General features: G+C 36.7%; 1 protein-coding gene and 1 long non-coding RNA gene across 6 annotated transcripts; both read right to left on the bottom strand.

Annotated features, from left to right (window-relative positions):
• Nucleotides 1-46,438: 46,438 nt before the first annotated feature.
• On the bottom strand, nucleotides 46,439-60,537 carry LOC103426787 (uncharacterized). 5 transcript variants are annotated; one of them, XR_011573214.1, is made up of 6 exons: nucleotides 60,299-60,537; nucleotides 54,349-54,510; nucleotides 53,299-53,391; nucleotides 52,708-52,769; nucleotides 52,170-52,252; nucleotides 46,439-46,954 (listed from the first exon to the last, which is right to left on the bottom strand). It is a non-coding gene; the product is annotated as an uncharacterized lncRNA (long non-coding RNA). The 5 variants fall into 5 exon arrangements; XR_011573213.1 differs by lacking the exon at nucleotides 46,439-46,954 and adding an exon at nucleotides 50,088-51,209; XR_011573216.1 differs by lacking the exon at nucleotides 46,439-46,954 and adding an exon at nucleotides 59,737-60,058 and having other exon boundaries at nucleotides 51,399-52,252.
• Nucleotides 60,538-63,294: 2,757 nt separating this feature from the next.
• LOC103407057 (cytochrome P450 71AU50-like) lies at nucleotides 63,295-65,378 on the bottom strand. The gene is made up of 2 exons (XM_008346012.4): nucleotides 64,384-65,378; nucleotides 63,295-64,119 (listed from the first exon to the last, which is right to left on the bottom strand). Exons 1-2 carry the CDS (start codon nucleotides 65,257-65,259, stop codon nucleotides 63,505-63,507), a joined length of 1,491 nt encoding a protein of 496 aa, XP_008344234.1. The 5' UTR covers nucleotides 65,260-65,378; the 3' UTR covers nucleotides 63,295-63,504.
• Nucleotides 65,379-68,713: the final 3,335 nt, after the last annotated feature.

The following is a 68,713-nucleotide window of genomic DNA, read 5'->3' as shown; positions in this document are numbered from 1 at the left end:
ATCCACGTACATTAGCGGCTAGCCAATCATCTGCCCCTACACAAAAGCGTGGCAGACCCCTTGGTTCAAAGGATTCACACCCCCGGAAGAGGAAAACCACGGCACAAGGTCCTGAAGAGCCTACCGTGAATCCGACTATCGCTTACTCATTTTACCCAACTCATGAGGAAATTCTAGATTATGGAAGCGTCCTTGAAGAGACGAATCCTCCTCCCGAGAATCGTGAGATTTCGGTCTATTATGCTAGCTTAGATGATGTGTGGCGTAGAAATGAGATGATTGTCGACGATGCATTAGCATTTGTAGTAGCTACTGAGATCATGTTGAGCGATGACATTGAACCGCGTTCCGTTGATGAATGTCGACGTAGAGCTGATTGGTCAAACTGGAAACAAGCAATCCAAGTCGAACTTGATTCACTTGCGAAACGTAAGGTGTTTGGACCTGTAGTTCCTACTCCTCCACATGTGAAGCCCGTTGGCTACAAGTGGGTTTTCGTTCGGAAGCGTAATGAGAAGAACGAAATTGTGCGTTACAAAGCTCGTCTTGTAGCACAAGGTTTCTCACAACGCCCCGGGATTGACTATGACGAAACTTACTCACCCGTTATGGATGTGATTATTTTTCGATACCTTATCAGTTTGGTAGTTTCCGAAAAACTGGATATGCAGCTGATGGACGTAGTAACCGCGTATCTCTATGGGGATCTTGATACGGAAATTTATATGAAAGTTCCCGAAGGACTTACATTGACTGGTTCAAATATTTCCAAACCCCGGAACACGCTCTCAATTTGGCTGAGGCGTTCACTATACGGTTTGAAACAATCCGGAAGAATGTGGTATAACCGTTTAAGTGAGTATTTGACTAGTCAGGGATATGTGAATAACGAACTATGCCCTTGTGTGTTCATTAAGAAGTCACATTCCGGATTTGCGATTGTTGCAGTATATGTCGATGACATGAATCTCATCGGAACTCCTGAAGAGCTCGCGAGAACTGCTTCGCACCTGAAGTCGGAATTTGAGATGAAAGATCTAGGTAAGACTCGATACTGTCTCGGCCTCGAGATAGAGCATTGTTCGGATGGAATCCTAGTACATCAATCGAACTACACCCAGAAGGTGTTGCGCCGTTTTAATGAGGATAAAGCGAAGTCTTCGAGTACTCCTATGGTCGTTCGTACGCTAGATGCAAAACGAGATCCCTTCCGTCCGAAGGAGGATGATGAAGAGATTTTGGAGCCTGAAGTTCCTTATCTAAGTGCGATAGGCGCTTTATTGTACTTAGCTCAATGCACTAGACCCGACATCTCCTTCGCTGTTAATCTTTTGGCAAGATACAGCAATGCACCAACACGCAGACATTGGACTGGCGTGAAAGACATCTTCCGTTACCTTAAGGGTACTACGGATTTGGGCTTATTCTATCCCTACGAATCCTCGAGTGATGCCGCACCCTATGCTCATCGGGTTGATTCTCGCCTTGTTGGTTATGCCGACGCTGGATACTTATCTGATCCGCACAAGGCGCGTTCTCAAACGGGTTATGTCTTTACCGTTGGAGGCACCGCAATATCTTGGAGGTCAACTAAACAGACCTTAGTTGCCACTTCGTCTAACCATGCTGAAATTCTCGCCTTACATGAAGCAACTCGGGAATGCTTTTGGTTGAGAGCAGTAGTGGGCCATATTCGAAGCTCCTGTGATCTTCATCCCGCCGTTAATGCCCCGACGACGATTTTTGAAGACAACGCAGCTTGCATCGAACAGCTCAAGAAGGGTTACATCAAAGGAGACAACACCAAGCATATTGCGCCGAAGTTCTTCTTTAAACATCAACAACAAGAGCATCAGAAGATTGAAGTCACACAAATCCGATCACAAGACAATCTGGCCGACCTCTTCACCAAATCACTACCGAAGGCGACGTTTCAGAAGCTTGTTCATGGAATTGGTATGCGTAAACTTTCTGAGTTGTAACTTTGCTATTTCTCTTTGGAATTATGTCAAACTCAGGGGGAGTATCTTCTAGATACTTGCTTGATCTTAATGTACTCTTTTTCCCTACGATTAGGAGCATTTTTCCCACTGGGTTTTTGCTACCTAACTAGGTTTTAACGAGGCACCCACCTTGGGCTGGTCATATCCCTGATGACGTCCTGTAGACGTTTCTTTTGACTTTGCATTTCTCACGCATTTTTCCTTAGACTATGGATTTTGTCCCTACTTGGGTTTTTGCCATAGCCTTAGGGTTTTTTAGTGAGACTTACTACTTATGCAAGTTCCTACCTTATTGAGAATAAGCGTTGTTCCTTGGAATCAATGCCAACGAGTCGACTTCCTCAACTTTTGCATGATGCTGAATCTACCTTGAGTATTTACCCACTCAAGGGGGAGTGTTGTAAACATTCCTAGTTTAATTATGATTGTGTAAATCCTAGATAAGATTTGATTCTAGTTATCCTTTCCTATTACAACTTGTATTACTTGGAGGAGAAGGAATATCTTCTCTCCCTTTACTACTATAAATAAAGGCACAATGTAGGAGGGATAACAACACACACATTCCCCTACAATTCTACAAACACACATCTCTCTCCTCTCTCTCTCTGCCGCCGGCCCTTGTCCCTCTGTCAGATAAAATAGACCACAACACTCTCATCCCAACTTCCCGATCTCTTGTCTAATGTTCTATCCTCTCCCAATTTTGTTGCCTCTCTCTTTTCTGTGTCACAACCTTAATAGTTTTTTAGATTTGAAGTATTATCTCTTATATGTGTTATTTCTTATTGATATGCATTTTTTTGTAACTTAAATTTAAAATAAAGATAAAGGATAGTATATGGCTCTCTCAATTGCAGTCTGCTTTTTAATTACATAGTTGAAGATGAGGAGGTCATGATTAAATTTTTTAGGACTACGATGATGGCACTCGTGCAATGATTGGTGGATCTAGAAACGCGTTCGTCGAGTTGCCTGCGTGTGTGATTATGGTTGGGATTTGGGTTAAGGACATGACGGATGGCAGGGTGGGTTTGTTTTAATATATTTTCTTTACATTTTGAAATTAAATTTCTTTTTATCTTAATTGAAAAATATAATGGGTTATAATATTTTTATGAATTTTTAACAGAAATTGGATGTAATGTCCTTGGTTAGCGAAGATCAACACGAAGACTAAATGCCAAATTAAATACATAGAGACTAAATTGGCCAAATGACTATAACACATCGACCATTTTGACATTAAGCGAAAATTATATAGTTTTGTTGAGGTGTTCTTTTCAGTTTGCTACTTTTTTACCAATTTGTGTCTTAAACAAATATGGGTAATACTTGCATTCCTCCTCTTGGAGGGATAAACTCGTTTTTCCCTTGCGAATAACGTGTATCGATCATACAAATTTATAGTTGGAACCCTTTAGTTTCTTAATCTTCATTTGAGTATCACCCCCATAAAAAGTCATTTCAATAAAAAATCATTTAGTCATTCAAATGTATAGAACAAATTAACGATGGTATAGGTAACGAGTAATAAATTTATGATGAACCACATTTATTTTGATGTGTTGGGATGATAAAACAATTTCCAATTCAAATGATATTTTTTGAGTGATCTTTAAGTAAAAATTGATAAATTGAACCGTTATGATTCTTGATTTTATTCAAACAAGATAGAATTTACAATTAGGGATATGTGGGGATGCAATTAGCATCCAAAAAAATATTCATTATTCTAGTCTCTAACTTTAATATATAAACAATTAATGAGCGTAAAAATCGCTTCCACATTAAAAAAAAACATAATCACCAATCTCAATGAACAGTACCACGTTAATTAAAAAGAAACAATCGGGTGGCGAATTCAGGGCTTTCACTTTCATGGGTTGGTGAATCAAGATAACTTTGTATAATGGGTTGTTTTAATATATTTTCTTTTCATTTTGAAATTAAATTTCTTTTTATCTTAATTGAACAATATCTTTCTATAATGGGTTATAATATTTTTATGAATTTTTAACAGAAATTGGATGTAATGTCCTTGGTTAGCGAAGATCAACGCGAAGATTAAATGCCAAATTAAATACACAAATACTAAATTGGCCAAATGACTATAACACATCGACTATTTTGACATTAAGCGAAAATTATATAGTTTTGTTGAGGTGTTCTTTTCAGTTTGCTTACTTTTTTACCAATTTGTGGCTTAAAAAAATATGGGTAATACTTGCATTCCTCCTCTTGGAGGGATAAACTGGTTTTTCCCTTGCGAATAACTTGTGTCACCCCCATAGAAAGTCATTTCAATAAAAAATTATTTAGTCATTCAAACGTGTAAAACAAATTAACGATAGTATAGGTACCGAGTAATAAATTTATGATGAACCACATTTATTTTGATGTGTTGGGATGATAAAACAATCTCCAATTCGAATGATATTTTTTGAATGATCTTTAAGTAAAAATTGATAAATTGAACCGTTATGATTCTTGATTTTATTCAAACAAGATATAATTTACAATTAGGGATATGTGGGGATGCAATTAGTATCCAAAAAAATATTCATTATTCTAGTCTCTAACCTTAATATATAAACAAATAATGAACGTAAAAATCACTTCCACATTAAAAAAAAAACATAATCACTAATCTCAATTAACAGTACCACGTTAATTAAAAAGATAACAATCGGGCGGCGAATTCAGAGCTTTGACTTTCATGGGTTGGTGAATCAAGATAACAATCGTATCTATCTTTGAAGGAAGGGGAAATGGATGATTTCCAGATTTCTTTCCACTAAATCCACCTAATTTAGGATCGGATTGTTAAAATTTAATGTAACGGTTACAAACAGGGGCCACTTTAAAAGTTATAATAACTGTAACCGTTGGATCAAAATCCAACGGTCCGGATCCCGACCTAGATGGATTTGGTTGAAGGGGATCCGGAGAGTATCACTTTCCGAATGAAGGGATGTCCATTTTTTCAAAGTAGGGATTGGTTGTGGGGCTTATATCACATCGAACCTCAACAATCCGAATAATTTATTTTTCAAGTTGCATCTCATTGATCTTCCTTACAAAGTACTAGCCAAATAAAAAATATTTGAAGTATCTAATTGAGTTTAAAGAAACTGATGAACATCATGTATGTTCTAAAAAACATTGAAATTTCATCGTAACAGTTAAATGACAATGCCTAGATTGTTCTTTTCCCATTAGAAATTCAAAAAATTTACAAAAGTTAACTTTTATATATAAAGAATTAATCAACGTAAAAATCACTGTTAGTTTAGTATTTTTCTGTTTTATAAAACGATAAATTTTATTAAATTAGATGTTAGATTGGTTATTGACTGAGTTCAAACCTACATCGTTATGCAAAGATCCAATATATTTTCATCACTATAGTCAAAAGCCACCTGCATTTAGTATTTGTTTTTTTGACTAATAGCAGTTAACAATACCACGTCGTTGATTAAAAAGTAACAATCGGGTGGCGAATTCAAAGCTTTCACTTTCATGGCTTACCGAATCAAGATAATAATTTTACTTTACTGGGTTGGTGAATCAAGATTACGATCGCTCGCGCGCGTGTGTATATATATATATATATATATTTAGAAAAATAAATAGTTATGGATATAACCGTTTATCCATGAAATTTAAATTGGTGGTTATAGGTATTAACCACGGTTATAAATGGGTAACCGTTTACCCATTTATTTTATATATGTAATTGCTGTCAATATTTTATCAACTTTGTTGTCGACCTTCTACTTTTAGGGTTCAAGATACGGTCCTACATAATGCAGAAAAACTGCTTGGGACAGGCGCTGGAGGAAGATATTGATTATTGTCATGTATGTCTTTTAGATAAATGACATGAAAATGTTTACTGCTGAAGCTTGCTGCGACCACAATATAGGAAACCACTAACATGAAACCTTTATGCTTCTCTAGAGTCTAGACCGTTATACGATAGCATCAATAGCTGCGTTTATGCTATGGTATAAGGACTTAAAAAAAATTAAAATGTGAAAATGTATAATGAATGTACCTATAACGGTATTTAATTGTCATAACAAGAAAATTATGACAACTTTTTCTTTTTTAATTTACAAGTTTTAAAAAAAAAAACATGTAGATGGATGAAAAAGAGGTAAATAGTAAAAAAGAAAGGATAAACGGAACTAAAAAAGCGTAAATGGGTAAACAGGTACTAAACGGTTACGGTTAAATGAGTACGCGGTTATGGGGATGGTTAACCGTTTATAAACGGTTATGGGTATGAGGATAACCGTTTAGGTAATTACCCAATGGATAAATAGTTATGCGGGTATGAGTATAAACGGTTATGGATAAATAAATGCGGTTCCCCGTCTGCCATAACTGTTGCTCATCCCTAGTTAGGAATATGCACCTCTCTCCTTGGGGTTTTCAATGATGTGTTTTAATAGAATTACAAATCTGAGTAATTAGATTTTTCAATGCTGTTATTTTTTTTTAACAATTTATAATGCTATTTGTAAAAATTGGTCAGGTATTTTTTTAACAACTATAATATCATTTTATTTCAATTCATAATTACTTCTTTTGTTAAATTTAAGCTTGATTCTGTTAGTAAATTTTTATACGTTATGTCCAAATACATATATAGTACTGTATACGTATAATTTATTAAGTTTTATAATGTTGCTGAGCATTTTGAGTGTGTTATTTTTGTGTGTAGAGTAGACCTGAGATTCGTGTTGTGTTTTTCGTGTTCGTGTTGTTTTCTTGTCATATCCGATATTTTAACGGGTCGTATCGTGTAACATCCATTAAAATAAACAGGTAAAATGATCCGACTCGAAATCGACCCGATAATATTAGCAGGTAATATGATTCGACCCGTTACCCGTTAAGGAAAATATATTTTAAACCAATAAATAATCAAATGAAAAACATAATACTAAATAAGTATATACATGCTATATTCTCACATCCAAAACATAAAAACACAATTTTCTTATAAGTATATTTTCGCTTACCTAAATTGATTGCTCTAGCCTCTTTCTTTGCTAGACTCGTATTTGTACTGTCTATACTTTCACTTCCAAGATCTCGTTCCATTCCCATTATAATCTCCACGTTCTATTAGGGGTGGGCACGGTTTGGTTCGGTGTGGTTTTGAGTGAAACCAAAACCGAAACCGAATTTTTTTACGGTTCAGTTTGGTGCGGTTTTGAAGCCAAAACCGAAATAAAACCAAACCGTTTGGTTCGGTTCGGTGCGGTTGCAAATGGTTTCGGTTTGGATTTTAAGAAAAAATGTACAATTTGCAATTTGACATATTAATAAGCATTTCCCAGTAGCAATAGGAAAAAGACATTTCTTATATAAACAATTAGCATGTTGCATGCAGTTGTGATGTTAAAATATATTTGTGCAACAAAAGGGTGTCCCATCCAAGGTATAACATAAAACAAGTTGAATAACTTTGAATTCATTAAACGTGAGCGAAACTTTCATACTATAATATGTGATATCATGCTTCAAATGAGTGGACTTCATTAGATCATTGTTCGACTCTTGATAACAACATTTGTCCACCCTTGTACATATGTGTGTGTGTGATGGTATAAAATAACAAAGGTCCTTCGAGTTAATGAACGAAAGAAAGTGATGAATGATGATATTCTAGTGTGGTTGGGTCCATACTACATGTATGGATTCTAACAAACAACCAATTAAAACATGAAATCTAAAGTGGACATTTAATTAAATGTTTATTAATTTTGCGGTTTGGTTTGGTTTCGGTGGGGTTTTCAAAAGCTAAAACCGAAACCAAACTATTTTCTATGTTGCGGTTCGGTTTCAGTACTGAAATCGTTTCAAAACCGCAAAACCAAACAGTTCGGTGCGATTCGATTTGGTTCGTGTTTTGGTTTCGGTTTTCGGTTCTAAGTGCCCACCCCTACATTCTATTACCAAAAAAATTCTAATAATATAAGTGAAATAGAATCCAATGGTACATATTTACTCTCATTTATCTCACTACTGTTATTTAAGTAAAGTTTTTAATAGTTTTTTAATTAATGTAGAAATGTAAAAAATATAGAAAAAATATATATAAACGCTCGTAATGACAAGCTATACAACTCTCATGAAGAGCTTAACTTTGAAATTGACGACTATAATCATATAAATCATAGATCAAAATTTAACCGTCACTACTACAAAACTACCCATTACTGGCACAAATAAAAACGACAAGAAAAGTCATTCTGACGGATAAAAGATTTCCGACACATAATTTATTTACTGTCGGATTAAAGTTACTTTTTGTCGGATATATCCGACATAAATTCCTGACGGATTTTTCCTGGCGGATTTAACCGCCATAAAATTATTATAACCCTCAGTATTTTTGAATTCTCTTTTTTTGTAATATTTTTAAATTATTCTGACGGTTTCTAAGTTAATGGTGGCGGTTATAACCGACATAAATTGACTATTTTATTATTTTAGATTCTGGCGGTTATTATTTTAGTATTCTGCCGGTTATAACCGACAGAAATTGACTATTTTATTATTTTAAAATGTTACATTGATTAAAAATAAATAAACAAATGGTGTGAATATTTTTTTTTCACTCACGGTCCCATTACCTAATCTCTTAATGTTTTTTTTTTTTTTGTGATTTTTTACACATGCTATCTCGGAGTATATACAAACATATTTGACGGTTGAATCGTTGAAACTAGTTTCGTAGAATGCATATCCTATCAAATTGATAGATTTAACAAACACTTAAGAGTTAATGTTATAGTTCCATTAAGTATAAAAAATTATCCACTAGTGCAAATATTTTAAATTGAAGATCGAGGAGTGTAGTTGTAAAAAATCATCAAAATCGAAGCTAAAATAACCGTTAAATTGTGATTTTTCGTTTATAACTGTCGAAAACTTTTGTTCCGTTACATAATCTATGAATGTTTGTTTTTTACGATTTTTTACGTATACAATCTCGGAGTGTGTAAAAATAAGTTTGATGGTTGGATCGTTGAAAAAAGTTTCATAGAATGCATATTGCATCAAAACTGTAGATTAAACAAACACTTAGAGTTAATATTATACTTCTATTAAGTATAAATAAGATTTTGTGGTATCCACTAGTGTAAATATTTTAAATTGAAGATCAAATTTATTCATTACATTCTTATAGGGTTGAGGAGTGTAGCTGTAAAAAATCATCAAAATCGGGGCTAAAATAACAGTTAAATTGTGATTTTTCTGTTATAATCTCTGAATGTTTGTTTTTTACGTATGCAATCTCAAAGTGTGTACAAATAAGTTTGACGGTTGAATAATTGAAAAAAGTTTCGTAGAATGCATATCGCGTCAAAACGGTAGATTAAACAAACACTTAGAGTTAATATTACACTTCTATTAAGTATAAAATAAGATTTTGTTAAAGATCGAATTTATTCATTACATTCTTATAGGGTCGAGGAGTGTAGCTGTAAAACATCATCAAAATCGGAGTTAAAATAACCGTTAAATTGTGATTTTTCGTTTATAACCGTCGAAATCTTTTGTTTCGTTACGTAATCTATGAATGTTTGTTTTTTACGATTTCTTACGTATGCAATCTCGGACTGTGTACAAATAAGTTTGATGGTTGGATCGTTGAAAAACGTTTCGTAGAATGCATATTGCGTCAAAACGGTAGATTAAACAAACACTTAGAGTTAATATTATACATCTAGTAAGTATAAAATAAGATTTTGTGGTATCCACTAGCGTAAATATTTTAAATTAAAGATCGAATTTATTCATTACATTCTTATAGGGTCGAGGAGTGTAGCTGTAAAAAATCATCAAAATCGGAGCTAAAATAACCGTTAAATTGTGATTTTTTGTTTATAACTGTCGAAAACTTTTGTTCTGTTACGTAATCTCTGAATGTTTGTTTTTTACGATTTCTTACATATGCAATCTCAGATGTGTACAAATAAGTTTGACGGTTGAATTGTTGAAAAAAGTTTCGTAGCATGCATATTGCGTCAAAACGGTAGATTAAACAAACACTTAGAGTTAATATTACACTTCTATTAAGTATAAAATAAGATTTTGTGGTATCCACTAGTGTAAATATTTTAAATTAAAGATCGAATTTATTCATTACATTCTTATAGGGTCGAGAAGTGTAGCTGTAAAAATTATCTATTAAACCAAACAATTATTTATTTAATTTTTAAAAACATATTCTATTTAAATACATATTATTTATTTATTTATTAAATCGTAACAAATTTTTTTTACGGGGGTGGGGAATTTTAAAATTTGGGGGGAAGTTTAAAATTTTCAGAGGGAATTTTGGGGGAATTTTAAAATTTGGGGAGAAGTTTAAAATTTTCAGAGGGAATTTTGGGGGGTTTTTTGCCGCCTTTTTTTCTGTCGGTTATAGCCGACATTAATGAGAAGTTTATGTCGGTTTTTATTATTTTAAAAACATTTCTGTCGATTTTAACCGACAGTAATGAACATTTCCACATTATAACCCCTCCATATCTTCCTTGTGCCGGTACTTCTCCCTTCCCCATTTTCCCCACTCCTCATTTCCTTCTTCTCTTCTCTCCTCTCCTCATGTCAGGAATAAAAAACCGGTTGCTGAGAAAATTGAACGGAGTGGCGTGGTACGGAAGCAAAGTGAAATGGAAGGTACTGCAATACATGAACCTCTATTCTTACAGTTGGATTGGGTACTCTGACGTTGTAGATTCTTTTTAGAACTTATTTTGTCATATAAATCAATTTTGAGCTTTATTTACAATTTATATGGGATTTGACATGTCTAGGATTTACATTCAACTCATATGGGGAGCTTTTTGCAGGTTCTGTTGTAGGATCATTGCTTACTGTGCTGTATGAGGTTGTTAAGGATGTCAAAGACAAGACTATGATGTTTAGAGAGCTCCGCTCGGAGGTCTCGATTCCACGCTAGAAACGTTGAATTCGTTGATCAAAGATATAGAGAGATACAAAGAGGTGCTGGATCTGTTTGGATCAAAACTTGAACTTTGGGCTCAAGAAAGGAGTTGGCCCAAAAGGAGGCCAGAAAGGGAAGATAGCCGAAGCCCAGTCAAAGCCCAGAAGGCAGGAGAAGGCCTTTTCTGACTTGATGCAGCTCATGAAGACCACTTGCTTACCTACCCAAAGGCCAAGTAGTGTAGGCTGGTCAGCTACACAGCCCATAAAGTACTTTATGGTGGCATTACATGTAAAATAGCTGATGAGTCATCACACTCAAACCGCATTCGGGCAAAGCTGCTGCTACTAAAGGCCAAGCCAAGTTGTCTATATAAGAAGAAAGAAAATTAAGGATTAAGGACACTCAATCAAACAAACAAATGCAAGCACAAACTCTGCTCAAAGCCAGATTTTCCTTCAAAACAAAGCTGTAGTCAGCATTCATCCCTTTCGGGATAAACCTCCATCCCTTTCGGGATAACCCTCTCTTCAACCTTTTGTAATAACTCTGCTACCTTGTTCAACCTTGCTGTAGTATCGATTCATCTTTTGTAATCTCTCTCTCTACCCCTCTAAGCTTTCAGACCTTTGATAAAACTACAAAGATAGGGACCTGCAAGACGAGCAACCTTACCCGATAAGGTTTAACCTTGCCCGACCTTCTTTGCTTTAGTTTTGTCTTTTCAATATGTTGTATACTTCCAGTTATATGCAAGTTATTTCTAGCAACATGATTATTAAGAGGCTTTCTCAGTACTTGAATCCGATTTGAATATATCGTCAGTGTTCAAACCAGATCTAAGTCCTAAGCTCTCGGGCATGTAAATCTGATCAGTTAAAAGTCCTTGGCCTCAAGGCATAAAAAAGAACCTTATGTGGATTTAACCCATCCATGACAGTCCTTGATAAACAAGAAGTCCGAAGTTACTTGGGGCGTAAGTAATCAACCTACTTTCTAGTTTGCTTTCTATTATGCCATGATTATCATAGAACGCTTGAGCATGGATGGATTCTAATGGAATGCCTCAAGGCCTACACCTAAGGCCCCACAAAGGCATCCATTTGGATTCATTCCGTTCAGCGACCTAAAGAGTCCAATTATAAGAATGAACTCTGATGGGAAGCCTCAAGGCCTACATCTAAGGCCCCACAAAGGCACCTATTTGGGTTCATCCTACTTCTTGGATTCAGGTAATCAGAAGTATAATAGTTAGAAAACTCCTACAATCACGAGAATGAATATGATGCGTTCGAGCACTGGTTTAGTTATTTATGAGAAGCCTCAAGGCCTACACCTAAGGCCCCACAAAGGCACTTGTTATAACTAACACGGTTTCTTGGATACATACATACATACAACTAAAGCACGACTGCTATTTTACATCTGCCATGCTAAAGATGGCAGTGGCACGCCTAAGCACCTAAATGTTAACCTTGATTGTGAGCCTCAAGGCCTACACCTAAGGCCCCATAAAGACACCTCTTAAAGTTAACGCTGTCCTTCTCTTTCAGCCTTGCTCGAAGAGTCTTGCCCGACGAGACTTGCCCGACAACGCCCGACAGTGAAGCAGAAGCCCGACAGCAGCCCTCAACCGGCGCCAACCTCCAGGGGAGCTGTGTGCTCGTCGGCCAGGAAACATCCCCGACGGAAATTCCTGCCACGAACATAGTTTTGGCACGCTCGGTGGGACTCCCCTGATCAGAAGATATATGTCAAGATGCCAGAAGGTTTACAAACTATGTTACTACAAATGTTGAAAAGGTTGGAGAAAGCTTCCACAGGCTTCAGAGAAGAAACAGACCTGGTCCCTCCCGAGGGAAAGAGACTTAAAACCAGCCCGCCTGAAAAGCTGGTGGTAGACAAACCTGCAGTTCCCTTTTCAGAAGTCCCTGTAAATATGATCAATATGACATGGGCTGAGAAAGGAAAAGAAAGAATTACAAAGGAACCAGAAGAGAAGAGATTGGCTGAAAAACCTACAGGAGGGGTGATTAAAACACCCGAATATCCAAAAGCAGCCATAATCAAGGGGATGGTCATGTGCAGTAAGTGCCAGTGCGAGTGTGAGCTTGAAATTCCCCCGGCCGGAGTACTCATTGACCATGAATTAATCAGGAGAAAGGAAGAAGATGTCAGAAGAGAAGCCCGCGAAAAGATTAAGCAGGCAACGAAAAAAGACACTTCCCGAAGCGTCTTTCAACGACTAGGAGGTGATTCCCAACCTAAAGCTTTGTCAGAGGTATTTCGAAACCATGAGGTTTCTGATGAAGCGGAAGACATGGAAGCCAAAATACGACGGAGTGTAGATCATCCTCAATGTGGCCAGATGGGGAGGGAAATCAAGAAGATTGATAGCATGATCAATCCTAGTAGAAAAGGAAATCCTGCCCACCTCGGGCGAAAATGGTATGTAGTCGGGAAGAACAGACAGCCTGCTAAACCAATGGGAGTCTCTATGATCAGGAGGGTTCAAAGGCAGCACAAAGCCTACATGAATTCCTTAAAGACCCCCACAACATCTGAAGCCTCCAAAAATCAAAAGCTGGAGAAAACAGCATCTTGAAGAAGTGGTCAGCTCCGTTGGAGAAGCAAGAAAGAGGTGGAAAAAGCCGACAGCAAGACAGAAGGCAAGGGGAATCACGTGCCGCAGAGCCAACACCCCGGGAAGTACGGGATCTTGAGGAGACCTCAAGAAGATCTAATCATGATGCCAACTCCTGGGTGGAAGCCAGGTCCTAACCATGCTGAAAATATTTCATTTGAAAGGAGACCACCTTCTCTGTCATTGGTGGATCATTTTGGTGAAGTCCCAAAACAAACACTGTATGCGGGCATGAATCAACAGCAACAGGAGGGGGCACCAGAACCATTACTTCTAGCTGATGCGATGACTTGGTTGGATGAATTTATGGACCAGATTGGGGACAATAAAGAAGGTCCGCCCGAGCCTAATAATTTCCATATCAACATGACATATGTGTTGTCCGCCACGTTTGGTGCCAGACCTGATCAACCCGCTACTATGGAGGGTGATTACTTGACAACTGAGCCAATGATGGCACATGTCAATATAGAGGTGGTTGAAGAAGAAAGCTCAGGCAAGGCTGAATCCTCAAAAGCATCCAAAGGTGGTCCTCTAAGGATTTACACGAACGAGATGGTGTTTAGCCGCCCGAACAGCTCGTTGGCCAATCATCTGAAACCTATATACGTTACAGCCCACTTGGAAGGTGTGCCCGTCAAAAGAATTCTAATTGATGGAGGAGCAGCTGTTAATGTGTTACCAGCCAAGCAGATGAAGAAAATGGGAAGAGGTACGGAGGATCTTATTCCCACAGACCTCACAGTCTCTAGCTTCTCAGACGCTATCACTAAGACTCATGGAATATTGCCTCTAGAGGTGGATCTGGGATCTAAAAAGATAATGCTGGCGTTCTTTGTGGTGGACTGCACCTCCACTTATGGGGCCTTAGTCGGAAGAGATTGGATCCACCAAGGTTTGGCTATACCCTCCACTCTTCATCAACAAGTGGCTGTCTATCATGAGGCGGGCGTAGAAGGACCAGGCTTTTGGGAGATGGTAGAGGCCGAATCACGGCCATTTCTCCCCACAGCCAATATTGTAGAAGCAAGTTTCTACAACCCCAATGTAGGAATCTTGAAGTGTTCAGGAGCTGACGAGAACGGCCGCCCTACCAAGGTGACAGCCCAAAAGCTTTTAGAACAAGGAATGCTCCTTACTAGAGAGGAGTGGGATAGACCTTGTATCCTCCCAAATCCCCTACACCATCAATGAGTGGACAAAAGAATAGAGATCAGGTAATGGCAGTTAGATCCCTGATTAAAAGACTGCTGATGTACGGGAAGGGAAGAAGACAAGAAAGGGAGCTCTTGGACAGAGAAGAGCGTGAATGGCAGGAGGAAACTTCAACCAGCCAGCATGAAAGCAAGGAGGAATCTTGCAGTGAAGAACTGGATGGGGCCATTCGAATGGCCGAGTGCATATATGATCTGGATGGGCCAGACGACTTGCCCGAGAGCCCGGAGCTGGTCGAATTTTTGTGTACAGAACCAGATAAGCCACCATCAGAAGTCCAGGATCCTCTGGAAGTCATTAATTTAGGAACAGAGAAGGACCTAAGGCCAATACAAATCAGTGGTTTATTGGGGGTTGATGATCGGGCAAGGATTGTTTGTCTTTTGCAAGAATTCAAAGATTGCTTTGCTTGACATTATACCGAGATGCCAGGGTTAGATCCAACCTTGGTGGAACATAGAATGCCCATCAAGGAAGGATATAAGCCTGTCAAGCAAGCACCACGGAGGATGTCAAAGGAGATAGAAGAAAAGGTCAAAGAAGAGATTGAAAGGCTAGTGAAAGCTGGCTTTATCAGACCAGCCAAATATGTGGAGTGGTTGGCCAACATCGTACCCATTTTAAAAGCTGTAAAAAAAGCGGTATGATGTTGTGTGGATTACAAAAATATTAATGGCGCTACACCAAAGGATGAGTATCCCATGCCCATGGCCGACTTATCCATAGATGCAGTGGCAAAACATAAAGTCCTATCTTTTATGGATGGGAATGCCGGTTACAATCAGATAAAGATGGCTCCAGAAGATATACATAAAACAGCTTTTAGGTGTCCCGGTCATGTGGGGGCATATGAATATCTGGTCATGCCATTCGGGCTCAAAAACGCTGGTGCAACTTACCAGAGGGCAATGAATGCCATCTTTCATGATCTAATTGGCCAGAGCATGGAGGTATACATTGATGACATAGTGGTCAAGTCCAAAACAGAAGAACAGCATCTGGAAGATCTCAGACAGACATTAGCAAGGATGAGGATCCACAAATTGAAGATGAATCCAAAGAAGTGTGCATTTGGAGTAAGAGCAGGCAACTTCTTGGGATTCCTGGTGCATCAAAGAGGTGTAGAAGTGGATAAGAACAAATCTCGGGCAATAATGGAGTCACCTTCACCTACCAACAAGGTGCAACTCCAGAGGTTACTAGGCAAAATCAACTTTTTAAGGAGATTCATTGCTAATTTAGCAGGCAAGATCCAACCACTGACTCCTTTGCTAAAGTTGAAAGATAAAGAAAAGTTTGAATGGGAGCCACCGCACCAACAGGCCTTTGACAGCATCAAGGCCTATTTAACTTCTCCACCAGTGTTGGTGCCACCACAAAGGGGAAAACCCTTGAAGCTGTATATCTCTGCCTCTGAAAAATCAATCGGAAGCTTGCTAGCCCATAATAATGAAGGCGGGAAGGAGCAGGCAGTGTACTACCTCAGTAGAATTCTGACCGAGGTAGAAACAAGGTATTCCCCGGTAGAGAGATTATGCTTGGCTTTATATTTCACTGCCAGTAAATTAAGGCATTACATGTTACCTTGTCACGTGCACATCATCGCCAAGACAGATGTGATAAAGTACATGTTGTCAAAGCCAATGCTCACAGGAAGGATTGGGAAATGGATTCTAGCTTTATCAGAATTCAGTTTTCAATACGTACCCCAAAGGGCAGTCAAAGGTCAAGCAATTGCCTACTTCCTGACCGAGCATCAAGAATCTTCAAGTGAGGTGATCAATATCCCTGGAAGCTTAGAAGTTACTAGCATTTGGATCCCGCCGAGAAAAGATATTTCGGGCAAAGAAGACTGGATCCAGTAAGAGATAAGAAGAGTGGCTGGTCTCTGGATCACTCCTTGGAAGTTGTATTTCGATGGATCCCACACTCAGAAGGCTTCAGGAGCAGGAATTGTAATTATAAACCCTCAGGGAGTTTATCATTATTATTCATTTCTCTTGGATTACCAGGGGAATACTAATAATCGAGCAGAGTATGAGGCCTTAATTATTGGTCTGGAAATCTTGATGGATCTAGGGGCAGAAGAGGTAGAGGTCTTTGGAGATTCAGAGTTGGTAATAAACCAGTTAAATGGGGAGTTTAAGTGCAGACATATTACCATGGCGGGGTATTACTTGGCAGCTACGCAATTATTGAATTTTTGGGATTCTGAGATATCGGTCAATCATGTTCCCAGGGAATCCAATTTAGCGGCCAACGAGATGGCACAACTAGCCGCAGGAGTGCCAATACAGGAAAGGAAACATGGGGTAGATGTTGAAATCCAAAGAAGAAACCTCCCTTCCATCTTAGAAAGGGGATTCAGTCTAGATATAATGGTGCTAGAGGCCGAGATAGAAGATTGGAGGTCACCTATTATTCACCATTTGAAGGATCCTTCCTCGCCTACCAGCAAGAAGGATAGACAGCAAGCAACTAAGTATGTCTTATAGGCAAATAACTTACTAAGGAAAACTCCAGACGGGTTACTATTGAAATGCTTGGGCCAAGAAGAATCCATGAGGGTAATGGCCGAAGTACATGAAGGAGTTTGTGGAGCACATCAGGCTGGAACAAAGATGAGATGGTTGCTTAGGAGGTATGGTTATTTCTGGCCCGACATGGAAAAAGATTGTAAGTCTTATGCCCGAGGATGTGAAGAATGTCAAAGGCACGGACCTCTCCAGCATGTGCCCTCAGTACCTTTAAATCCAGTGGTCAAGCATTGGCCTTTCAGAGGATGGGCAATGGACTTTATCGGGCAAATCTATCCAGCTTCTAGTAAAGGGCATACCTTCATAATTGTGGCAACGGATTACTTTACCAAGTGGGTGGAAGCATCAGCAGTAAAATCCATAAATTCAGCCACAGTCAAGAATTTTATCGAGACCAAAATCCTGCACAGATATGGAGTGCCCGAGACCATAGTAACGGATCGTGGGCCATCTTTTATTTCAAAAGAAGTTGAGGAATTTGCAGGCAAGTACAAAATAAAGATGATCCAATCCAGTCCGTACTATCCTCAATCAAATGATCAGGCAGAAGCTAGCAACAAGATCCTGGTCAACATTATCAAAAGGATGGTGATGGATAGTCCAGAAAGATGGCATGAGAATCTGGGAAACACTTTGTGGGCATACAGAACTTCTAAGAGAGCAGGAACAGGGACAACTCCTTATGCTTTAACTTTCGGGCAGGATGCAGTGCTCCCCGTGGAAATCAATGTGAGTTCTTTCAGAATTCAAAATCAATTTAGATTGCATAGCGAAGAGTATGTCGAAGCCATGTGTCAAGGAATTGAAGACTTGGATACCGCCCGAATTGAAGCCTTGAACCAGATTCAAGAAGGGAAACGAGCTGTTGCTCGAGCTTACAACAAGAAGGTGAAGATGAAATCTTTCAAGGAAGGGGATTTAGTATGGAAGACAATCCTCCCTCTAAGAGCTCAGCTCAGGGGTTTTGGAAAATGGAGCCCGACATGGGAAGGTCCTTTCATTATTGGTCGTGTTCTAGATAGAGGGGGATACTACCTGGCGGACCTTGAAGGAAACAAGCATAAACATCCAAGAGGATGCGATGTCAGAGATTGTTATATCGAAGAGGATGCGAAGTAAAGCGAGCTTCGGGATATCATTATGCAATGCGTATTTATCAAACATTCAAGATGGAAAGACAAGAGTTGCTGAGATAATGTATATTTCATTTCGACAAATTGATGAAATTTACAAAAGATTCAAGGCCAACGTATTACAATCAATTCTCTTCCTGGATGCAATGGTATCTTCAGTTGGTCTTCCAATAACTTCATGGATGGAACCAAATCAGGTGATCGGGTTGTGCGGCCAACATGAGCCTGGTAGAGGTTCCTCAGACAGGACCATCAACATATGTAATGGTCAAGCCCGATTTATCACCGCAGCAAGCAGGGAGACAAACCGTCAAGAGGAAACCGCCTGACCAAGGGTGTTTGAGATAGCGGGGCGTTCGACCAAGGGTGTTGGAGATAGCATTTCTTTGATGAAAGCCTTTTTTCTCACGGAAAGGAAGTTTTAGGAAACCCCACTCAAAGTTTAAAGAACCCATTTCTCAAAATACTCGAGGAAGATGGAAGAAAAGAATGAAGAGGATTTGATGGCTTAATAGAAGAGTTTCTGAGCCAGAATTTATAGAAAACCAGAGGGTAGTTCAAAGGTCGTGAGAAGCTCAAGGGACATGGGGTTGCCTTCATCCTGTCGAAGGAACACGAAGTTCCAAAAGATTGAGATACACGCATGCGGGTATTCAATTAATGTTGGCGCTTGGGATTCCAATCTTAACATTGATTGAAGGGGGCACTGTTTGGATCCAAACTTGAACTTTGGGCTCAAGAAAGGAGTTGGCCCAAAAGGAAGCCCGAAAGGGAAGATAGCCGAAGCCCAGTCGAAGCCCAGAAGGTAGGAGAAGGCCTTTTCTGACTTGATGCAGCTCATGAAGACCACTTGCTTACCTACCCAAAGGCTAAGTGGTGTAGGCTGGTCAGCTACACAGCCCATAAAGTACTTTATGGTGGCATTACATGTAAAATAGCTGATGAGTCATCACCCTCAAACCGCATTCGGGCAAAGCTGCTGCTACCAAAGGCCAAGCCAAGTTGTCTATATAAGAAGAAAGAAAATCAAGGATTAAGGACACTCAATCAAACAAACAAATGCAAGCACAAACTCTGCTCAAAGCCAGATTTGCCTTCAAAACAAAGCTGTAGTCAGCCTTCATCCCTTTCGAGATAAACCTCCATCCCTTTCGGGATAACCCTCTCTTCAACCTTTGTAATAACTCTGCTACCTTGTTCAACCTTGCTGTAGTATCGATTCATCTTTTGTAATGTCTCTCTCTCTACCCCTCTAAGCTTTCAGACCTTTGACAAAACTACAAAGATATGGACCTGCAAGACGAGCAACCTTACCCGATAAGGTTTAACCTTGCCCGACCTTCTTTGCTTTAGTTTTGTCTTTTCAATATGTTGTATACTTCCAGTTATATGCAAGTTATTTCTAGCAACATGATTATTAAGAGGCTTTCTCAGTACTTGAATCCGATTTGAATATATCGTCAGTGTTCAAACCAGATCTAAGTCCTAAGCCCTCGGGCATGTAAATCTAATCAGTTAAAAGTCCTTGGCCTCAAGGCATAAAAAAGAACCTTATGTGGACTTAACCCATCCACGACAGTCCTTGATAAACGAGAAGTCCGAAGTTACTTGGGGCGCAAGTAATCAACCTACCTTCTAGTTTTCTTTCTATTATGCCATGATTATCATAGAATGCTTGAGCATGGATGGATTCTAATGGAAAGCCTCAAGGCCTACACCTAAGGCCCCACAAAGGCATCCATTTGGATTCATTCCGTTCAGCGACCTAAAGAGTCCAATTATAAGAATGAACTCTGATGGGAAGCCTCAAGGCCTACACCTAAGGCCCCACAAAGGCACTTATTTGGGTTCATCCTACTTCTTGGATTCGGGTAATCAGAAGTATAATAGTTAGAAAACTCCTACAATCACGAGAATGAATATGATGCGTTCGAGCACTGGTTTAGTTATTTATGAGAAGCCTCAAGGCCTACACCTAAGGCCCCACAAAGGCACTTGTTATAACTAACACGGTTTCTTGGATACATACATACATACAACTAAAGCACGACTGCTATTTTACATCTGCCATGCTAAAGATGGCAGTGGCACGCCTAAGCACCTAAATGTTAACCTTGATTGTGAGCCTCAAGGCCTACACCTAAGGCCCCACAAAGGCACCTCTCAAAGTTAACGTTGTCCTTCTCTTTCAGCCTTGCCCGAAGAGTCTTGCCCGAAGAGTCTTGCCCGACGAGACTTGCCCGATAAAGCCCGACAGTGAAGCAGAAGCCCGACAGCAGCCCTCAACCGGCGCCAACCTCCAGGGGAGCTGTGTGCTCGTCGGCCAGGAAACATTCCCGACGGAAATTCCTGCCACAAACAGGATCAATCAAACAAGGAAGTGGAAAAGATTGTGAGACAAATAGTGAATAGGGAAGAGCTGGTTCTCAAGTGCTCCAAGCTTAGCCCGTGGAAAGGCTTCAAAAAGTATAAATACGCCAAGCAACTTCTCGATCTGGATAAATGTCTAAACAGGTTGCTGAAGATACTGAATGGGGAGGGAGTAAGGACCGGGTTTGAGAACTTGGCTATTTCGATGGAGAACTTGGCTGCTGTCCAGAAAAATGGTTTGGTAGGAAACAGAGAGAATATTGTGATACAAAAGCAAGAAAAATTTCATTGATTTGGGTTCAGTTCCTGAACCTCCACCCATTGCTCCCTTGCCTAGGACTTTAAGGGTCCTGAGGTTTTCGAGATGGAGCTCCGGCGAGGTTTCGGATGGTGAATGCAGAAATTTGTTTTTATTATTATTAATATATTTTCTGTCGGTTTTAGCCGACAAGAATAATTTTATTTATTTTTATAATAACTTTTCTGTCGGATATAACCGACAGTATTTCTGTTAGTTTTACTATTTTCTGTCGGTTTTATCCGACATAAATTCTAATAAATATATATATACTGTCGGTTATAACCGACAGTATTTCTGTCGAATATAACCGACAAAATTTCTGTCAGTTTTAGAGTATTTTCTGTCGGAAAATTCATTTCCTGACGCAGGCAATTCTGTCGCTTATTATATCCGTCACTGCATCCATTTTCTGTCGGATTTTACTTAAAATCCGACAATAAGATACGTTTTTTGTCGGTTTTTGAACCGCCAGTTATAGTGAATTTTGTAGTAGTGCGTTGATTGTTGTTTACATTTAAGCTTCATTGTTCTCATCAAATTTTGTTTTTTTTTTTCCAGATTTTCTTTATTGAAAACATGACCTATTAGAGGATTCAGGAAGATAAACGGTTTGGATCGTTGATATTATATTCAGAGTTTTACAGTTAGTGAAAATATTGCTTGATGTTTATAAAGTTTCTACAAATTATATGACATCGACTCATATTTTAGTTAATCGTAAATATCGAAACGTGATATCAAAGATCTGAACCATTCATCTTCTTACATCCGCCAGATGATCATATTTTTAAAAAAGAAAATTAAAAAAAATGAAATTTAGTAAGCAGAATAAAGTGTAAATGACAATCAATGGTTAAATATAAATTTAAGGTTTATAGATTATAGTGTTGGATTTCGAAGCTGACCTTTTCATGAAAGTTGTAAAACTTGTTACTATGAGTGATTGTATATTATTTTATTTTATTTTTTGCACCTCTACAATAATTGTTATTAATTTTGCCCTCAAATAAAAAACATTATTCATGAGGGTTTGGAGGATTTTAAAAATCTAAACGATAATGTAGGTGAAATCATTATCTACTCATGCAGGTATAATGATGAATCATGAGTGTTTATATATTATTTCACATTTTTCATACTTGTATGTATGTCTTCTTAGTTCTTACCTATACAAATACTATACTAGTTGACTTTAATTTTGGACAATATGTTAAGTAAAATTTATCATAGTAATGATGATGAGGAACTCTCATAATAAAAATAAATATTGACTAAAACTTTTTTTTAAACTTATATAGAATAATAATACAAAACTATATATTTAATATAGAATATATTATATATATTAATATGGCTATTGTATTTTATAATAAATCTTTTAGTAATTAAACTTTAAAATTATTAAAATAATTTTTTTCTTAACGGGTCGAAACAGGTTACCCACGTGTATACCTGTTAGGAACCCGTTATTAACGGGTCACCCGATAATGACCCGATTAGTTATCGTGTTAACATGAAACCCGTTATTTTCATGTCGTGTCAGAAACTGCCAGATCTAGTGTAGAGAGTGAAAAGTGCACTGTTCACAAAGGCAAAACAAAGGACATCTTCTACATTGGGAAGAAGATAGGTTAGTTTGATCGTGATTGATTGGGAAGAAGTTAGCTTGCGTCTAATTCAGTCGTTTGCTTGCACATGTTGAAGTCACTAGCTTTCTAAATGGTGGTAACCGAAATCAACCCAAGTTCATGTTAAAATGATATCATAATTTTCGTTATGATGAGAATTGAGAACTTGGACCCTTTTTTTATCTTTACCATTTTTGAAATTTAGAAATTGAATTACTTTTTTATACCTTTTTGTGATCATGTACTGAGAATTTGTTAATTGTGTTAATATTTATGGGGTAGAATTTATACTTTCTAATATCCATTTCTCATGTTTAGAAATTGCTCGATTTCATATTGTCAAATAGTTTATGAATTTCCATATTAAGTACGTTAATATGTTGTTGCAATAATTTAATTAGATGTGATATAAGTTCATGTGTTTATACATTTGAAACATAATTTTTCACACAATTTCTAATCACGCAGCAACGTGCGGGCAAAACTTTCTAGTATGTAGCAAAAAATGTGGACAATTTATCATGAAATGTTGCTTGGTACGAGGGCTCTCTACTTGTTTGAGGCATATAAATAAATAATCATCTCGAATATGATTAAATTTTTGTAAAGATGATCTTGAAATAATGGTCAAGAAGATAAACAATTGTTATTAAAAAAAGCTGAGGCTTTACCATAAAACTAATTGATAATATGGGGAGTAGCCTAATTATTCATAAGTCCGTGCAAGATCCCTCTTCCTATCAATATGGGATACATTCTCAACATACCCCCTCACGTGTGGCGAATTTTCAAGCCTAATACGAGAACAAAAATTAGGTGATGTAGAACACGTGTGGATGTTGGGCTTCACACGTTGGACAATATGTTCTGATACCATAAAAAAAGTTGAAATTTCACCATCAAACCAATTGACGATATGAAAAATAGCCTAACTTACTTATAAGTAAATGTAAAATTTCTTTCCATCAAAATGTGAGATCTATTTTCAACAACAATCATAAATTTGTATTATAATAATACATTAGTCGTAAAGAGAGAAAGTAGTGAACCTAATCCGGTGGATGGCAAATATTTCCCTACTGGTTGGTGATTTCAAACATTGAACGATCATAAGAGAAGATAGCATTTTGATTTGACAAGCAAAGAAAAACGAGTTTAAAATTCAACACTCAGCTTAAGATTTGGAGTACTCCGAGGGGGCGGATCCCGAGCAAGATTAGGGGGATCCGAAGTAAAGTGCTTTTCTTAGCGTTACTTGGTCTGCATAATACTTCTTTCCCATTCAAGGCGCAACTCATCTATAGTGGTAGGGTTTGATATAGGTGGCTTAGCTCCAGGCATCAGTGAAATCTTGTGGTCATGTTCTCTAGGAGGTGGAAGTTCAGATAGAATTACAAATATTTCTTCAAATTCCCCCAAGACTTCCTGCCATTCTCCAAGCTGTTGAGTAGTGAGATCAGAAGCTTCAAGTTTCCCTGAGTGCATAGAATACAAAAGCATGCCTAAGTTTGAATCATAGAACTCCTTGTCAAGCTGTTGGAGTGTCATCTCTTGTACCAATGGTGGTGTTTTGATGGCACTATGAATTAGTTTGTATGTTCGAGAACCCTTAGTAAACTCCATGGTCCGTAATTAAAAATCCCATAAGATAGGACTGACAGTGGATAACCATTGAACTCCCAAGACTATATCATAACCCTAGAGACAAAACACAACTTCTTCACTAGTCTAGAATCCACAAAATTATGAGTGCTACCGAAATCGAGCAAAATTCTCACATGTTGATTCTTAACAAACCCATAAACCTTCATAGTTTGCAGAGTCTATTTAGCAAGAGTACCATAGAAGGCACATTCACTCAATTCCGGTGGCATTTCATCCCCTTCAATCACCTCTTCTACACTGTCCATGCCTATCACATCTAACATTAGCAATTATGTGGGGACATTTGTGACCTCTGGCCCATTTCTCCCCTATATTTCTTGCGTTGCATCTCTTCAGGGGTTAGTTTCTTCGAAGGTAAGCAATATGTTTAGGCTTTGAAACACGCAAATAGAGCAATATAAGTGGTTGAGACTTAGGTACTGATACTGAACCAGATGCAATAGGTTTAAGATCATTAAGCTTAGCATCGATTTGTACACCAATAGCAAAAGCATCATTAACAGAAAAAGGTCTGAACAATTTTACATCATATTTTAATTCACGTTTCAACCTTCTCAAGAAGCAACTCTTCAACAAAATTGGGCCAACATCAGTAGATCTATTAGAAAGTTTATGAAATTCCAATATATACTTTTTTAAGAGCATCTCCACCAGTCACTCAATTGCGAGGACAATTGAGTTGAGTTGACCCTTCACCCCTAAAAAAGTTTGCCAACAGTCCACAGAATAGAATGCAATTGGGTTGAAGGCAGCTGTCCCTTCAACAATTGTAAGGGCTTGTGCCCTACATTAAGCCCAACAAACAAGGGGCCATGTGAAGCCCATATTTGTTGCAACCCATGAGCTGTTCACCAGCTCTCCCACTTCCCCCACGTGACTCTTTGTGAGCCTTTGATTTCAACAAGAATTTCAATTCAATGACTATGATTAATCCAACTCTAAATATTAAAAAAAATCATAAAAATTTTAAAAATTAAAAAACTTGCAAATTAAACGTTTAAAACTACTCAAAAATCTATGGCAAATTAAAAGTTTAAAACGACTCAAAAATCTACAGCAACAATGATATGTGGGGATATGACAAAGAAAATATTAAAATATTAAAAAATATATTTGTGAATAGTAATCGCTTTTGTCTTTGCTTTTTTTTTCCTCCCACTAATGGACTTGCACAAAAAAAATTATTGTTTAGAGCAAAAAGTAAGAATAATTTTATCGCCTTTGCCTTCCAATTGCTATCGCCCTCCACAACCATTCGGTGGAGATGCTCTAAGTGTATCTATTTGCCATGGAGTAGGATTATCTTCCTTTCTATTCTCATTCACTTCCCTCCTCTCCTCTCATACATTAGTTTTTGTCTTATTATCTCTATAAAAAAAAATCAATTTAAAATATTGACGTGACTTAACTGTTATCGTTCAAATAGAAGGAAAGGGAAGGGAAAATAGATTAGAAGAAGAGAGAATGTTTCTCATTTGCCACAGCTTAAACAAGGCTTCAATGCTATCCTCAAATTATGAAGGTCCAAATTCTTGGTAGAAGGCCCGTGTAAACTCGCCTCAAGTAGGAGTGGCACGGAGGCAATCCCGCCAACGAAGCCATCATATAGCTTTATTGTCAAGGTGATAAGAGACGGTGACAACCTTCTGAAAAGCAGGAAAAATCTAGACAATGTTGTCGTTAGGGACGAGGAGTAAGTCCACCACCATCATAATTCTCAAGGGAGGGTATTCGGGGGTTTCAATGCTGTGAAAATTAGTATCATCAGTGAGGATCGGTGGAGGAGTGACCAGATCTGAGGTCGAAGCAGCCGGATCTGAGGAAGAAGGTCCCCCACCACCAAATGAAAGCTCCCGACAGAACTGCTCAAAGCAAACTGCCAATTTGGTGGCCATGGAGGTGGAAAGAGAGGACATCGCCAAAACAATCGACAACCGAATAAATTGGGGTAGAGCCTCCATTGAGGATTCAAGTGTGGAGATGCGACCATCCATGGCGGAAACACGGGAATTGGTTGTGTGGCAGGGCATACAAGAGGAAACTAGAAACGAGAAGGATGATACCAATGATAAGATCAGATTCTCAATTCCTTTTCTGAACCTGCAAGCAGCAATGAATTGGCTATGTACTAAGAAGAGAGAAGAAAAAGCTCGGCTCCAATGTTTTTGTATTATATTATTTTAATGAAAATGACCATTACAAAATCTCCAAAGCAAGAGGTCATGGCAGTTATCTGACTCTGATCTACTGAGGTTGTTTCTGATGCTGTTCCTTGGTGTCTTACTACAGAAATAGCTTTTGGTTCCATTTTAATTCTCGTAACATTTTATCAATTTTTTCGTCAGTGTAGTTTATTTTTTCATTTTACCAGACATTTTTCTCTAGCTATTAATTATTTTCAATTTTATCTGATTGTTTGCCTATGACGTTTAGACTTTTGTTAGTGATAACATTTTTACCACCTGCCATATAGGGATACAAGCACTTCAAATACTTGCAAGAGTACAAGGTAATTGTAGTATAGTCTGCTCAAGTAAGATTGTTTTCCACACGGATTAAATGAATAATTTATGTTAAAATCAAATCTTAATTAATTATTTGGAAACAAAGTTTGAAAAAGGTTGATTTAGTGAACTAAAATATTAAAAACAATTAAATAAATTGGCAAAGTAAAGAAAACAAAAGAAAATAGTTTTGAAAATCTATTTAAGCACTAGAGTTCCACCGTCACCTTAACAATCCTACGTAGTTCTTCCAATTACTTATGAATTACCCATGCATATTTTGAAGGTTAGGTTTTCCTAAAGTATGTCCTACTTGGAACCTCCAATATAGAACATATATCTAACATGCAATCTGTCCGTGGTGTCAAGATCAAATGTGAACATAAGTTTTGTGAAAATCTTTTGAAAAAACCATATAACCCTTAAAACGTGTCATCCATCTTAAGAAGTTACACATATTAACCACAAGAAGCCTTAGTCAATTCCAGGTACAGCCCATAGCCAAAATTGCATCAAATTATTTTTCTAAAGATCCTAATAGTGGCCAATCACTAAAATACTTAAATAGTATAAACACGGTGATTAATAACTCAAAACATCCATGCATAATATCATAAGTAAATTGAAAAGAAACTACTTATTCCTGCTAAGCCTCCTGGCCTCGCCTTAGCAAAAGAGAATTAGTTACTAACAATTATAAAACAAAATATTATTAAAAACATGGATAGAAAACACCTTGAAAATAAACTTGAATTGTCAAAAGCAATTCTCCAAATTAGTGTGTTCGTTCTTCTCTCTTAAAGCAATGCGTTCTCTCCTCCTTCTCCAAAAATCCTAAAGGCTAAAAAACCTTATTTATACTACTACACAATTAAAATCCTTACTAGAAAATGTCTTCTAAACTAGGAAACATAATAAGTTAAGATAAACTAGGAAACATAATCTTAATCAATATGGAAAATCTGCCCAGCCACAAATCAACCACGTTTCTGGATCTTTAGGGCTTCAAAACATGCCCAAAATGACTTGAATAAAGCTTGAAATGTCCCGAACATAAGTGTAGAAGGTCTCGAACCCAAAAGACGTCATCTTGGATGCCAAAAAGCCCAAATAAGCCCAAAACGTCACTTTGACAACATTGCACACTGCTCCTTTATTTCATCGCCATGAATTATATGCTCAATAGAAAATTCTAAAACGTTGATACAAGCAAGTTGAGAGACTCACAAACATCCTCCAATTGGAATCACTCAAAAATTCGTCTGTTTGGCCACTTTTTGCTCCAGAGGAAGTCGAATGTCCTACATTAGAAATATAATTCAAAGTATCAAATTTCTACCAAAATAGCCAACAAATTATACCTAAGAATAGGGTAAAATATATAGTATAATATCGACTCATCAAAATACCCCCAAACTTAGCTTTTTGCTTGTCCTCAAGCAAAACATAACTCAAAAACAAAAACAAAAACTAATAAACTTAAAAACTTTATTAAAACTCAACCAAGACAAAATTTTCATCTTCAAGTCGTAAGCCATAGAAAACATTAAAAATCAGAACATATTTTCAAAAGTTCCAACTAATCACACCATAGAGTCTAAGCTATTTAGAATCAATTAGAAAAGAATTCATGAACTTCCTTTGGTGTAAAGTGAACCAACCAAGTTAAAGAGACTCAGCTAAAACCTTTACAACTCATCATTTTTATTTAATACTTCATACATACTAACTTTAAACATAAATATTTTTTTTTCTTTCTTCTTTTTGACTTTTTTTTCATATTTTTTTTTCTAGTAATTGTAGTGGTCGTGCAATGTCAATTCCATTAAACTTTCAATCCAACCCATGTAACAAATTTTAGGTCAATGACTCCCAAACCACAAGGCTTTAGGGCACTAGGTGTAGAACACCCCTAAGGACTTACTAACTCAAGCTGAAAAGGCTACAAAACCAACTAACCACCCTGCCCCATGCCAAAACTCTTCCATTTGACACGAGAATCATTGCTGATCAAGCAGGACTGGCCAGTTACTAAGCAAAGTCTCAGGTGAAACAATTATTACTTATTTGTAATAATAACTAAACTTCACTTTATTTAGAACGAAAATTAAAAATTAACTTAGACGAAAAGTAAGTGCTTCAATTTCACTCCCCACAAACCATGTTGATGTGAATGTGCAAATTTTTAAAGTATAACTCATGAATTAGTGTCTAAGCAACGATAAATAGAAAAGAACTCTTCTGTGAGATTAACCTTCACTATGTCCATTTGTTCTAATATTTAAAATAATTTATGGACATTAACTTAAAAAACAAACTGAAAATTTTAAACTTGATTGAAAAATTTAAAACCTAAAATTTTACTTTCCCACCACCAAACTTAAATCACACATTGTCCCCATGGTGGGGAAAAGAAATTAAAATAAAATAAAATATAAAACAACAAAAAGAAAATCAAATAATGAAACTAACTATAACTAGACAAAGAAGCTCAAATAAACAACGAAAATAAAAATAAAAATAAAAGAAGAGGAATTTGACACACCTGGGATTCTAAGAGCAATTCCACCCCTGTGGACTTTGCGCCAGCACCCAGCGCATTTATCCACTCAAATGAACAGTAACAGACTCCAATGAACAGTAATAGGCCAAGGCATCTCCACCCCTAAAAAAATGCGCTGGCACCTAGTGAAAAAATGCGCTGGCACAAACGATCTCCATCCCTACAAAATGCGCTGGCACCCAGCCCATTTAAGATATTTTTAAATTTTGTCTAAAAGAATAAAAAAATAAAATAGTTTTAATTTCGGATAGGATTTTTAACCAATCTGAACGTACTATTTTGTAAATTAACATTTTTCAAATATTTATGTAATTTTTTTTAAAATTTTCTGTACTTTTTAATAATTTTTCTGTATTTTTTAATAATTTTTAATGAATTTTAATATAGTTAATTAATCTGGACCGTTGGATTTGAAAAATATTCAAATCCAAGAGCCAGGGACTTGCCACGTGGCCAACGGTCATATTTCTGACTGTTGGGGCCTTTTTTTTTTTTTTTTTTTTTTACTTTTTTGTAAAAAAAACGTGGACCGTTGATTTTTGATCCGACGGTCTATGTTAAAAGTAAAATTTAAATTTTTTTTACCGTTGGAAATCCAACGGTCTAGAAAACTAGCCGTTGGAAATCCAACGGCCGAAAGAAAGCCACGTCGCCAACTCGGGGGGTGGAGTCAGTGCGCCTGTCACGCGAGCCCGGCTCTGAAACCGTGTCGGGTACTCGCCGCATCACGGGCGTGAATTGCACGCGCCAGGCCAATGGCCCGGCTTCTTGCTCAGTCCATTTTGGGCTGGTCCATTGCCCAGCTCGGGCTGGGTACCAGCTCATTTCATAGACCAGCCCAAAATGGACTGAGCAAGAAGCCGGGCCATTGGCCTGGCGCGTGCGATTCACGCCCGTGATGCGGCGAGTACCCGACACGGTTTCAGAGCCGGGCCCGCGTGACAGGCGCACTGACTCCACCCCCCGAGTTGGCGACGTGGCTTTCTTTCGGCCGTTGGATTTCCAACGGCTAGTTTTCTAGACCGTTGGATTTCCAACGGTAAAAAAAATTTAAATTTTACTTTTAACATAGACCGTCGGATCAAAAATCAACGGTCCACGTTTTTTTTACAAAAAAGTAAAAAAAAAAAAAAAAAAAAGGCCCCAACAGTCAGAAATATGACCGTTGGCCACGTGGCAAGTCCCTGGCTCTTGGATTTGAATATTTTTCAAATCCAACGGTCCAGATTAATTAACTATATTAAAATTCATTAAAAATTATTAAAAAATACAGAAAAATTATTAAAAAGTACAGAAAATTTTAAAAAAATTACATAAATATTTGAAAAATGTTAATTTACAAAATAGTACGTTCAGATTGGTTAAAAATCCTATCCGAAATTAAAACTATTTTATTTTTTTATTCTTTTAGACAAAATTTAAAAATATCTTAAATGGGCTGGGTGCCAGCGCATTTTGTAGGGATGGAGATCGTTTGTGCCAGCACATTTTTTCACTAGGTGCCAGCGCATTTTTTTAGGGGTGGAGATGCCTTGGCCTATTACTGTTCATTGGAGTCTGTTACTGTTCATTTGAGTGGATAAATGCGCTGGGTGCTGGCGCAAAGTCCACAGGGGTGGAATTGCTCTAACTCGCGACCTGGAGTGAAAAGAGGCGCTGGAGCCTGGGACCACAAGGCTGGGAAAATCAGCAAAAAGAAGTAAAGGGGTGCTGGATTCAGGACTCGTTCCCAAGACCTGCTAGCTGACGAAAGGCGCTAGACCACTCTCACATACACGGAATCACACGTGTAGTTCTCACGTGTCAATAACCCTAGGAACTCATTATATAATCCGCATCTGGTAGCAGCTGCTCATTTTCATTTCAGATATTTTTTTTTTTTTTGTGAAAACCCTCAGCCACTTCTCTCCCTAGCATCAAGCCCAGAGCCGAACGGCTTTCTCTCTCTCCGCATTTCCCTCAATTGTAGAGAAAAATAAGAAAAATAACACATGCTGCCTGACTAGTACCAATTCAAGTTGTGATAATTATAGCAAAAGGGATTGGCTTATCAAGAGTCAAAATATGGTCGTGATGCCGCATGTTAGCGTGTGGAGGGAGTTTGATTTTTAGTTGGACTCTACAAAGCTATCAGGCTGTGCTAAGTAAAATACAACCAATATAAATACGGAGCCGCATGCAACAATTCAACCCCCTCCAATTCAACACACAATTGTTTTGCACAAACCTCACAAACACTTTGAGATTTTTATTTTCTTTTTCTCCACCAACACATCTTCAATTTGGATAGACAACATTGTGGAGGCAACCGACAACATCTTTAGTTTGGATAAACAGTACTAGAGTCGTAGAATCAACCAATCAAGGAGCACATTCAGTTTGGATAGACAACATTGCTTAGACCGATTGGTTATTTATCCAAGTCTAAGTCAGTAAGGATTTCCGAGTCTTTGTTGGAAAAGGTCATCTCATTAGCCTTCTCGACGAAGTAAGGTGTTACCAGGTTACTACATTTGTCACATTGAAAGCCGAATTTGATATTGAACTTCACAGAACTAGCATCATTGTTTTCAGGCTCTAGAACCCAAAGGTCGAGATGTGTTTCTTCCTTTGCCGCAGTCGCGAGATCAAGAAGTCAACAACGCGCCCAACGTCACATCAATATATTTTAATCCCAGACCAAACTCGGCCAACGAGTTGGCACGTCTCGCATTCAACCATGCACCACGTAGGCTAGGTAGTTTTTAGGGTCAACATTTTGGCATGACGAGTGGGACCTAGTGCTAAAGCTACGAAGTTCATATGATATATCAAGATCTCAATCAGGCCCTATTGGACGAGATTTATCGCCTATTAAAAAAAAACCTCGAGGAGCAAGTAAACTCCTTGAGGAGTGCTATAGAAATTTTTTTGATGCGTGTAGAATTTTTGAAAAAGAAAGGCAAGAGGCCTGGGAGCTATTAACCACCGCGGCCACAGTCAAACTTTGGCTCAAGAAAATTGTCAAGGCGGCCAAAAAAAAACCTAGGCTGCCAATTACTGAAAGTTTGGTAGGCCTAGAAGAAAAAGTTCAAGTTTCTGAGCCAAATACAAAATTTGACTCGGAAAATGATTCCTCAAAGGAGTGTTCCAATGACGAACAAGGCTGATACACAATTTCAAACGAAAAAGCCACATCAATTGATATGGTAATTGGAGACGTGATATTAGACTCTGAAACCATAACAGTCGATATGGTTATTCGCGATAAAACCGATATGGAGCAATCCTATTTGGCTAAGTTATTTGAGTTAAAAGCTGAAACTGATGAAGTAATTATGCCTGAGAGGCATAATAATTGGTCAACACATTCGGCTGCCGATGATAAAAAATCTTTCGTCAAGCCAAATATATTTGGAGATGATCTTTTATTCGACCTTGGAAAAACTCAAAGTGAAAATTTTGATATAAAAAGATCTCGGCTTCGAATAAAGCATCGTTGACCTCTTCCTGATTATGGTTCACCCATTTTCATTTTCTTTTGCTAAAAAGAAGGATGAAGAAATTATTTTCTTAACCATTCGACCTGAAAATAAGAAAATAAGGGGGCTGTTCGTGCAAAGATTCCTTTGGAGAAGGTTCCTCGGTACTCAGCACAGCTCCCTAAGGGATTGGTACTTTGGATGTGTAGTCGGGCTCTTACTTGTTGATGTGCTACAAGAAGAGAACAAAGTTAGTTCTGAAAGGTGCCTTTATGGGGCCTTAGGTGTAGGCCTTGAGGCTCGTAATCAAAACTAACTAAGTGCTATGCATGCCACTGCTATCTCAGTAAAGCAGATGTAGAACAAATGTGTTTTAAGTTGATTACTTGCGCCCCAAGTTACTTTAAACTTCTTGTTATTAGAGGATTATCGTGGATGGGTTATTAAGTTCTTTTTCTTGCCTTGTAAACAAAGACTTTTAGTTCATAATCTTGTATGTTCAAATGAAGGGAGTCCGGAGCCCCTTAAATTACTAGTTTGGTTCCAGATTACATTTAATGAAAACATATTCATCAAGCTAACCAGATCTAGATGCAAAGAGAACTCTTAAAATAGAAAAAACAGGTGGAAATAACTTGAATACATGCTGGAGAATGCATTAAGCAATAGATCTACTAATTTAGAAAACAAACAAAAAGCTTCAAGCAAGATTTCACCTTGTCTGGTAAGGTTGAACTTCTTGCAGTCACTTCTCTTTGAATATACAGGGTTTATATGCTAAAAAGGGATGGATGGAAAACAAGTTCACACAAGGGAATCGATACTACACAACTAAGGGAGATAGCAGAACTTTTATACTAGACGAGAGATAGCTTTTCTTAAAGAACTATCTCTAAAAGGACTGAATCTGGGTTGATTTCAGCTTTTGGATGCAAATCTGGTTTGAGAGTAGAGTTTGTAAGTTTGTTTGTTTGATTGGTTGAGTGTCCTTGTCTCTGGGGACCGTCCTTCCTTTTATAGACAATTTAGCCCAACTGTTGTAGCTCTTGCTCTTACCTGAAAGCATTTGGAGGGTAACGAGTTTCTGTTCGTGTATAAAATCATCACAACAAACTCTTCACATCTTTGATTGAATTATTAATTAAGATAGAGTCTAGTTCATTGTTTGGGTTTATATTTTTGGGTTTGTGTGTCTTTAATATAATTAGATTTGGTTTAGTTTATCAAATTGGAGATTGAATTAGAATCCTCGTGGGAATGATCCTTGGACTTGCAAAAAGCTATATTACGACTATCTTGTGCACTTGCAAGTTTACACCATTCAAAGCAAAGGGTGTGTTGCTCCATCTTTTTCTTAAACTTATTCATACGTTCTCAAACGCTCTTAGACTTCATCTGAAAAGAGGAGTCTGTTGAAAAAGAAAAAAATTAATTAAATCCGAAAGTAATTTAATAAACTAAAAGTTTAATTATTGAATTTAATTATTGGAGCCAGAGTCCCAATGTCCATCTTTTGATAATTAATTCTATATTAATTATTAATTAATTATCACACCTCAAAACCCAAACCCAAGGTTGAGCTCAAGTTTGCTCTTCATGGTCTATCACTCCTATCACTTTGTAATAAGGACAATGTCTTATAAAATGGGGGAACATTTTAGGAGTGATCAATGTAGAACAATGAGCTAGAATGATATTTCTACTAAAAAAACTCCAACACCTTTCATGGTTATTTCTTTTGAGGTTGTTATTGAGAGTTATAGTGATATAGAGACTTACACTGAAAGTAATTTAAGGTTTAATCATGTATAAATGTTGATATGTTTATTTGGGTATCCTTTTCTACTGCATGTTTAATTATAAAAGTTGTTGTGCAAACAGCTATATGTGTGGTTTATCAATTTGGTTTGGCTGCTCTGCTATAAAAGCTGATGTACAAAAGGTTATGTGTGTGTGTGTCTATATATATATATATATGTTATCACTCTGCTATAAAAGCTGATGTACAAAAGGTTGTGTGTGTGTGTGTATCACTATGCTATAAAAGCTATGTACAAAAGGTTGTGTGTGTGTCTATATATATATATATATATATATCATATATGTTATCAGTTTGTCATTTTGTTGTAATATACAAAAGGTTGTGTGTGTGTGTATGTCTATATATATATGTTATCAGTTTGTCATTTTGTTGTAATACATATATGTATATGCTTGAACTAATTAACCAAACCAGTTTTAGTTGAATGTTAGAGTGCGTAACGAACGAAATTAACAAAATAATAAGAATATTATTAAATTAATTGAGAATGCCAAAACGGCTGCAAAACCCTAAGAGATTACATTGTGAATGAATTGATTAAATAAACTAATACAATCACTCCTATATATAGTGAAAACTAAAGTAAAACCTTAATCCTTGACGGGCATGAAACTCTAATATCCTTGGCTGAAACACCCCAACCCCGTTTGTTAATTAAAAATTATTTTAAAGCCTTAATCGGTGAGCCCGTGGGGCCCACCTTGTTTTATTTTATGTTTTCTGGTCTCCCTCTCTCTTCTCTCAGTTCTCTCTTCTCCCTCACCTCTCCCGCAACTCTCTTTCCCTCACTCTCTCGGCTCTCTCTATCTCAACCCTTTCGAGAGTTTTTCTTACCAACAAACATCACCATCGTCTTTATCTCGTCGCTACGAACTCAACCATAGTCTTGGCATCTTGGAAGTCGAACCATGAAGCCCTGTTCACGAGCTCCGGCGAGCACCGCCCCTTTCGAGGCCATTTCCGGCCAAACCACGCGCGTTAGACGTCGTGTGAGGTACCATTCTCTTCTTCTCTTCGAGGGCTACAACTTTCGTTTTTGTCTCGCTTGATTTTGTTGAGTAGTGACAAAGTTATAGTCGTTTAAAGTTAGGTGGTTTTCCGGCCGAATTTCCAGCCTTCTCTGTCTCGGCAAAACCAGGCCACCGGCCTTCCTTTTCCTTTCCCCTTGGGCCTTAAGCCCGTTAAAACCCCCCAGCCCTTTAGTTTTTTTTATTATTTCTTGTTCTTTTTAAAACCCTCCCCAAAGACCTTGGGCCTTATTTAAACTGGCCTTGGGCCGGTTCCATTTAAAAAGGGGCTTAAAGCCCTGCTAGTTTTTGTGAGGCCTTAGGGCCTTGGTGCCGTGGGTGTGTGTGTGTGTGTATGTATTTATGCATGCCGTGTGTGTGTGTGTATTCGTAGTGTATGTGTGTGTTTGGGCTAAAGCCCAAACCCCAATTCTCACCCTAATACCCTTTTAACCCAAAAACCCTAGGTTCCTAAAATCCTTTAAAACCCTAAACCCATCCAAACCCAATAGATCATAATCCTATTTAACCTAAACCCTAATCCGGATTTCAAACCTAAAACCTGTTTGACCTAATTTGACCGTTGACCCTCGGTCAACGTTGACTTTAGGGTTGACTTTTCAGGTTTTCGTCCGGGACTCTTCTTAGGGTAATTCGACGTTCTGAATCCGTTTTCCCAAATTCAATTGCTATTATATAGTTTTATTTATTGGACTCTTTATGTGCTTAGGAGCAATTATTGTGACGTTTTCGTCTTCGCTAGTGGCGCAGCTTTGGGCAACTAAGTACTGTGAGTGGACCCCTTCTAAAATTACATGATTTTATAGTAATTGCATAAATGATTAGCATGCCTATGAATTTATGATCTGATTTATGTGGAGCCTGTTGATTTAATATATTGATTATCGTCTCGTGTTTTTGGTGATGAATTAATTGTTGGCCTATATTGAGCTATATTTTAATATATCGTATTTTCTATAAAAATCATAAACTGGTAGACTATCTGATAAATGACGATAGGATGCTAGAACATGTTTTTGAACCCCTCTTTATAGTGTAGACGATGATCGGTAACCTATGCTATGAAGTGGTTATTTAAGAGAGACGTAACTATTTGTGCGTACCTAGTGGACACTATGCCGCCTGGGGCGAGGATCTGGTGTTGGCATGTAGGCCGGGAGAAATAATCCCTAGCGAAAGGCTGAGGGACACGGAGACAGGCATTGGGCCGGGAGGGAGTTATCTCTGGCTACGGGCACAGAGACTGAGGTGCAGGCATTAGGCCGAGAGTTATATTTATTCAGTGATCTTTCTAGCAGCACATCGCGTTTACGAGACGATTTATGATACGTTTACTATTTTGATTTCCGCGATGCGTTTCCGCGACATGACTTTTGAGATATTTGGCATGCTAGGATTTTTATTAAATCCATCATTTATTATGCTAGTAGTTTTCATTATATAAACTTTGGGGGTTAGTATATTGATAACTGTTTTATTATTATTGTATTTATGAACTTGGTCCACTCACCTTTGTTTTGCACCCCCATTCAGGACTTAGAATCAAGGCACCTAATCCTGGCGTGAAGGCATTTCCGCAGCAGCATCTTCGAATCCTCTCGATGTAGGACCCACTTCTTTATTCATTAAATTTTATCTAAATCTTTTTAGTGATTATGTTTAGTTGTATGCTCTGAACACGTTCCTAAATTGTTAGTTCATTGTATTTCAAATTTCTAACCCTTATTTATTTCTTATTCTTAGCTTTTGTATCAATTAATGGCTTTCGTCACCCTCGGGTGTCGACCAGCATGTGTCTATCTTGGTATTCGGGGAATATCAAGGTCGGGGCGTGTCATTGGCCCACAAGAAAACCATAAACAATAATAAAATAATAACTAATTTTCCAACACCCCCCGTCAAACTCATCGCGGTACACGTCATGAGTTTGCCAACAAGCAGATGCGGATGCAAGCTCCATTAGGCGGACAAGACAAGACAAGCTTCGTTAGGTGGACACGACAAGGCAAGCTCCATTAGGCGGACACGACAAGGCAAGCTCTATTAAGCGGACACGACAAGGCAAGCGATTCAAGTGAACAAACGAATAATCCATTCCAGCAATCAATAAATTCTGGAGGATCAAACTAGAGACAGGTTATGGGTGCAGCGGTAGTGAGTCATGCAGGCAAGGTAGGGCGAGTCGAACTGATGCAGATGAAGCGGATCTTGTACTGCTGCAGGAGTGGTCCAGGCAGGCCTGGATGCGGTGATGCAAAGGTGGGTGACTGGATGGCTTGGCGGCTGTGAGACAACCGCAAAGGATCTGGGTGCAAGTGCAACAACGAGTGCGGTTCAGGTGTAGGATGGTTGCAGGCAGATGGTGGTGGTGGGGTCGTGTCTGGTGCAATAAGGGCTTCGACGAAAGTTGCAAAGATGGAAGTGGTGCAACTTCCGAGCAAACAATTGTTTTTTTCAAAACTAAACCAACAACAATCTAATCAACGAACAAAACGAACAAACAAACTGATACGAATCAAGGGCAGATTAAATCTCAAAGGATCAAACCTGCTCTGATACCAAGTTGAATATCAGAGTGCAGAATGAACAAGACTAACAAAATAATAAAAATATTATTAAACTAACTGAGAATGCTGAAACGGCTACAAAACCCTAAAAGACTACATTGTGAATGAATTGATTAAATAAACTAATACAATCACTCCTATATATAGTGAAAACTAAAGCAAAACCCTAATCTTTAACGGGCAAGAAACTCTAATATCCTTAGCCCACAAGAAAACCATAAACAATAATAAAAGTAGGTACTAGGTCTCAGGCAAGCCCACAATGCACAGTTTCATTTCACCCTTTTCTTCTTTTCTTTCTGCTATTTATTTTTATTTTTATTCAAGCAGCGGGCGCAGAGTTCATTTTTCTGTCAACCCTGGTCCGGGGCGTGACACAAAATTTCGAGCTTCCATTGGAGCAAGATTGCACTATGCTTTACTTATTTTTTTTTGTTCAAAAAAATAAAATAAAATAAAAGTTTCAATGGTCGAGGCCAGTAAACAATAATTCCATCCATTCAATCATTTTATACATCAAATATTCAATGACGAAATTAATTTTTACTAAATTATAATGCGTCAATTGAACGAATATATTTTTTGTATTGACGAAGATGGATATAACTATTAACCGATGGAAAATCCGTTACCCGGTGGGTATGATTATGGATAATAAATGATGGTTCAATAGCTGTTACGGATATCGTTAATTTTCGTGGTAATGGGAATGAAGATAACATTTATATCCCTAAACCGAACCATTACCATTCCTATTTGCACCTGGCAAACAAACAACCCTCTTTTAACACAGAGCCTCTGTAACCGAAATAGTGACACCATCAAGATCCAAATCACCGGCCCAATAGGTTGACCGTCCTCATCCCTAAGAACAAACGTAGTTGCAGCTTTCTCTTGACAAACCGATCTGTCAAATTTTAATTTTAAAAAGCCATGAGAGGGAGGACGCCAACAAATAATTTATCAGTAACACTGGCTACTCTTAGAGTTTTTTTTATTTTTTATTATTTTATTATTTTATTTTATTAAATTAGCCTCAAAATAGGATAAACCAACTCTAGCTGGAATTGCAATGCTCCTGGAAGGATGAGGAATATACTTCGAAACACTTTGTTATTTCTATCATTCTAAATTTGTCAACAATTTCAAAAAAGCTTTATTAAGCTAACTCAAACTATTGCACTCGACACTATTAATAGATTCCAACCAATCCAAGATACCGTTCACCTGAACGGTATTATTCAACCAAGGATTCAGCAGCGAACGGTTCCACATATCTTTTGAAAACTCACAATTAAGAAAGAGATGATTTTGAGTCTCATCATCCTATCCACACAAAGGACACGATTTATCCATATTTTGAATATATTTACTTAACCTCACCCTAGTGTTCAATTTACAATGAATAAGAAGGCAAGCAAAAATTGTTACCGTACGGTATGCGGGATAATTAACTTCCACATCCTCTTAAGGAGCTTTTGCCGATTTACTTCTTGGTTTTTATTGCTCTGGATCCAAGTGGCTAACTTAATTGAAAGCTCATCAGAATAGGAGTGGTCCTAAATAAAGTAATCCTCCTTATATTGCAAGGAAATAGACACCAAATGAATTTTTCTCACAGTATCCACATCCAGAACTTGCAAGAGTTTATCCCTGTCCCAACTCTTATTATCAATAAAATCACTAATTTTAATTTTCGGATTACTATTTTGCCCTTGACTTACCGGAATAAGATGGAATAATGGGTAAGGAAAAAGCCCATCTATGGGTCCAAAAATTGATATCCTTAAATGACCCACCACCCACCTCATTCTCATGTGAATATTGTGTCTATTAATTAAAATGTCTTTCCAAGCCACATAGTGATTTTGCTTAATCTTGCAACCTAGGAAATCACACTATTTTAAGTATACCCACCAATTATTCTTATCCTTTAAAACTTTCCAACTATTAGCAAGACAAGCATTATTGAAATGATCCACGCTTCTAATATTACACACTTCGCTCCAAGCTATAGACGAAGATTTCCTATCTCTCCCCCAGATCAACCTTCTGTAAAAACAACCAAAATTCTATTTTAAAGAGTTAAATTTAAAAAAATTAAAGAAAACTCATCTCCATTAGTTGCTGTAAATGAGTCTTTACTATAGCAAAATGAGCAGTCTCTCTTTAAATTTAGAGTGTAACAACTCACTTGCAAAATAGTAAAAAATAATAATAAAACTCAAGTGTAGAACAAGGAGAAAAGGAAGAGAGAGAATGTTGTTTTACAAAATGAGTGGGTTTAGTTTAAATTGTTAATAATAAAATATTCAAAGCTTGTTAAAATGAAGCGTTAATTTTTTATTTTTTGTTTGAGAAGAAGGATAATTCATTCAACATCAACATCATCAATGGCAGAGCCAGGAATTATTTGTTGGGTGGGTTAAACTAAAATTATTACTACGAAATCAAATGGTTAAAATGTTTTGTTACTTACATGAAGTTACACAATAATAAGCTTAAAAGCAATAATTTGAAGTAAGAAATTATATTAGATGTCTGGTGAGGATCATGAGGCTACTCAGTTGATATTGGTGTGATATCATTAGATGCAAAAGGTATATCACTCTCTAATTTATCACCATCATCTCTTTTTCTAAAGAATGAATCAATAGTTCTTAACATCTTCATTGAACAGACGTTGACCTAACAAATTGAAAAACAATAAACAAGTTTATATAATAAATTATATTTCTAAGAAATCTTTCAGAAAAAAATATATATTAAATTTGAAACTGAACTTTTCAAGTACAAACTCTTAAAATTCAAATAATAAATAAATAAACTTATCAAAAATTATATATTAAATTTGAAACTGAACTTTTCAAGTAGTCATAAACTTATCTATTGACGAGAAAAATCAACAAACCTTCACAATTGTAGGCTCAGTGTCTGTGAATTGTACACAAATGTCACCAAAGCTTTCTAAAAAGTGAAAAAAATGGGTTACTGTTATAGCCTTCAAAAGCCGAAAATACAATCTTAAGAAACGTGTGAGTACTCATTAAAATGAATAAAATAATAAAAGTTAATAATTACTTCTAAAAACCTAGAACTGTGTGTGACTACTCCCAATAAAACCTAAAATAATAAAATACTAAAACCTAGTTTTTAAAACCATGTGACTACTCCCTAGGAAATATAAAAATAATAAAATATTAAAACCTATAGACTACTCTCTAGAGAACCTAGGAAGCATGTCTAGAACTTTCACTAAAGTAAACAATTTATTTAATAATTTTTAACTCTTTCCTTTTCTAAAAGTAGTCTTATTATCAGAACTTTTACTTATTGTGTGGGCTATAATAATTAAAAATAATAAAATAGTCTAAACTATAAGTATTTTTAAGCCCAAACAATTAAAACTCTTCATATGCTAAAGCCCACCCTAACCTTGTTACTGCCTTCGCCGAACATCATAACAATTACATCAACCGCATGTAAATCAGAAAGGTCTTGGAAAAAACCTTTGATCGAGTAAACCAGTGGGAAAAACCTTGGCCAAGGAAAAAAAGACCATACATGCACAGTACAAATGAACCCCAACCCTGGACTCAACCATGACACTACGCAATAGCCATGGAGGTCCCGTTTCAACCCAAAACGATGACTCACGACATTGTACACTATAACGAGCCAATCCATGTGTCACAAAATTAGCTTCCATTCGTACATAGACAACCGTAATCTAGTGCGCTTGATCAAGCCCGAATCCCATCCACAAAAACCCTGTTCGCAGCCAAAAAAATTCCATTACTGTTAATAAGTTGAACTGGGTAGCTAAAATAAAGCGTTGTTAGAAATGAAAAATTAAACTGAGTAGCTAAAATAGTTTTCTGGCATTGTTCCCTAGCTAGTTTAACAATAATTTTTCTTGAAGATGCTCTAAGACACATTTAGGAAGGTTTTAAGGTGTTTGTTCTTGGGGTGCTTGGTAGTTGGTACAATTCTGTTGAGCTCATAAAATATTTTTAATATCAGGATAAGCTCAATCAATCATTTATGTTGTGAGAAGATGTCAATAAATATAAAGTTTATCAAGCAGTATTTTCTTTCCCAAGCAAGTGGTATTAATCCAACGATTTAAAAAGAGTTATAAATTCATAAAGTTTAACGGAGTTCAATAAAAAAATTGGAAGAATGTCAAGGTCCTAAATAAATTATCGGTTTCTATAGAATTTACATTAAGAATAGAGAAAATAATATTTAATAAATAATTGATTGAATCACATTATTGCTAACACATTGTGAGGCTAAACCAACATCCTCCCCCTTAGTGTAGATAATATCATTTCTTAAATAAAAAAATCATTTGACAATTAATTTAATCATATTATTATCCGCGTGTGAAAAACTTTTTTTATAACCGGCATTACACGCCTCTTAAGATGTTTTGAACGTGTTTAAAAATAGAGAAAATAATATTTAATAAACAACTGATTGAATCACATTATTGCTAGCCCATTGTGAGGCTAAGCACACCCCTTAGTGTAGATAATATTGTTTGTTAAAAAAAAAATCATTTGACAACTTATTTAATCACATTATTATCCGTGTGCAAAAGACCCTTTTATAACCGGCATTACACGTCTCTTAAGATGTTTTAAACGTATTTAAAAATAGAGAAATTGAATCACATTAAACAAAAGGAAAATCAAATATTTGAAATAAATGAATAATTTTAGATCATGCTAGAAGAAACCTCTCATAAACCAATTAAAGCAGCTGAATTCACATAATAAAATCGGTCTCTATAGAATTTACATTAAGAATAGAGAAAATAATATTTAATAAACAATTGATTGAATCACATTATTGCTAGCCCATTGTGAGGTTAAACTCACCCCTTCCTTCTTAGTGTAGATAATATCGTTTTTTTTTAAACAATCATTTGATAATTAATTTAATCACATTATTATCTGCTTGCGAATTACCTTTTTTATATCTGGCATTATACGCCTCTTAAGATGTTTTGAACGTATTTAAAAATAGAGAAAATGATATTTAATAAACAACCGATTGAATCAAATTATTACTATCACATTGTGAGGCTAAGACCACCCCCTCCCCCTTAGTGTAAATAATATCGTTTGTTAAAAAAAAAAAATCATTTGACAATTTATTTAATCACATTATTATCCGTGTGCGAAAGATTTTTTTTTATAACCGACATTACACGCTTTTTAAGATGTTTTGAACGTGTTTAAAAATAAAAAAAAAATTGAATCACATAATTGCTAGACTAGTGTGAGGTACTAATTATAAAAAATTAAAAAAAACCGTACCAAAAAATTAATTATTAAAAAAAGCATTGTTAAAATGATGAAAATACCCCTGACTTATTTGATGCATTATTTGGGATGCATTTGAAGTTTTTTGTCTTGGGGTATTTTTATCCAAATGTTTTGTTGAAGCTTGGTGATGACACCAAAAGCACTATTGACCTTTTGTGTTCTCTTTATATATAAGGTTTGGCTTTCTTCTGTTGACTACTACCAAATATCGCCCGCACAGTTGGAATGGTGCTTGGACCATTTTCAGTATGCTTTTTAGAATGCTACAACAACCCCCGCCCCCAAAAAAAAAGGAAAAAAAAAACCTTCTTATGTTATTGTCAAATTTTCTTAAAATCATAATAGTCTATAACTACTGCATAAGAGGACAAGAAGTCAATATTAACTTTTCAGAGGGTGATTATCCTTTGGCTTTCTTCTGTTGACTGCTACCAAAGATTGCCCGCACAGTTGGAATGGTGCTTCAATCATTTTCAGTATGCTTTATAGAATGCTACAACCACAAAAAAAAATAAATAAATAAATAAATAAACTTCTTATGTTATTGTCAAATTTTCTTAAAATCATAGTCTATAACTACTGCATAAAAGCACAAGAAATCAATACTAACTTTTCAAAGAGTGATTATCCACTTTTGCATTTAACATCTATTGTATTTCAAGTGCAAAATTCGATTATGCCATAATCTTTTTAATTTCATTATTCTTTTTTTGTAACAATTCCATTATTCCACGCAAGTTGCAACCCAATAAAAACACTCTAAACTTCAGCACATAGAATCTCAACTCGACCAAGATTAGCATACACCCAAGACTCTATCCGATAGACTTATAAAAAGAGATGAGGCTTGATAGCCAGCCCAACCCTAATTTTTTGACCCAGGCGTAGGGTTGGCCTTTAGGCTACCCGATTATAAATGGATAGGGCTTTGGCTTTGCATTTTAGGTTCGATTCTTAGGCCTGACTCGATATGATTTGATGTAATTTAAGTACACATAAGGCTAGAAGCTTATTTTGGTGTCATTTGTAGACGTTTTTTTTGTTTTTGAAGTGATGTTTAATTGATGGTTTCAAAAGTTTGGGATCCGAAATTGTTTCTCATTTTGGAAAATGAACAATCCAATATGCTATTAGACCCTTAAAATGAGTACTCAAAAAGTCAAAAGCTTATTTGGTGTCATTTGTATACGTGTTTTGTTTTTTGAGTGTTTGGGAACTGAAAACATCCAATATGCATTAGACCCATATAAAATGAGTACTCAAAAAGTCAAAAGTTTTATTTTGTGTCATTTGTACATGTTTTTTGTTTTTGGAGTGTTGTAATTATGAGGTCAAAAGCTCTTTATCTGAAATTGTTTCTCATTTTGGCAAATGAACGCATCCAATACGCTATTAGACCTCATTAAATTATTACTCCAAAGACCAAAAACTTATTTGATGTCTTTTGTACACGCCTTTTGTTTATTAAGTGTTGTTGTTTTGATGGGGTCAAAAGTTCTTAATCTGAAATATTTGTTTTCCAATACTTATATAATGGCTATATTAACCAAACAAATATATTATTTTGGAATGGTAATTGAGAACTAATAAAATTAAAAAGTCTTAATTTTTTTTTTATTTCAAAAAGTTTTGTATTTAATTCTCAACAACTTTACTATTTTTTATATTTAAATAAAAATAATTAAAGAGCTAAAATTTGGGCCGAGCAGAGCGACTTGCTCATTGGCCCGAAATTTTTCGAGATATTTGGCATATAGACACCTCGGCCGATCCAATTTTTCTTAGACATAAAAAATAGGGATGTGATATCCATACATCCTTTTTTACTTCTTTCATATTTTTTTGGTTTTCGACCATCAGATCAGATGGATTGAAGAAAATTAACAGAAAGAAATTAACAAAAGATGTGTGAAAAGTAAAAAGAAGTGTGAATAGCACATTCCAAAAATTATAAGGCCGCTCTGTGATCATTTCATTAAAAAATAAAAAATAAATCACGTTGCATGCCCTGACACCTTGTTAATTGTTGGTCGAGAAAATAAAAAGAAATTGGTAGAAAGGTCAAGGTGCCACCGTAAGGTTAGTTGACTAAAACGACAATTTAGATTTCTTCTGTTGATCGCCCTCGCTTTGTAGTGGCAATTGGAATGGTGCGTCAGTCATTTCAGTATACTTTTAAAACTCCAACAACCACAAAAACACGTAGTATGTGAATTTTGAAATCACACATCACTCGTCATTGTCTGGGACACGAATGCCATATCAAATTTGTGGATAAATTTAATTTTGTGAGCTATTATTAAGAGTAGTCTATTTTTTGAAAAATAGGTCTAGTGACCTATGAGATTTATGAGATTTTCATCTAATTGAATAATGTAGCAATACTATTTACTTTACACAAACTTCTTCCAAGGAATAGGGAAATTACTTTGCAAAAATAGTAATCCATGTGATTTTTCCACAGATGAATAGTAAGGAACTATTCATATGGGTCATCTACATATTATATTATAACAGGGTTTTTATATTATTTATATCGAACTTTTAACGTCCGTAACTTCTTCGTTATCGTTCCGATTCGCCAACGGCTTTCACCTGCATTCTCGTGGGATTGAGCTCTATTTGAGAACACTAAAGGTTTACAGTTTTTAAATGATTGCTTACAAAAATTCAAACTTTGTAACTAAGTAAATAAAATTCTAAAATTAACGAAATTTGGTTTAAAATAAAAATCACATAATTACGAAATAAGAATTTAAATAATGAAATATGTAATTATATAATGAAATTCCAGAGACGGGATTTCACATACATACTCAACTTTTCATTATTGAAAATTTGACACAAACTTATTTAATTTATACCAGTGCTTGTTCTCCTCTTCAAGTGAAGAAAACAAATGTAAACAGCATTAAAAAAAAAAGAAAAAAAAAGAAAAAAAAAAGATAGCTAGTCCACAACATCCATGCTCAATTCTGAAGGCGAAATGAGGGAATAGCGAGCAGATTCTTGGCCCTTGAAACTACTAACCAAACTCCTCAGTCATATCCAACTCATTTGGCAACATGTTATCTGGAAGTTCCCAATCAAAACAATGCACAAGCTGTGCCAACACAAAGTGTACCACAGTAATCCCTAATTGCATTCCAACACAACGTTTTCTGCCAGAGCCAAACGGTACAAGCTGAAAGTGGTGTCCTCTAACATCAACATTGTAAAATTGAAAATTCTGTCAATTTTGTGATAAAATTGAAAATTATAAAAAATCGTAATACATCTTAAGAACATCTTCAAATGAGATGTCAAAAAAGTTCATATTAGCAATAACAATAAAAAAAACTAGGGGTTTTTAGATCTAGGTCAAAAAACATAGATGATTTTTAGGAGGGAGTCCAATTATCTAATTACATGTTTTTATTTCTCTTATACTCATTTTATATATATATTTAAATATTAAAAATCAATTAAAATCTTCTAATATTATGTATTTTTCAACTCTAAAAAATCTAGTTAATATCTTACAACAACAAAAACTAATATACTAACATAAATTATCTACAAAACATTCTACCTTAACTCAAGTAACAAATATATAAATATATATTATACCTGTAAGCGAGATATGAAACCTAACTAAAAGGTAGGAAAAAACATAATATACCTACAAGCAAGACACATTAATTTGTGACATGTTGATTATAAAAAAGAATCTGTCATATAAATACATAAAAATAATTAACCTGTGATATAGGTTGATTATAAAAATTAAAAATAAAATCTATAAATGGGGTTTAAAGCAAGAGGAAGAATAAGAAATAACAAAAAATAAAAATAAAAAGAAATAATCAAAGAGATAATTAGGAAGAAATTTGATTTTTATAATAAATCTTATCATTGAATAGATAATTATTGATAATAATTTTTTTTTTTTTGAAATCAAGTACGATATTCATTTCATGCTGAAACTTGATAATAAAATAATTAAATTTAAGGAATTGGACTTATTTTAATAAATTGGACTATTCCTACTATTGGCTAAAAAAATTGGACTTATATCAAGTTTTCCCAAAAAACTAATGATTTTTTCAACCGAAATGTCAATTCCTATGTGGCATGACATCTCCTTTAGAGATGTTCTAAATCATAAGAATTAAATGGATTTTTGAACTTTAATCCTTGAAGAAGATTAAAATTTAATAAAATATGGTGTTTGATTACATATCGATTAGGAATTGGCATGACATCTCCTTTAGAGATGTTCTAAATCATAAGAATTAAATGAGTTTTTGAACTTTAATCCTTGAAGAAGATTAAAATTTAATAAAATCTGGTGATTACATATCAAATTTTTTTTTTTTAACAAATGATATTATCTATAGTAAAGGGATGAGGGAGTGGGCTATGTCTCACAATAGGTTAGCAATAATGTGGTTCAAATCCGTCTTTGGCGAGAATCGAACCTAAGCCCTTTAATGTATACTTAATTCAAATTTATATTATATTTTTGTTTTAATAGTTAACGATCTAATGACTCCACATTAAACTTTAAATTTATTATGATATACATTCTAATTCATTAATTTTGTGTAACTTCCATATTGAAGCTCATATCATGGATGGACAAAAACAACAAACCTGGAGATTATTTGCAGTGTATGCGAGTACAGATGAGAAGAAAGGGCGTGACCAATGGAGAATTCTTGGCAGCAGGATTCAGGGAGCAAATGACCCACGTCTTGTAATTGGAGACTTCAAGGATATCTTGGACAAGAGATTTTTCAATGTGTCAGGAACACAGGATGAAAAAGAGGAAGAAAAGAGGAAGAAAAGCTGATTCTACTTGGAAACTGTGATTGCAATTATATAGGTTGTTTCACACCCTTTCAAATACTTGTTCATCGTATTTGAAAATGCACAACTCTTTCTAAGAGTTGTGTCTCTTAATCAAAACGTTTTTTAATTAATAAGTTAATTAAAAAATTAATCCAAAATTAATGAATCTCATTAATTTTAACGCTAGATTCGGTATGATCAATTTGGTACAATTTGTATTTTTTATGTTTTAGTTCATTAGGTCCGATAGATTCGATGCGGTCAATTTGGTACAATTTGTATTTTTTATGTTTTAGTCCATTAGGTCTGGTCAATTTGGTACGGTTTGTATTTTTTATGTTTTAGTTCATTAGGTCCGATAATTTTTGCATTATTGATTCGTTAGGCCTTATACATTAATTATGGTTTACAAAATAGAAAACTTCGTTTTAATCCCTAAATAAGATTGTTTTTTCAATAATATTGTACGTAAGATTAAAAACTAAAAATAGTCCTCCATGTCAGATGATGCGTAAAATAACTAAACACACAAAATTAAACCCTCTTTTTATCAATTGTAGTAAAGTATGTAAGTAGGGGTCGTTCTAGGCCGGGGATTAGGAGGGATTGCTAAATCACTTGGAAACTGACTTGAAAACGTAAAAACAAAGTTTAAAACACTAACTAGACTCAAAGAATGCAAAACTATAATTTAAAACACTAAAACAAACCAAAAGACTCAAAACAGCCCCTAAACACTCAAAACTACCTTAAACACACAATCTGGGCAGTTTTGGGACTCTAACACAAACTTGGACGAATTTTGGTTTTCTAATGAACTAAAACACTTAAAAACATAATCTAAGACAAGTTCTAATTAATATGACTCAAAGAAATAAGATGGGGTTGATTTTGGACGAAAATAATTAAATTAAGACAAGAACAAAGTAAACAAATTCTTAGACAAATTTAAGTGAATCAAAACAGATTGTAAAATGAATTTGAATGAAACTTATGGATGGAAGGCTAGCTAGGAGGTTCTTCTCCACACATGTCACACTTGCATACAAAACGATTTCCAGTTGCTTTTCGATAAGCTATGAATACTCAACGCCTCAAATTAACCGTGAATTGCACTAATTAACCCTCAGTTTTTCCACAAGTTATTGGGTTGGATGATTGCATACGACAACTCAAAACATTCCCTACAAGTTCCCTACATGAATTGCATAATAGAGATACAAGCAAGAATCATTAAGTTCTATGAAAAACATAAGCATTGACGAAGCACTCGTTACTATGAATTGCATGAAACTTATGCCAAGAATTTACTTAACGTGATTGTGACTAGCAACCTTCACTACTTGTGAATATAAGTTCATAACGATTAGGTGAAACTCCCTTATATTCTAGCGTTAAATTCATGCATGAAAATTAAGCGTGCACTCTCAACCAACATACACAAATCATTTTTTATACGATCGGATAAGTAAATTGAATTCACAACTTATGAATCACAACTGGATGTAATCAAATCATATTGCAAGTATGAACATAGTTTCGAATCACCCCCTAACTAAGAGGGGTTTAGTTCCTCATACTCACAAAGCAAAGATACATAAAATTAGACATTAAAATCAAAGGAAAGAAAACACCTAAAATGCTTCAACTTGGCAACAAGTGCATCCAAGAATTATCCTTTCCCTTGCTTGCGGCAGATTGCTTTGTGGACAGTTTTTTTGGGTAGTTTTATGATGTAGAATGGATGGGAAATGGTATGGAAAGGTTTAGGGTAAGTGTGGAGGAGTGTTTGAGGGTTGGAGGGTGGTGGAAAGCTAGGCAATGAGGGTGGAAGAAGGTGGAGTGACTGTTATGTTTTCTAGGCACTAGAATAGTGTTTTTGGGGTGTTTTGCTACCTAGGGTGAGTATGGACGAATTTCTGTGATGAATGGTGAATATGAGAGTGTGAACCCTTTGCCAAGGGATGTAAACATGTATATATAGGCCCCAAAAACCTTAGAGAATCAGGTTAGGCTAGGTAGAATGCATGGCAAAGAGTATGTGGTGTGCAATGGTCCAAGGGTGAAAATGAAGTGATGATGCAAAGTGTGAAGGGTAAAATGGAGTGGTCTTGTAGCTAGGGGGCATGAATGATTGTGTACATTGCATAGAGATGGAAAGGGAGGTGAAAATGTGTCAATAAATGGGTCAAAGGTACAGCAACATGTGGTACACAAGGCATGAGATTCCAAATGTGAATGATGGAGCATCAATTGGTGCATGTTATGGTTGTGAAAGTTGTATAAAATTTTGTGGGTGAAGGGAACAAGAGGTATCTAGCAATTAAGTGTAATAATTAAATGAATTGAAGCATGAAATCAGAAATTATGTAGGGGACAAAAGTGATCAAGCATGGCATGGGAATCCAAAGGGAATTCTATGTTGTTTTGCATGGCAATGAAGGCAAGTTGGGGTGACAAATTTTTGGGCTGAGTTCTTCATTTTTTGGACCATAATTCTTCACATTCTTGGCCTCTTTAGTTCTCAAATTCGTCCATCCACTTTGGCCCAAATATGTGACATGCATTCCAAGCTCCATTTTGCTCCAAAATGCATCTTCTTGCCTACTTTGTCCATAAAATCTGAAAACACACGAAAATGACTTTAAACATTAAAATAACTAAGGAAACACGACATAAATGCACAAGAACAAACCAACTAAGTCGCATAAATATGCTCCTATCATCAGATTACAGAATTCCACTAGCAACGGTGCCCGCGCGATGCTGTGGGTGTTAAAACTATAAAATATGTGAAAAGCTCTAAATACATACGATATGCAATACTATTTAGATATATGTTGAAATCTGTTTACAATCCATATGGGTTGGCAGTTCTATTGCCATCGTTCTAATATTCACATACATTGCCATTGTTCTAATATTCACATCTTTTACAAATTTGAAGTCCTAAGAGTCCTTAACTGAAGGAAAAGATAAAAGTTTCTTTCTCACCGAAATCTATCAATTTGAATCAAATCTACCAAAGAAGATTGTAGCATACCTTGTAATTTATGCAAGCGGACAACTGCAATACCAATAGTGACATAATTTCTTCCTAAGCCATTGGAAAAACCAAAATTGAACAGAACTTCCTCCCCACTCTGACCAAATAAAATAAGTAATGTTTCTATTTTGGAACCTCTAATCACATGACATAGAACCACACATAACAGAAATTTAAAAAAAAGAACTGAACACATTATCTTCACAAAAACTTATTACCCAAGAATGGAAGGTCACTGAAAACACAAATCACCAATGAAGAGATGAGGAAACAAATCAGCAACCTAACTTATATAACATTAGGATGAACCATGCTAATTTGTTCATAACTGATCCGTCTCCCCACATTTTTCAAACTTATAACCACATAGAATATTATAACATAATGATCAAACAAAACAAATTTAAGTTATCTGGTGAAGTGGTGTTAAAGTTTACATAAGTGTCAAAAATGAACTTCTTTACAAGAGAATACAATAATTTATGATGAAAATCTATAAGTACCAATCAAAATTATATAGGGGAAAGAAACCTTACCAATTTTGAGGCACAAATGATCGAACTCTGAAGCCCTTCATTTCACAGTTTTTTTCCAGCAACCAAATAAACTTTGAAAAAACCTGTAGAATCCAGAGCAAGCATGATAACAGAAGGATATAAGAAAAATGATTTACCAAAATATATATAGGACAATCACATCTTTATCTATACCTATTACAAAATTCAAGATACAAATAGGGGCAATAAAAATACTGTGTATAACATTCTCTCCAAAAAATCCATTGTCAATATTGGTAAGTATCGTTTTTCCACTTGCTCTTTATTATATATTTGTTCACATTCTACTATTTTGGAAAACATTTTGCTATTATAAACCAACTTGGTTCATTTTTGATAATTTGATATTTCCAATTCGGTGCATATGCTTTATCAAGAGATCTGGCCACAGTTGACCGTCTATGCACAGCTTTCAAATTAGTTAACAAAAAAGAAAACAAACGCTTGGGTTCAGCAAAAACAAAGCCAGCACATTCTTTCAAATTTTCAGCCAACTATATTGTTATCTAAATCTTACCCTGAAACAGTTTAAAGATTGAAAAGTTGCATAAACTGTTGCAATTCTAACACAAAGACAACCTGCAAAACAAACAGATAAAAAAAAATGATGAGTAATTAAACTCACAGATCATAATACACAGAATTCCTTAAATCACAACACAAATTACCATGTAAATCCTGAATCAATTTTTTTTTTAAAACAAAAATTAAATAAATCCAGATGAGGTCAATCCATCTTTCTTCTGTTTTTCTACCACAAATTATAAATATTTTCCCCACCCTTGCCACTTCAATTTTATCCCACCTTAACATTTTATATCTACCTTGCAACCCACTGCTCTTAAATTAAAAACAACTTTTCTTTACATGGTTTATTTAATCAGTTTTTTATTATAAACAGTGTTGTCCTTGATTAAATAATAATGTCAAACAAAATTATGAGAAAAATATAACCGCCCAATAAGAATGACTTACCGAATTACATCACAATAACAAAAGGTAAGGAATAAATAAAAAAGCAAGTAAATGGCATTATATCAACTGATTGAGCACCTAATTTGACTAAATCCAAAGTCTTAGCTGTACAGAAAAATTATAGTTTTGATACCTTACAAAGGTAACTTGTTTAAAAAGATTGAAAGCCAGCGGTTTCAATCTTGAAATTCAACAGCATCCTTTGAAAAATAGCGACCATCACAACCTAGAGGAAATAAAGAACAATGAGTTACTGAGATATTCTTATACACAAAAAGAAAACACTTGAAACTGAATGAACAAAATATTCAAACATGGAAAGCAAATATTCAAAACCTGAATGCTGAAAATCTCAAAGAATATCAAATATTCAAGATCACAGTCACATACACTACAAAGAGTAAATTGATGTACACTATCTTTAATGTATAGAGCAGCAAACAGTTAGAAATGCAGGTCATGCTGTGTAAAGTAATTTGCACAACACGGGATTTACAAATGTAGTTCAAGCTAGAGTCAGTTTGACTTCGAGTGTAAAAGCCAAATTCAAATAACACAGGTTTCCATTTAAGAAACATGTGACTTCTCCAATTTGAACAAAATTCAAGATAAGTGGCCAAAACATTATGATTATTCAGCTATTAAATAATGGATTTACCACATCTATAACTCAGGAAATGCAATCCAGCATCAAAATTCTATTCATTAAATAGTGAACCCTATATCTTTTGCTAATGAATATTCAAAGTATTTGGTGATAAAATAATGCACAATGAATAGATTAATCATCAATTAATTATCAACTAAAAATAATATTCATTAAAAATGGGGTTTCTGCAACTCTAGATTTTGCAAATATTGATTAGTGCCAAAAGATGAGTGGTGGGTACATAAACAGAGGTGCTCAGCAGATCAGTTTAGAGGTTAGTGTTTGTTAGCATGTTGAGTATGTGTCGTGAGAGCTAAGCGAGGTGATTTGTTGTTGTATAAGTTGCTAGCTCTCTCTCTCTCTCCCTCTCTCTCTCTCTCTCTCTCTGTTGATTACTTAATTCATCATACAATTACAGAGCAATTATTATATCATTCTATCTCTAAAATTCCTTCTCTCTTTTGTTTACTCTACATTTCTCAAATATTTCAGCGTAGTTAATAGCAAACGTCACACCATGTCAATAATAATTACCAAACTTTATAAGGAATTTCAATTGCACCAGTTGATCCTCCATAGCCAAGAAGGCATGCGAAGTTTGGGAAGGCTGGATTCTCCCCTTCTCTCGGCCTGGTAATACGCAGCAATCATCATGAGAGAGGGAGAAAGCGGGTATTCGTTGAGAGCATTTGAGTACTGTATACAACAACAACAACAAAGCCTTTTCCCACTAAGTGGGGTCGGCTATATGAATCCTAGAACGCCATTGCGCTCGGTTTTGTGTCATGTCCTCCGTTAGATCCAAGTACTCTAAGTCTTTTCTTAGAGTCTCTTCCAAAGTTTTCCTAGGTCTTTCTCTACCCCTTTGGCCCTGAACCTCTGTCCCGTAGTCACATCTTCGAACCGGAGCGTTAGTCGACCTTCTTTGCACATGTCCAAATCATCGGAGCCGATTTTCTCTCATCTTTCCTACAATTTCGGCTACTCCTACTTTACCTCGGATATCCTCATTCCCAATCTTATCCTTTCTCGTGTGCCCACACATCCCACGAAGCATCCTCATCTCCGCTACACCCATTTTGTGTACGTGTTGATGCTTCACCGCCCAACATTCTGTGCCATACAACATCGCTGGCCTTATTGTCGTCCTATAAAATTTTCCCTTGAGCTTCAGTGGCCTACGACGGTCACACAACACGCCGGATGCACTCTTACACTTCATCCATCCAGCTCGTATTCTATGGTTGAGATCTCCATCTAATTCTCCGTTCTCTTGCAAGATAGATCCTAGGTAGCGAAAACGGTCGCTTTTTGTGATCTTCGCTAGATTGCTCCGGTCATTAGTGTGGATAAGTATATAAATGAATAGAGATAGGAAAGCAAACACAAGATGTACGTGGTTCACCCAGATTGGCTACGTCCACGGAATAGAAGAGTTCTCATTAATTGTGAAGGGTTTACACAAGTACATAGGTTCAAGCTCTCCTTTAGTGAGTAAAAGTGAATGATTTAGTACAAGTGACATTAGGAAATATTGTGGGAGAATGATCTCGTAATCACGAAACTTCTAAGTATCGGAGTGTGGTGTCGTCTTGACTTGCCTTATCTGTCTCATAGGTAGACGTGGCATCTTCTCTGGAAGTACTCTTCCTCCATCCAGGGGTGGTATCTTTAACTGGTGGAGATGCACAAGGTAATGTATCAATTTCACTTGAAGCTTACTTGTAGTCTCAGGCTTGGTCAAGCGCGATACAAACCATGTAGTAGGAGTCCCCCAAGTCGCCGAGCTAGGGGGTCTGCTGAAAGAGGTGACAGACAAGGTAAGCAATCAGAGCTCCGACTGATTGTTCACCTTCTCCCCATCTTGCAGCAGCATGAAGGATAAAGAGAAGAAAAATGAGAAGAGATGATATGAGATACTTTTGCTTTTGAAGAAGTAACTTTCCACAGGCTTATTCTTGAACTGAGCTGGAGGGTTTTCTGGTTTCCTCCAGAGTATAAGGCCGACTGAAGAATTTGAGGGTCAAAACAAGTCCATCAAATCTAGAGTACGTTCCACCCTGCTGATATGGGATACTTTTGCTTTTGACAGAGTAATGGATGTATCGGCACGTGTGCTGTTACGCTTGTCTCCACATGCTTCCTTGTATCCTTCGCACTTGCCCTATCTGTTCCTCAAGCAGATGCGGAATCTTCCCTGGAAACATAAGATGTTGAAGATGAGTACTCGAGAGCAATGCCAGGTAAGTAATCAGGTAAGGGGTTCCAGGCAGTCAGTTCCTGGCTGGAAGCTTGATTCCAAGTGCTGACTGATTGCTCTCTTTCTCCTTGTCTTGCAGGTAAAAACAAGGCCAAAGGAAAAGACAGGGAAAAAGCATGATATGGGATACTCTTGCTTTTAACCCTGATGATATGAGATATTCTTGCTCTAGTATAACTTGTTTGCAGAGGTATTATCGGGGGGAAAGAAAGCTGAATATTTCGAAAGGCTTCGTTGGGAGTGCCCTCTCAGATATGATGAAGGGTTGAGCATTTTTGCAGGTCTGCCTGTCCGTTAGGGATGGAGGTCGACATATATAGGAGTCTCCCTAACAACAAGTAGTAATGCTATTCCTTTACCCTGCTTGGTCATAGCACGGTAGTGGGAGTTGCCAGTTTCACATGTTTTAACTCTGTCAGAGCACTTTGAAAAAGTGGTCTGTGGTATCTGGCTCTCGAGATTCGGAGAACGATGCCTCTTCGATTTTTGAGAAAGCAATCATGCTGGGGTCTGGCTCTCGAGATTCGTAGAGCAGTGTCTCTTCGATTTTTGAGGAAGTAATCATGTTGGGAGTTTGGCTCTCAAGATTCGGAGGGCGGTGCCTCTTCGATTTTGGAGCAAGCAATCCTGTTGGGAGTGTTGTCTCGAATGTGAGTAAAGGTTGGGCATGTTTGCTAGTCTACCTTGCCACGAAGCACAAAGGTTGACACACAAGGACTTTCCAATTATCCAGCAATGGTACTGTTCCTTTACCCTCTCTTCGCTTTTGAGAAAGTAGTCATGTTGGGAGTCTGGCTCTCGAGATTCGGAGGACGGTGCCTCTTCGATTTTGGAGCAAGCAATCTTGTTGGGAGTGTTTTCTCGAAAGTGAGTAAAGGTTGGGCATGTTTGCTAGTCTACCTTGCCACGAAGCACAGAGGTTGACACACAGGGACTTTCCAATTATCCAGCAGTGGTACTGTTCCTTTACCCTTGTGGGTAATAATATGGTAGCTAGACCTTCAAAATTTATGTGTCTAAAACTTTGTTAGTGCTGTTTCTTTGCTATTCTTTTACCTTTCTTGGTCAGAGCGATGTAGTGGGAAGTGGGTGATTGAACAGTAAGATTCATGTGCTTTCTACTTCACCAGAAGTCTTCGACAGAATGCCCATAATTTCTGCAAAGCTGAGTGTGCGTGTGACGGGTGCTGACAAGGCTAGAAAAGTAGGTGCCTCTTCGATTTCTGAGATCGGCCCTCGTGGTCTCTGAGCAGCCCAGCTTTTGAGAAAGCGAGCGCCTCTTCGATTGATTCGGAGAACGATGCCTCATCGATTTTTGAGAAAGCAATCATGCTGGGGGTCTGGCTCTCGAAGATTCAGGGAGCAGTGTCTCTTCGATTTTTGAGAAAGTAATCACGTTGGGAGTCTGGCTCTCGAGATTCGGAGGGCGGTGCCTCTTCGATTTTGGAGCAAGCAATCTTGTTGGGAGTGTTTTCTCGAATGTGAGTAAAGGTTGGGCATGTTTGCTAGTCTACCTTGCCACGAAGCACAGAGGTTGACACACAGGGACTTTCCAATTATCCAGCAATGGTACTGTTCCTTTACCCTCTCTTCGATTTTTAAGAAAGTAGTCACGTTGGGAGTCTGGCTCTCGAGATTCGGAGGACGGTGCCTCTTCGATTTTGGAGCAAGCAATCTTATTGGGAGTGTTTTCTCGAATGTGAGTAAAGGTTGGGCATGTTTGCTAGTCTACCTTGCCACGAAGCACAAAGGTTGACACACAGGGACTTTCCAATTATCCAGCAGTGGTACTGTTCCTTTACCCTTGTGGGTAATAATATGGTAGCTAGACCTTCAAAATTTATGGGTCTAAACTTTGTTGGTGCTGTTTCTTTGCTATTCTTTTACCCTTCTTGGTCAGAGCGATGTAGTGGGAGCTGCAAGCTTCACGTGCTCAACTTTGGCAGAGAACTTTGGCAAAGTTATCTGTGGTACCCATGAGCTATTGTTGCGTGTGGGAAGTGGGTGATTGAACAGTAAGATTCATGTGTTTTCTACTTCCCCAGAAGTCTTCGACAGAATGCCCATAATTTCTGCAAAGCTGAGTGTGCGTGTGACGGGTGCTGACAAGGCTGGAAAAGTAGGTGCCTCTTCGATTTCTGAGATCGGCCCTCGTGGTCTCTGGGGAGCCCAGCTTTTGAGAAAGCGAGCGCCTCTTCGATTTCTGAGATCGGCCTTCATGGTCTTTGAGCAGCCCAACTTTTGAGAAAGCAAACGCCTCTTTGATTTCTGAGATCAACCCTCGTGATCTCTAAGCAGCCCAGCTTTTGAGAAAGCAAACGCCTCTTCGATTTCTGAGCAGGCGCCTCTTCGCTTTCTGAAGCTCCGTCGAGTGCAGATTTTTATAGAGGCTGGCATTAAGTTCCAAAGCACACTTGAATCTCCACCAGTAGAAGCTTCATTCTTGCACTTCTAAGATCTTGATTTGTCCGACCTCTTCTCTCTTCAACACCTTTGAAAATGTCTGGCCCCTCCGACCGTCGTTTTGACTTGAACCTTGTTGAAGAGGCAGCCCCGCCTTCTCCAGACAACATATGGCGCCCATCCTTCGTCTCCCCTACTGGTCCTCTTACCGTTGGGGATTCCGTGATGAAGAATGATATGACCGCTGCGGTGGTGGCCAGGAACCTTCTCACTCCCAAAGATAACAGACTACTTTCCAAACGGTCTGATGAGTTAGCTGTTAAGGATTCGCTGGCTCTCAGTGTTCAGTGTGCAGGTTCTGTGTCTAATATGGCCCAACGCCTATTTGCTCGAACCCGCCAAGTTGAATCCTTGGCGGCTGAAGTGATGAGTCTCAAACAGGAGATTAGAGGGCTCAAGCATGAGAATAAACAGTTGCACCGGCTCGCACATGACTATGCTACAAACATGAAGAGGAAGCTTGACCAGATGAAGGAAACTGATGGTCAGGTTTTACTTGATCATCAGAGATTTGTGGGTTTGTTCCAAAGGCATTTATTGCCTTCGTCTTCTGGGGCTGTACCGCGTAATGAAGCTCCGAATGATCAACCTCTGATGCCTCCTCCTTCTAGGGTTCTGTCCAGTACTGAGGCTCCAAATGATCCCCCTCCGGTGCCTTCTCTTTCTGGGGCTCTACCGACTGCTGAGACTTCTCCTAAGCAACCTTTGTGAAGGCTCCGTCTTGTGTGTTTATTTTGACTCATGTATATGTACATATTTGTAGCTGATCGGGGATATCAATAAATAAGCTTTCCTTCATTTCAACGTATTCTGTTAAATACACCAAAGCCTTCTTCGCTAAGTTCTTTGAATTTTCTTTTGTTGAAGCTTGTATGTTGAAGCTTTCTGAGTGGAGCATGTAGGTTGGGGTAGTGTTTCCTTAATTTCCCGAGTGAGGAAAACTTCTCGGTTGGAGACTTGGAAAATCCAAGTCACTGAGTGGGATCGGCTATATGAATCTTAGAACGCCATTTGAGTACTGTATATTGGTACAAAATCAATTAGATACTTGGAATTGGATAAACATCTTCCAATGGTGCAAACTGCAACTTAAACGAATCCAGAATAATATGAAAATAATTACCAAACATAGGAATAAACCATAGTTTCTCAAATGGCATATTCAACCTGTATATATACATTTCCAAGTAAATTGATACCTCAACCCAAACTTCATACAATATCATGAATTACACAAAACACACATAACCATCTCGTCCTTTGCATCTGAAACCCTGTTTTTCTCCTAATTCATAACACAATGGCAGCAATTTACAAAAATTCTCCAAAAAGAAAAAAAAATCAGAAAAAGGTAAATTAATTTACCAGAAAGTTCAAATCTTTTGGGGTTTTGGGTTCAGTATAAATACCAGAGAGACGAAACCCAAAAGAAAAATTACTCCCATTTTTTTCAAAATCCCAACAGCTCCGATTGTTACAGAAGACTCCAATCTGCGAAATACAGTGAAATTTTCGAAAAATCTGAAACCCAGAACACAAACTAATTAAAAATTCCTGTAACTAAAAATTTGAACAAAAAAAATCATAAATTAAAACTCCCAAACCCAATTCAATCCTTGATCTGAACACATAACAAATGCTAATAAAATATCTCACCAAAATAAACAATCAATTCTTAACATCTAAAATTGAAGAGAATAAAACCCATAGATCTGGAAAAAAAAAAAAAAACCTCCCACATTCAAGTTTTGAATAACTCACCGGAAAGCTTTAAGGTGATAGAAGAGCAAGACATGAGAGAACACAGATCAACAACAACAGAAACCAACACAGGCACCAGGGAGAGAGAGAGCAAAGGAAACGAAACCCACGAAAGCCAAACAATCGAACGGAAATTAGAGGAGAACGAATGAAAAACATCAGAAGCAAAAAGAGTGAAAAGCAAGGGAAGATGTCAGAAGACACAGCGATGGTTGACAGGTGGAGAGAGAAACCGAAGCATCCAAAGAAATCGAAACCGGGGATGATAAACGCGTGGCGTCAGAGGGCAAGGAAGTCATTTTACTGTAGAAAAGATGGCAAAAAAGTGGCTTAACAAAAGAATTGAGGGGCATTTTGGTCCGCGCACTGTCCGTGAACAGTGCAACATCGTTGGGTTTTTAGTATAGGTATAATGTCTAATTCAATATTTTTTTTATATAAATTTTGTTGCATTTTTAGTTTCCCTATTTACCCTTATTACTCTCTTAAAACCTATTAGAGAAACAAATATATAATTAATTTTCCAAGAATGCTTAATTAACTAGATCCATAATTAACATGTTCGTTATAACAATAACATTATGGTCATTACCATAAACCTCCATGTGTTATTCCAATCAAAGAACCCAGATAACTCAGAAACCATGATCAAACAAAAAAAGTTAGGAAATTCAAAAACCAAAAATCTCGTTGTATTCGGAAGAAAAAAAGAAAAAAAAAGGCTTTTAGATGCCAAATTGATGGTGAATCTAGAAATAAATGAAAAAAATTAAAACAATACAAATAGAGAAAATGGAATGTCAACCTAATTGACCATACCGAATTGATCAGACCTACTCTATATAGTACCTAACCGACTTTACTGAATGAAACCTAATTGACAGTACCTAAATGAACAATTTGTACGTAGAACAATATAGTGTACCTACAGTCTCAATGTATTCTTTTTTATTTTTATAGTTTTGGATTCAATAAATTAAAAATGAATCCGGAGATAAATGAAAAGAACAATTTTGTATGTAGAGAAAATGGAATGTGAAATCACAACCCAATTAACCATACCGAATTGATAGGACCTAAACTTTATAACATACCCAATTTATTGAACCTAATCTATCGGACCTAATCTGTCGTACCTAGTGAACTAAAACATAAAAAATACAAATCGTACCAAATTGACCATGTCGAATATGTCGAACCTGAACTATATAACGTACTTAATTGGCCGTACCAAAACTATCGGACATAAATTAGTGCATTCTCCACACAATATCAAATTTGAATAAATATAAAAAATAAAAAATAAAAAATAAAAAACAAAACAAAAAACAAAAAGTAGGTAGTTATAGACAATAAAGATGGTATTTTTCAGACAATGAAGATGGAGGTTACTTTTATGAGTGATAATGATGTAACCGTTACATTTTTCAAATTTTGATGGTGGAGGTTACATTGTAGACAGTAAGGATGACATTCTTGTAAGGCCAAATCGGATAAATGATCCATGTGGTCATAATGTATTCGGAAGATAGCCCCTGTGCTAAAAAAAACTCGGATTTAAACCTCTGTGGTGTACTTCGTTAGCAAATTTAGTCCAAAAGTGATTTTTCCGTTAACTATCTGTTAATACATGGATAAAATTGTACTTTGACATGTTCACCTTCTTCTTCCTGCACCTCCCCTACGCAACCCCCAAACTCACTTCGTGCAAGAGAAAAAGGAGAGACCATTTTCAAGAAAAAGAAGATACGGTGAGACCTCACCTTTTATCCACAACAAAAAACCCAGAAATAATTTACGATTAACAACAGATCTGTCGCCTAATTACAACATAACAAATCAATAAAAAAAATATTACAAAGGGAAAATAATAGAAATGAAGGAAAATTAACAAGCAATCAAAGAGTAAAGCAGAGAGAGAAATAGGGTTGAAGGCAGAAAGCATTACTTTCTCTTCTTCCTCCATGCATTCTTCTTGCCTCCAGTAGCACGACACTTGTGCATCGAGTCACGTGAGATACTTGCATATTATCACATATACAAAACCAATGACACACATACAGAGAGAGTGGGAGGAAGAGAGAGAGAGAGACAGGGGGGTTTGAGTGGTACCCATGGTTCCAGAGTGAGAGAGCTTCGGCGAGACCTCCTCCTCCTCCTCCTCCTCCTCCGCACTTCGCGCAAGAAAAAGAGAAGACATGGTGGCCGCCATGGTTGCGGTGGTAGCTCTGTGGAAAACTGAAAATGGTCTCTCCTTTTTCTTTTGCGCGAAGTGAGTTTGGGGGTTGTGTAGGGGAGATGCATGAAGAAGATGCACACGTCAAAGTACAATTTTACCCATGTATTAACAGATAGTTAACAGAAAAATTATTTTTGGACTAAATTTGCTAACGGAGTACACCACAGGGGTTTAAATCCGATTTTTTTAGCATAGGGGCTATCTTCCGAATACCTTATGACCACAGGGATCCTTTATCCGATTTGGCCTTCTTGTAAATAGTAGTAAAATTTATGGTTTTATTATAAGTGACTTGTCATGGTGCATTAATCTTTTTTAGACATTGAAAACCCTTCATGTTATATTCTAAAAATCATCTTTGACAAGCCCTTATCTCTAAAAGTCCCTTTACAAAATGTTTTTCAAGTTTTTGTGTTTGAATCCCTTAAAATGGGTAATATAGGCAAACCAAAAATGCAGTAAATTCATAAAAAGTAATTAAATCTGACATGCAGTATATAAGCTGACGTGGACACGAGTCAAATGACTATTTTTAGTTTTTCATCTTACATATGGTACTATTAAAAACGTAATCTTTTTTAGGGATTAAAATGAAGTTTTCCATAAAGTGAATTACAGTAATGGCACATCTTTGGTATTTTTGTAAGGAGCCCTTTTTCTCTTCTATTCACTCCTATTTAATCATGGTCGTTGTTTTTGTTTGATTTATTTAATTGGATGATCAAAAAATAGAGTGGTGTAGAAAATGTTAAAGGTGTGTGAAAAACCAACTTCCGTTCATAAGAGTTGGAGTAGCGTCTTGATAAGGTTGTTACATACTCGACTTTTCATTATTGAAAATTTCACACAAATTTATTTAATTTTCACCATTATTTGTTCTCCTCAACAAGTGAAGAAAACAAATGTAAGACAGTAGAAAAAAAAACAAAAAAAAACAGAAAAGATAGCTAGTCCACAACATCCATGATCAATTCTGAAGGCGATACGAAGGAATAGCGAGCAGATTCTTGGCCCTTGAAACTGCAAGACCAAACTCCTCAGTCATATCCAACTCATTTGGCAACATGTTATCTGGAAGTTCCCAATCAAAACAATGCACAAGCTGAGCCGACACAAAGTGTACCACAGTAATCCCTAACTGCATTCCAATGCAACGTCTTCTGCCAGAGCCAAACGGTAGAATCTGAAAGTGGTGTCCTCTAACATCAACATTGCTATCCTCAAACCTCTCTGGTACGAACTTCTCTGCATCTCCCCAAGCGATTGGGTCTCTCCCGATTGCCCACACGTTTACGATAACGCTTGACTTTTTCGGTATGTGGTAGCCATCGACAGTGCAATCTTCGATGGCTGCATGAGGAAGCAACAATGGTAACACAGGATGTAGCCTCATGGTTTCCTTCACTACCATATCCAAATACTCCAATTTCTCCGTGTCTGATTCCTCCACCATTCTATTCAGACCTACAACATTTTCTAACTCCTTTTGGACTTTCTTCATAACCTGTGGATGCCTCATGAGTTCCGAGAGCACCCACAGGACTGTTGTTGATGATGTGTCCGCTGAGGCCACTAACATGTCCTGCCAATAAATTTTCCATTGCTAGATGAAGTATATATAGTAGCGTGACACATGTACATGACAATTTAATGTACATGATAAATCACAAATTTGTATCATCAATAATCAATCTTGTATATTCAAACAAACATTGACCTTATGGTTCAAAAGCACAATCTGAGACCACGTCATGCTAAATTGTGTAACAAGAAACAATTTCGTTTTAATTTGAAGTCAAGCAAGATTGAAAAGACAAATATGTAAAATGATGATACGTAAACTTACCGACATCATGGCTTTGATATTCAAGCGTTCAATTCGGTAGTCCGATTCTTCAGACCCCATGTATGACAGCATGGCATCAGTAAAGTCCTTCGTTCTTTCTGCATCCTTGGATTGAAGATGCTTGTCAATAATCTTCTCGTAAAAATCATCAAACACCTTGTTAACAGCCTTCATTTTTTTGGTGAGCCCTTGCAGGTCAAGCGGTGCAATACAAGGAAAGAAATCTCCCAAGTTAGGTGCTGCTGCTAGTTTCAAACCCTCTTTCATCACAGACACGATACCCCTCCCGCCAAACTCCTCGTCCTTGTACTTCTTCCCAAACACCATCCGGCAGGTCATGTCAATCCCGAGCGACATGACCTTGTCAGTGAGATTAGCAATGCGTCGATTATTGGTGTCCTCTTGAACAGATTTTATCAAGAGAGCAACCTCTTCTCTCCTCATGGACTTGAAAGAGTTGATCTTTTGGTTGCTAAGTAATTCGAGCATGCAAATCTTTCGCATGTTGGTCCAATACGAGCCATACTCAGCAAAGCTCAAGCTTTTTTGCCCAAAGATGAGGTGCTTTGCACCTTCATTAGGTGGTCTACTTGCGAAATTAAGGTCGTGTGTTTTGAGGAACAGCTCGGCCGCTCGTGCGGAAGAGACAACGACGGTATACTGGAGGCCTAACCTCAAGTACATGATGTCACCGTATTTCTGGGCTAGTTGACGAAGATCCATGGTAGGGAACTTCCCTAACAAATGGAGGCTGCCAAAAATAGGAAACCCTCTCGGACCAGGAGGTAACATCTTGTTCTTGCTTTTTGATATGCATGCTTGCACGATGCGAACAAGGGCAAGTACCCCAATTGTTGCCCAAATCCAAAGTGCCATATTGATATTGCGCTCTTTGGGAGTTCTCCAATGGTTGAGCTAAGCTAGCTAGCAAAGTTTTTTTAAGAGAGGTTTCCAGCCATTTCACTTTTTTTTTTCTTCCCAAAGTATCTATTTCACTTTGAGTATTATGAATGCTAGCTGATGCTTCGTTTTATAGATCTATATAACTTGAAAGGTCAAAGCTAGTTTCAAACATATTAATTGTAGATTGGACAATTCAGTCAATTTTTTTGCAATGGGTAATGTTAAAGAGACCAATTTTTTAAATCAAAATTTGTAACCAAATTTTATAAACCAAATTTTTAAGCCAAATCTTCACGACTCTATGCCACTTTGGAAAGATTTTTTAATGTGTTCGGAATACAAGATGGTACATAACGTGTCTCTATATAAGTGATGAGATTCTTATGTTAAAAAATTAAATTTCTTACTACTTATATAATAACATGTTGTGCACCACTTATGTTATTCACATAAGAAAAAATTTCTCGCCACTTTGAAGATAAATTTTTTAAACTACACAGAACCCAAGCAGACCCGGAATACCAAACCAATAATAGAGTGACACGTTGCTCGTTTTCTTTTCATTAAAAGATTCTTGCGAGAAATTTTTAATTGTAATAGGAACATAAGTGATACATCATATGTTTTAATGGGGGGACTTGGATTGTCTGCCCTCTCCATCCCATACCCTCCCCATGCCCTCCTATTTCTGTGGTCACAGTTAAGCCACGTCAATATTTTATATTCTTATTAATTTTTGTCTTATTATTTCTATAACAAAAATCAATATAAAATGTTGACGTGATTTAACCGTAATAACAAAATATAGGAGGGCATGGGATGGGGAATAGGAGTGATGAGAAATTTTATTTTTTAAGTTATTAACTTTTTAGCACACATATCCCACCATTTGTATAATAACACGTGATGTACTACCCTGTGTACCAATCACATTGAAAAATCTCTTACTTTCACAACGGTGGGCCTCGGTATCTGAAAAGTCAGGCAAAGAAAAAATAGATCTGAAAATTGCTGAAACTGTCATCTTCTCAGTATGCCATAACTTTTTGTTCAATTTTTTTATTATTTTATATGTACTTCTGGATTCAAACCTAATCTGAATGTTTTGGGCTTTTGGAGAAGAAAAAGATCACCACAACCTGCATTCAAACGGCGATCGGCAACCCAACAATTTTCGACCATAACATCATCCCACATGCATCCAAACGTCCGCCACTGCCACTACCAAGATCACTCACTTGATGCCCTCTACCCAAGAACAACATCACACCCACCACCATGAACACTCACCCAAAACTCCCACTTGAAATATAAATTTGGTGGTCTTCTTCTTTAATCATGCCCAACTGCAATATAATTTTCAAAGAGATGGCATAATTTTAAAATTAAAGAGTAAAAAAAGTCTCATTAATATTTATTCGATCCGACGGTCGCAAATTAAAATGGTGTATGAGAAGTAAAAAAAAAATGCTGATAGCACAGTCTTATTTAAAATCATTATCTACAAGGGAAATACTTGCATCCATCGTCTGAGGTGACTGTAAAAATTGTTTATTTTCTTAATTATTCGTAAGTCTTAATTATATTGAAATCAGAAACAAAGAAAAACTAGCAGTGAAAATTGAACAGGAAGGAGTCGTATGTCGTAACAACGATATTTGTCTGGCGTGGCTGCTACTCCGCCAGTTCTCACTCTCTGCACAAGCAGCTTCAAGAACATGTGGAAGGACTGAGTCTTTGTTTGGGGTCTATTTATTTGTGTATGATTAAAAAAGTTAAATTTGAACTAAATTATTGTAATTAATCTATTATAAAATTTAATTTATTTTCACGTGCATTAGTGTCGATAATATCGTGTATTGAAAAAAAATTCCATTAAGTGTTTTTTAGTTGAAATTTTGTTTTGTTAGGCTCTTTTCCTTAATTATTTTTATAAAAAGGGGGTTTACATGTAAACTTTGATAACATTAACCTTTAGAGGAAAACACTATTTCAAACTCAATACTTCAGGAAAAAGACAATTACTTTGCAAACAAGACCAAAAGAATATCACAACTTTTAATCAATTAGAGAATGGCAATACATCTGATGATATTTTTTTGGCCAACTTGAGCTCTTAAATGGTTTTGTATAAAAATTATATATAATTGTTGAGCTTGTTCTTCCAGTTTACTTTTTTATACCAATAAGGGGGATCAAAAAATATATAATACTTGCATTCCCTTTTGGAAAGATGAGTTCATTCTCCTATTGCAAATAATGTATATTGATCGTACAACTTTCATAATTGGAACCGTTTAATTTCTTAGTCTTCATATGAAGATTACCTCAAAAAAAAAATTATTGCAATCGGAGATCATTTAGTCATTTAAATGTGTAGTGTAGGGACCAAGTAATATTCCTAACGAACCGTCCATTTATTGATGTGTATGGATGATTGTTTCCAATTCGAATTATGTTTTGCAGGAGGTAATTTTTAAATAGAGAACTTTAACGAAAAGCTTCCGGTACTGTTCACTTTAATGAAAAACCACATTTTCATCACGTGTGAGATTTACAAGATACAAGCTAATATAAAGATTCAGAGAGGACAAATAACAACTGGGTAACTTGCCACACTCCTCATCACAACCTTCTCCATGAATTAAGCCCTAATAACCATTGGGTAAGTCTTTATATATCCAAATAAAGAACAATTTTGTTTCGATAATTAGTTTTTAATTTATAAATTGTGTCTTATAAGATGTGGATTTAGAATATGTGGATATTATAATGTTGATGTCTGATTTGCTGCACCTACATCTAAATAGGAATGTGAGGGAGAAAGATCACTGCTCCACTGAACGTGGATCCTACGCCAGTTGCTCCAGTTGCTCCTACGGCCTCTGAGGCGCTGTGTCATCGACTTCTTTGGTTACTGTTTGGGCCCAAAATGATATTTTGGGTCAAGCCCAGTAGAGTTTGGCCGAGTCCTATCAGAATGTGATTTTCGCCTGGATAAAGATGAAATGGTCGAATCCTAATACAAGAGGGACTCTCGAGAGTTTAAAAACTTCTGAGTTAGAGGAGATGCTGAACTTCAAGGGATGAATCTGAATGATTAAAGAGCTTGGTTCAGAGTCCTATAGAGGTTAGGATTGGTCGAGACCAAATCAGATTAGGATAAGGAATTTCAGTCCAAGTGAAGTTCTAGTTTGGTTATTTGGGAAATCGCTACTATAAATAGAGAGGGGGATGCATCATTCAAAGCTTCTCCAATTCAACCCACAACTGCCTTGCGCAAACCTCTCAAACACCTTGAGATTTTTATTTTCTTTTTTCTCGCCAACATATCTTTAGTTCGGATAAACAACACTGTGAAGGCAACCGGCAACATTTTCAGTTTGGATAAATAGCACTGGAGCCATAGAATCAGCCGACCGAGGAA

Source organism: Malus domestica, chromosome 11 (genome assembly GCF_042453785.1).
Source record: "Malus domestica chromosome 11, GDT2T_hap1".
Taxonomy (NCBI): domain Eukaryota; kingdom Viridiplantae; phylum Streptophyta; class Magnoliopsida; order Rosales; family Rosaceae; genus Malus; species Malus domestica.
Note: the sequence above shows the minus strand (reverse complement) of the source record. Positions and strands in the feature narration are given on the sequence as shown.

Bases quoted from the DNA above. Each gene is read 5' to 3' on its own strand.
- LOC103407057 (XM_008346012.4), bottom strand. From the start codon at position 65,259: ATGGCACTTTGGATTTGGGCAACAATTGGGGTACTTGCCCTTGTTCGC. The intron at 64,120-64,383 runs GTAAGTTTACGT...ATTTATTGGCAG, and splicing joins ATATCAAAGCCATGATGTCG to GACATGTTAGTGGCCTCAGC.